At 41.4% G+C, this 72,089-nt stretch overlaps 1 protein-coding gene across 2 annotated transcripts; it reads left to right on the plus strand.

Moving 5' to 3' along the window:
- Positions 1-25,555: 25,555 nt before the first annotated feature.
- Papolg (poly(A) polymerase gamma) lies at positions 25,556-56,958 on the plus strand. Of its 2 annotated transcripts, none has more exons than XM_028876381.2 (21): positions 25,556-25,803; positions 29,137-29,298; positions 30,860-30,926; positions 34,203-34,284; positions 34,509-34,618; positions 36,005-36,058; positions 37,718-37,829; positions 39,492-39,581; positions 43,212-43,350; positions 44,998-45,070; positions 45,761-45,881; positions 46,204-46,288; positions 47,433-47,486; positions 49,539-49,658; positions 50,081-50,190; positions 52,167-52,288; positions 52,504-52,673; positions 53,055-53,364; positions 53,900-53,965; positions 54,137-54,193; positions 55,608-56,958. In XM_028876381.2, the coding sequence occupies exons 1-21, from the start codon at positions 25,787-25,789 to the stop codon at positions 55,704-55,706; spliced, it is 2,220 nt and encodes a 739-aa protein (XP_028732214.1). In that variant the 5' UTR covers positions 25,556-25,786; the 3' UTR covers positions 55,707-56,958. The 2 variants fall into 2 exon arrangements, with proteins under 2 accessions (XP_028732214.1, XP_028732215.1); XM_028876382.2 differs by lacking the exon at positions 25,556-25,803 and adding an exon at positions 26,012-26,092.
- The last annotated feature ends 15,131 nt before the right edge of the window (positions 56,959-72,089 follow it).

Below are 72,089 nucleotides of genomic sequence, written 5' to 3' on the forward strand. Positions count from 1 at the left end.
GTAGTGGAAAAAAGAAATCTCAAGTCAGTATTCCTATCTCAAAAGCTAGAAAAAGCAAAATACTATGTGGGTCACCTGGGTAGAAAAGACAGCAATGGATTCCTACAGCTGATCCTGCATGCTGTTGTACTGGCCTGCCAGGAAAAGTGGCAGGAAGGTTATGAAGGTGACTTCCTCCTTTTGAATTGGATTTGAAGCCTCCTCCACAGGAAGTAATTCAGGCCTGATACTGTTGTGATCCTCATGTAAAGCCCACAGCTCTCGAGGTTACAGGCCCTTGGAAGGACCTACTGCTGCTCTGATAAAGAACATGTGAAAGTGAGCTGGAGAGGTGGCTCAGAGGTTAAGAGCACCGACTGCTCTTCCAAAGGACCTGAGTTAATTCCCAGCAACCACATGGTGGCTCACAACCACCTGTAATGAGATCTGGATGCCCTCTTCTAGCCTGCAGGCAGGCATGCAGACAGAATACTATATGCATAATAAATAAATCTTAAAAAAAAAAGAACACATCAAAGTGCCTTCTAAACAGTTACGATTATTCCTATAGGTTAGTGTCACTCTCAACCTTGACCAGAGAAGCTCTCTACAGTGATCAGCAGCTAATACAGAACTCTGAGTGTAACTGATGGCTCAGCCTTAAGTGGGGCATCTCTATTCGCCCTCCCCAGCAGTCCACCCCAGTGCTCAGGGAACATTGCAGAAAGAGCGTAAAAGTCACGGGATGGGGACAAGTGCTGGGAAATGCTCTTTGGGACGAGATAGCCATTGCACCAGGAACTCACGGCACCTGTGATTACCTGCACAAAATCAAGCTGGCAGATCAGCCAACATCCCCAAAGGCAGCACTAACTGGACTCAGTAGGTTACTAACAAAGAAGAAAGAACAGAAAGGGGGAAGGGGACTATCGGGGACACCTGAGGGAAATGGGCAGAAGGCGTTTGTGGTTCTTGAGAGGAGTGGGGGGGGGGGGGGGGGGGGGAGTTGGGAGTGGGGCATAGGATCAGCATGAAGTGTTTGCCTGTATCATCAAAGCATAAATAAAAGATATTCTATTTTAAAAATTAACAGAAAAATAAATACAAAGCATGAAGAAGCAAGAAAAAATCAAGAAAAGAAATCAATAAAATTTAGTAGGAGAAAATCAATTAAATAAAAAGCTCAAGTTTTGAAAAAATTCAGTCAAATTTTGATTTTGCTAAAAAGAATAACAAAGATAAAAGAGGGAAGGCATGATTTATCAAGTATCAGACATGAAAACAGGACCAGCAGTATGGATTTTGCAGCTGCTAAAGGTATAATACAGGATTACAATAAACTTATTTGAATAAAGTTGACAACTTAGAAAAAAAGGGATAACTAGGCAGTGGTGGTGCACACCTTTAATCCCAGCACTTGGGAGGCAGAGGCCGGGATCTCAGTGAGTTTGAGGGCAGTCTGTTCTACAAAATGAGTTCCAGGACAGCCAGGACTGTTATACAGAAAAACCCTGTCTAAAAACAAACAAACAAACAAACAAACAAAAAACAAAAAAAAAAAAAGAAAGAAAAGATCTTTTTTTTTTTTTTGAAAACTTTGCAGGGTCTAGTGACTTATGCCTTTAATCGCAGCAGTGGGGACACAAAGGCAGGTGGATCTCTGTGAGTTTGAAGCCAGCCTGGTCTACACAGTTCCAGGACAGCCAGGACTACATAGAGAGAACCTGTCTCAAAAAAAGAAAAGGAAGGAAGGAAGGAAGGAAGGAAGGAAGGAAGGAAGGAAGGAAGGAAGGAAGGAAGGAAGGAAGGAAGGAAGGAAGGAAGAAATGAAAAGTACAGACTACCAAAACATAACAAGATGACGTAGACAGCTGTAGACATCCTGGAGCCCTTAAAGGATTTGTGATTATAAAACTCCTGAAAAAGGACATCACCAGTTCCAGAGGGTTCCACTGGAAAACTCAATCATATGTTTTAGGAATTAACACCAAATATTCTCAAACTCTTCTACAACATAAAGCAAGATGGACTACAAAACTAAGACAACATAAAAAAGGAAACAGTAGATGGGTATATTATTTCAACACAAAACTTCCCAACACAGCTGGAGCTGTGTCTCAGTGGTTCAGACCACTGGCTGTCCTTTCAGAGGACCTGGGCTCAGTCCCCTGCACCTACACAGTGGCTCACAACCATCTGTCACTCCAGTTTCAGGAGATTCAACACCCTCTTCTAAACTCAAGGGATACTGCATACATGCTGTGCATAGACATACATGCATGCCAAACACTCATTTACACACAATAATAAGATAAAAATTTAATTTCCAACAAAATTAAACCAGCCTAATCCAACAATATATAGAAAAGAATTATATACCATGACAACAAAATATACAATGATACCAGTGAATGGAGAAAAAGTAACCACATCTATCACACATGTGAGATAAAAACTAGTAGTAGTGGGTGGGACTTTCTCAACTTGATGAAGAACTTCTACTAAAAAGCTACATCTAACATCATGCCTAGAGCTGGAGAGATGGCTCAGTGGTAAAGAGCACTGACTGCTCTCCCAGAGGACCCAGGTCCAGTCCCCAGCACCCACATGGCAGCTCACAACTGTCTGCAACTCCAAGACCTGACACCCTCACACAGGCAAAATATTAATATACCTAAAATAAGAATAAATAGTATTTAAAAAAAAAGAAGAAGAAAAGAAAAGCCAAAGAGGGACACTGTAAAAAAAAAAAAAAAAAAAAAATCATGCCTAAAGGTTAAAGACTGAATGCTTTTCCTCTGACAGAGGAAATCCTCTCACCACTTTCATTTGACACACTACCAAAAGGTTAAATTAATGCCATTGGTGGGTGAAAAGGCAGAAGAAACAAGAAAGGGCAAGAAAATAAAGCCGCCCCAATTTGCAGGTGATAAGGGTTTCTAAGCACAAAAATCTGAAGGAATCTAACAAAAACCTCTTAGGACAAGTGAGTCAGGTGAGGTATGCAGAATGCAAGCCTGGGGTCTATGTGCTGATGATAAACATGCAGAATGCAAGCCTGGGGTCTATGTGCTGATGGTAAACATGTGGAATGCAAGCCCAGGGTCTATATGCTAATTCCAGTGGCCATGTCAGAGAAGCAGCAGGTGGCAACTGAAGTTCAAGGTGTCAGCTTACCAGGAGGCGAATCCCTGATGGGTGAATCTCAGATAGGCAAGGCACCAAGACCACAGACTCCAGAATGTCTTTTGCTTCTGCGGTGCCTTTAGATATTTGCTGCTGCCATCTTTCTCTGGTATTTGGCATGGTGTGGGAAGATCCCTACTGCCTGGCCTGTAATGTAGTGTGTTTATCTCATGGAAACATCCTGTTCTACCAGGCATTTTTCCTGTAGATTATTATGAAGATGATTCCTTCCTAAGCGGTACTGTCTAATTGATAATAATAATGTTAGTTTAAATAGAGTTTTGATGATTAAAAACCAATGAAAGCAACTGTTACACAGCCAGGGCCTATGAGTTTCCCCTAAGGAGCTGCATAGATTGCAGTTCAGGTTAATGGTTAAGGAAAACAATTGAGTCCCAGGAGCCAGGCTGACTCAAATTCTTTTAATCTTAATGTTGAGAGATGCAGTCACAGGTTTCAGTGGGCATCATAGCTGAAACAAAGCCTTAAAACAACTTAAAATTAGAAAGATTTCTTTTTCAAATAGCTTTGAGGTGAAAAACCAAAGAAGACAATCTCAAGTTTTAGAAAGACACATAGTTGAGTAAAGAACTCTTTAAGGTCAGGGAACAAGATCAAAGGAGCCCAATTATGATTAGCTGACATGCCTTTCTTGCTAGGATTGGTTGATGGCTAATTCCTTATACCCATTTCAACCCTCAATCTCCTGATATAAAACTATTGAGGGGCTGGAGAGATGGCTCAGAGATTAAGAGCACTGACTGCTCTTCCAGAGGTCCTGAGTTCAATTCCCAGCAACCACATGGTGGCTCACAACCATCTGTAATGAGATCTGGTGCCCTCTTCTGATGTGCAGGCATACGTGCTGGCAGAATGCTGTATACATAATAAATAAATACACCTTTTAAAAAAACTATTGATAATGGACATGCACCTTAAAGATTTAAAGTAGAGCTGACTAATTGTTTTTCATGTATAAAAGTTTAGATTCTTATAAGATTACCTTTCAGGAAAAATAATAGTGATTGGTCCTTTCTTTGTAACTGTAAAGCACAGCCTGCCAGCAAAAGACCTGACTGAGAAGAATGCCCTGCTTGCTCATACTCTGTTAATCTGTAATAAGTTGCTTATACATAGATGTATGTGGGTTCTTGGGATGACTTTGTTTTAATCATGTAATGGAGTGAAAAAAATGTTTTACCTGTATTCATTATAATCATTCACTTGAAAACTAGAATGTAACCACATTGTAATTTATATATTGCCTGAAAGATTTTATTTGGATATATAAGCTATAGAGGAAAAAAATAGAGAATCAGAAAATGCAAGAAGAATAAAGAGGTCTGAAGGGAACCACCAAGAAAGTGTGTGAGTGTCTTTCCCCTTACCTCCTCAGATAAAAAAGTCATAGTACGCTGACTCTCTGCATTCCTTTCAAGCCCTACACTGCTGGAGGCTGGACCCCAGGCAACAAAACCTGGTGAATGACCATGCAGAGTACAAGACTGGGGTCTATGTGCTAATGATGACCATGCAGAATGCAAGACTGGGGTCTATGTGTTAATGATGACCATGCAGAATGAAGATTAGGGTCTATGTGCTAATGATGAACATGCAGAATGAAGACTGGGGTCTATGTGCTAATGATGACCAAGCAGAATGAAGACTGGGGCCTATGTGCTAATGATGAACATGCAGAATGAAGACTAGGGGCTATGTGCTAATGATGAACATGCAGAGAAGACTGGGGTCTATGTGCTAATGATGAACATGGAGACTTAAAATTAACAACACAGTGCTAAGGTTTATGGTAGTGTGTGCTGGTATTGCCAGCACTTTGGAGGCAAGGCAGCCAGCCTGTGCTACATGAGAATTGTCTCAAAACATTCTCCCCTACAACAACAATAACAAAACCCACAATAATATACACAGCCACTCTAAAGAAAAGTAAATAGGTTGTCTGTAAACAAAGAGTAACTTACTCTAAAATTTACATGGAAAAGCATCAGTCCCGAAACTTTGAATAGCTCAAATAAATTTTTTGTTAATTTTTTTGAGACAGAGTGCAACCCAGCCTGGGCTTAGACCTTCCATGTAGCCAAGGATGACCTTGAGTCTCTGATCTGCCTCCAACTCCCAAGCACCCACATTACAGATGCATTACCACACCTGACTCCAAACAAACTTTAGTAGTACTACCAGCTAGCTATAACAACCAAGAAAGCATGATATTGGTGTAGGGACAGACAAATAGAATTAATGAATAGAATAGAGAATGTAGAAACAGACCTGCACATATTTATGACTTGAGTCTAAAATCTGTCCCCTAAGACTCATGGGTTAAAGCTTGGCTAGAAGCTGGTAAGTTATTGAGAGGTGGTTGGGTCATGAAGGGCTCTAACCATTAGTGAATTAAAATCCATTTCTGGGGGTCAGAGAGATGACTCAGTGGCTAAGAGCACAGACTGTTCTTCTTCCAGAGGACCCGGGTTCAATTCCCAGGATGCATATGACAGCTCACAACTGCCTGTAACTCCACCTCCATGGTATTCGAGTCCCTCACATAGGCATGCATGCATGCAAAACACCAATGCACATAAAATAAAAATAAATAAGTTATTTAAAATGTTTTAAAAATCCATTTCTGAGTCCATATTAGAATGGGTCAATAGCAGAGGGCCTTTTCCCTTCCTCAAATAGTTCTGCTTTCAGACCACATATATCCCATTGCCCTGTCTCGTTCCCACCGTCACTTTAAATCTCTCTGTCTCCGTCTGGTCATCTTTTTACCTCCATACCCTCATATGTGCATGTATAGGTACATGTGTACATATGAATTTGGATCCACACAAAAGAGAAAGCATGGGATGCTGTTTCTCTGAATCCAACTTATTTCACATTATGGTGACTCCCCTTTCCATTAATTTCCTTTAAAAAGTCATAATTCCATTTTCCTTTACAGTTGAATAAATTTCCATTAGACAAAGGTATATCTACAACATGTTCTTTATCCATTCATTTGTTGTTGATGGATGTCTAAGCTGCATCCAGATCTCGCTGTTGTGAATACTGCAGCAATAAATACAAACACACAAGTGTCTCTGCAGTGTGCTGATTTAGAGTCCTCCAAGAACATTCTCAGGAGAGGGACAGTTGAATCATATGTCATCTAATTTTTAGTTTTTGGTTTTAGTTTAAGCTTTGCCGATTTGCACAGTAGCTGCCCTGGTTTACATTCCCACCAGCAGTATATAAATTCCTCCTTCTCTTTGTTGTTATTTGTTTTCTTGATGATAAGCATTCTGCCCAGATGAGATGGACTCTCGACATCATTTTAATTTGAATTTCCTTGATGACCAAGGATGTTTAGCACTTTCTCAAGTATTTATTGGTCATTTGTGCTTTGTTTTTTGTTTGTTTGTTTGTTTGCAACTGAGTCTTGTGCGTCCCAGGCTGGTCTTGAGCTTGCCACGTCACTGAAGACAATGTTAGACTTCAATCTTCCTTCCTTGGCATCTGAGTGTTGGGGCAGTCCTGTGTCCACACACCGGTTTCATGTGGTGGTTGGGATCAAACTCGAGGTCTCTCTTCTGTGTTTAAAAGTTCCTGTTGCTGAAGTCTTTCGCCTCATTAGTTACATTTATTCCTAGGTGTTTTTGAAGCAGGTGTAAATGGGATTTCCTTTCTGCCTGAGGAAGTTCATTATTGGTATATAGAAAAGCTACTGATTTTTGGTTTTGTGTCCTACCAGTTTACTGAAAGTGTTAATTGGGTCTGAGAACTTGCTGGAGTCTTTAAACATAAAATCATGTGTTTACAAATAGATATTTGGCTCGTTCCTTTCCTATTTCTATTACCTTTATTTAATTTCTGAGCTTAGGTAACTGGAGACTGAAAACATGTTTTTATATCTTAGTATATATTGTATAAAGTATATGTTGAATGATTTCATTAGCTGTGAAAGAGAATTGAATATTAACATTGTGTATTAACTAATTTAGGTTACCTTGAAATTTTTTTAAATTCCTGGCTGAATTATAAAAGTTGCCTGTGGTCTATGGTTTGGTGCAAGAAGAAGAACCAAAAATTCTAAGACTTATTCCTGGCTCTAATCACAGAGTTCTTCATTTTCTTCAACAATTGCTTTTCCATTTATAAAGTGTTACTGATAATTTTAGTCTGCAAAATACTTTCCTCAAGAGAGTGTTGTGATTTGAGTGCAATTAATTAATTCTACATTTTCAAACATAAACTTCTATTTTATGTTCACTAGTGTTGGGATCCATGGGGCCTAGTTTTGGACAAGCATATGAGTCCTTGTCCAGTGGGTCCCCAGATGAGGCAAAACCCATGGGGACATTCTCACACAGCAAGGACCAGTGGACTTTGGGACAGCGCAGAATACTGCGTGGCCTGCACACTCTCTTCTCTCTCGTAATACTGATGATTCTCTTGGCAGTTTTTAGTGTCACTTTGTCAGTCACACATGGGACAGTGCTCATTCCTGGAACCCCAGTTTTTCTTGAATCTCTCCCCTAAAATTCTTTGGGAGCTGATGCTTCTCAGGTTTCTTGTTTGGGGATGCCAGCTGCCACTCCAGACCCCGGGAGCTGTCCCGGTTCAGTGCTGACAGGAACAGAGGCAAATCACCTCTATTTCTGTAAGTAAGTTTTGAATGATATTGTTGTCCTTGAAAATGTGTGCCTATGACAATCACCTTTTAGTTCTGTAAAGACAGGATGTACCTGACTCCATATTAGGCCAAATTAGCAAAATGATAAGCGTTGTTTTTGGTTTAAATGATGTTTTGATGTAAAAGTTGGGAAAAAACATATTTGACATAAATGCTGGAATTTGACATAAATTCCTCATTTGTCAATGTGGAAAACCATGCTTGTTTTTGATGGGTAAACAGACGGCTGGAGCTATTCGGGCAGCCACTTGGGTGAACCTCACCCGGTGCTGGGACACTTGGTTTCTTTGCAGTGACGCCCCTCCCCCACCTCAGGACCTGAACCAGGCTGTGATGAGGCGGTGGTGCACTAGAGTAAAACACGGTGTTGAAGCTCATAGTTCCTAAAAGTGATCACTTTTTAGAATTATCAATTCATTTAGTAAATTTATGAAATAGAGATTAAGCTGAAACTAACTCAGATAAAAAAAACGATAGCCCTTAGGGGCTGTCAGAATGGCTCAGCTGGTAAAGGAGCTTGCTGCCAAGCCTGGCGACCTGAGTTCAATTCCTGCAGTCCATGGAAGAAAGGAGAGAATCAGCTCTCAAAGTTGTATTTTGACCTCCACATGCATGCCATGGCACATGTGTGTGCAAACACACACAAATAAACAAATAAATAAATAAATAAAGATAATCTCGCTTACATTGGTTATCACAATACATAGACATTATTTTTAAAATTTGTATTACATATATTTAGAGTGAGTGTGTGTGTTTGTGTGTGTATGTGTGTGTGCGCGGAGAGAGAGAGCACGCGCGCACACACACACACACACATGCCATGGCACATGTGTGGAGGCTAGTGGACAACTTGTAGGAGTCAGTTTTCCTTCCACAGTGTGGGTCACATGGCCCAACTCAGGTCATCAGGCTTGACGAGCCATTTCACTAGCCCTCTAACATGATCATAATTAACATTATACATCATGAGGACGTGTGTGGGGGGTACATAAAACACTAGAAGGTCAATACCTGCATAAAACTGCAAATTAAACAATTCTTGGTGTCCGTTCCTCCTGTGAGTTTCCTCAGAGAGCAGCTGACATATAGTCCAGCACAGAACCAATCAATTCACAACAAACACCCTTAGATCTAACGGGAGATTCTGCACCAGGGCATTACACTGTCTGATTTTAACATGTTAGACAAGACTCGGCCATACTGTAATCTAAGTGGAACTGATAGGAGAGCGTGTTCAGGTAGACACTGGGTTCAACAAGGTGTCTTTGTCTACCTCTGGCAAGTTTCTTTTTCACCTCTTCAGAATGTCTTTCAGATTGTTTTAGTCAGGGTTCTCTAAAGCAACAGAATGGAATATATATGTATGTGTATACGAATATATGAATATGAGCATGGCTCACAGGCTGTGGGTCAAGAAGTCCAACCATGAATGTCTCCTGATGGAAAGGCCATGGATCTTGTAGCTGTTTGGTTTTCTGGGCTGACTGTCTGGTCCTGGTTAACCTTGGTGTGTCCTCCCTGGGGAAGACAATGTCTCCCACTCTCTGCAGCCTCCTCCGGTCCCTAGAGTACTTTTGTGTCCTCTGAGGCGTCTCGGGCTTTCACCCAACACTTGGGCGTGTCTGTTGTCCTTGTTCAGTGCACGTTGATGAGATTTTGTCGATGTAGTCTCTGACATTACAGGAGACACACTCTCACAGCCAACTCTCTCATCCTCTGACTCTCACAGTCTTTCTGCACTCTCTTCCACAGCGTTCCCTGAGTCTTAGGCGTGGGAGGGTTTTGTAGATGTATCCATTAGGACTGGAATCCACAACTCTGCATTTTGATTGTTTTTTATTGCGATTTTTTAATTGCATTTTGATTGTGGTTTTCTGTGATGCCCACTGTCTGTTGCATATCTTTTTAAAGTGGACTGCCACCAGAAATTATGGCCCAGATTTAGGGTGGGTCTTCTGACCTCAAACAATCTAGATTTCAGGAGAGTATTCTCACTACAAATGATTCAGTTAAGAAGACCTCTCACAGATGTTTCCCACTCCTTTGGGTTGATTGTACATGTAGTCAAGTTGACGAGCAAAATTAGCTGTCACAACTGGAAAGTGTGGGAGAAAATAGGTCTAGTGCCTGCTGTCTCTCTCCAAAGAAGGAGCAATGATTTCTGCCTTGAAGTAATTTTAAGCAGTTATCACCCTCCTATCATAACATATCTTTTCTTTGAATGAAGATGTAATAATAATCATGAAACATAACTGCACATCACAGTTCATGATTATAATCCCAGTACTCCATAAGTGGAGGCAGAATAATCACAAATTCAAGCCAGAAAGGGTTGCAGCATGAGTTCAAGGCCAACTGGAAGTCTACATGGTGCATTTGAGGCCATCTTGGGCTATACAGGGAGGTGCTCTATTAAAAAGAAATTGGGAGCCAGCAAGATGGGTCAGCAGATCAAGCTCCCCATGTCAGTCTGATGACCTTGATGTCCTTCCCAGGCCCCACGTGATGGAAGGAGAGAACCAGCTCATTGAAGTTGTTCTCTGGTCTCTGCATGTGCACTGTGGCACACACCTGAATACATGTGTACATCTCTGATAAGTGAATACATGTAACTTTAAAAAGAAATCAGAAACATGCCTATAGTAACCAGTTGGGAAAAAGGAATGCTTAGAACATAACGCCCCCAAAACATAGTAACAGATAAGGGAAAAAGTGCTTAGAACACAATAAATTCTACAGTTGCTACAAGGAATCAAAGCATATAACTCAGGTAGTCTATAATTTTATAAAATTCTTTTTCTGGGTTTTAAATAATTTTTTAAATGTTTTATGTGTATGAATGTTTTTGCCTGCACATAGATATGTGTACCATGTACATGCCTGGTGCTCATGAAGTCAGAAGAGAGCATCAGATCCCCTGGAGCTGGAACTGGACTGGATGCTTGCAAGGAACCATGTAGCACTGGGAACCAAACCTGGGTCCTCTGCTAGGGCAGCTGGTGCTCCCGCTGCTGGGCTGTCTCTCTAGCTGGGATTTTTGATTTTTTTGGTTTTTGTTTTTTTTTTTTTTGAGACAGGGTCTTATTATGTAGCCATGACTGGCCTCAAAATCATAGCAATCCTCCTGCCTTTACCGCCCAAGCGCTGGAATTACAGGTGTGAGTCATCATGCTTGGAAAGAACTTTTTGTTAGATTATACTATAAATGCATAGAAGTGCAGAAATTATAAACATACAAATGAATTTAAAAACAGAAAGGCACATTTATGTTACCAGCAATCAAGTCAAGAAATAATAATTGTAATCTATGAAAAACTAGTTCACAATTTAAAATAGGCCAGAGTAATGATTAGTATTTGTCCTGGTCAGTGTTCTGTTGCTGTGAAGAGACACCATGACCACATCAATTCTTATGAAAGAACATATTTAATTGGTTCTTGTTTACAGTATTAAAGTTTTAGTCCACTACCATTATTGTGGGGAGCAGGGGGCCTGCAGGCAGACATGGTGCTGGAGAAGTAGCTGAGAGTTCTAAGTCAGTTCCATAGGCAACAGCAAGAGAGAGACACTGAGCCTGACTTGGGCTTTTGAAACCTCAAAGCCCACCCCCACACTTCCTCCAATAAGTGGCACATTTCCTCCAACAAGGCCACACCCCCTTTTCCTCCAACAAGACCACACCTCCTAATCCTTCTCAAGTAATGTCACTCCCTAGTGACTAAGCATTCGAACACATGAGCCTATAGGAGCCATTTTTATTTAGACCACCACAGGATAAAGTTATAATCTAGGACAGGGAGAAACCTGGTGGGGTGGTCAAGTAGTCCATATTTTATCTGGGAAGGGGATGTCCATAAGTAAAATTCTGAACATTTAAGATTTGTGCCTTTTGTCCAACTTGTCATGATTCATTTAAAAAACATTTTTAAGGGCTGGCCAATGGCTCAATGGTTAAACACACTGGAAACTCTTGCAGAAGACCCAGGTTTGATTCTCAGTACCCACATGATGGCTCACAATCACTCATAATTCCAGTTCCAGGAGATCTGAGACCCCCTCTGTCTACAGAGGGCCCTAGGGCACGAAAGTGGCACATGGACATACACACAAGCAAAACAGACATGTAAAAATAAATAAATAAACCATTTTAATTGTTTATTTATTTATTTATTTTTGGTTTTTCAAGACAGGGCTTCTCTGTGTGTGGCTCTGGCTGTCCTGGAACTAACTCTATAGACCAGGCTGGCCTCGAACTCACAGAGACCTACCTGCCTCTGACTCCTGAGTGCTGGAATTAAATGTGTGTTCCACCAACACCTGGCTTAATTTTTTTTTTAAAAAAGAGTTGATGTTTTCTGGCTTTGAACTGTATGTAAATATATGCAACACATTTTCTTCCTTTTGTATCTTGCTCAACACCATTTGGGAAATTCATCTGTGTTTTTGACTATAGTTAAAAATCATTAATTTTTCATTGCTAATAATGTTCAATTGTTTGACTATGCTACAGTTTTTAATAAATGAATGTATCCATTCTATTTTGGAGTTGTATCTCATCTGGGGTGACTATGAAGAACACCTCTGTATGCCTTTTGGTATATATGAGCAAACATTCTTCAGGCCATAAACGTGGTGGTGAAATGGCTGATGTAGCTGTATGTTTAACTGGGTGTTAACCTTTTTTCCTAGGCAGATCTCATCTCCTAATAGCCTATTTATGAAGTTAACACCCTAATGATCCAATCATCTTTTAATATTGTCACTAGTTGAGAACCCCGTTAACAAGACATGAGCCCTATTGAGGGGAATACTTCATATCCAAACCCTGACAATCAGTTTTCCAAAACGTCTGAGAAAATCAACTTATAACAGACAAAGATGTGTTTTCGTCCACAGTTTTCAGTATCTGGTCACTTGGTTCTCTTGTTTCTGGACACGTGGCAGGAGGACATGAGAGAGGAAAAGTGTTCACTTCATGACTGCCAGGGTGCAGAGAGAGCAAGGGGCAACAATGTGAGGTCAGGTGAAAGATAAGATCTTTCAGGGTTTGCCCTCTGTGACTTACTTCCTCTAGTGAGGTCCCAGCTACCACAGTTCCCACCACCTCTCACAATCAATTCAGTTAGGAGCCCATCGATGAGTTAACTCACTGATGGAATGAGAGCCTTAATGATTTGTTTTCCAGAATCCCACTTCTGAACCGTAAGACATCAGGTATCATGTCTTCATGTAAGAGTTTTTTGGGAGCATTCCTATTCAAACTGTAACAACCTTATTAAAAATTTCACCAATACCTGCTGCAGGAAAAAGTTAACTCACTTGCTTTTCTGGTTCAGAATGCAATATAAAATCTAGAATCGCCTGTTTCACTTATTTGTTTCACTTATTTGTAAAAGTCTAACCCAAACCACTTTCTCCTCTAGCCCACAGTCAACACAAATACTCTGGGGATCTCCATTCACCAAAACATGAGGGGATTTCTCCTACAGCCCCACCCTGACTCCCTGGCTCAATGTTTTGTAGCTCAGTTCCATTCAGATGCTGTCTAGATGTGATCAGATCTCACAGGCTGAGATCAGTCCCAAGTCCAGGACACCAGCAGTTCCGTGTGTCTGGCAGCAACCAAGTTCCTGCAGCCTCCTCCATGGGTTTTATTTGAATTGCTAGGATACCACCACAGAACTCAAAGACTTATACTTGCCAGTTTATTATAAATAATGCTAAATACATATAGTGGCTATTCTTGGTTGTCAGCTTGACTACATCTGAAGTTAACTAAAATCCAAAAATGGAGGGTACATCTGTGAGGAATTTCTGCTTAATTTGAAGTGGGATGATCCACTTCTAATTTGGATCTTTGAGGAAGACACACCTTTGATCCAGATCTAATCTGGGCCATGCCTTCTCTTAGAAGCCTATGTAAAGACATGAAAGAAAGCTTTTGCTCATTGTTTGCTTGTTCTGGCCTTGCCAGCAAGTCCATTCCTTCATTGGCATTGGAACCTACCTCTTCAGGATTCCAGCATAACTGAAGGCCAGCTGAGACATCCAGCTTTGTGGACTGAGCAACTTCTGAATTCTTGGACTTTCCATTCATAGCCAGTCATTATTGGATTAGCTGGACTAACGAAAGTTATTGGGGTCCAGCCCCTCAATAGCCTTCACCCAGAGTTCCAGAAGAGATGCTACCGGCAGCAGGTTAATCTGAGGGGTTCGCTAATAAATCTATGCACATGAAACTCTTTAGTCCATAACTCTATTCTTCGGAGTCAATTCTCTCTCTACACCACTTCTATTCTGCTCTCATAATTAGCTCCTTTCTTGCCTGATTCTCTGTACATCTTTCTGCTGCTCCCTCTAAGTGCTATCTTAATTCTTAGTTCTGCCCCTTCTTGGTCTTTTCATCTCGTTCTTACCTGCCTAGTTCTTCCCCATCAGGCTCTTCTTCATTTTCCATCTTGTCCTTCTAGTTCTCCATCCAGTTCTCCAATCCAGTCTCTCCAAATCTCTGAGGTTTATAGTTATATATCCATGCAATAGCAATGCTCTGGCTAAGGCAAGATCACCAGGCTTGAATTCTTACGGGGTCATAAAGGCAGACAAGAGTTTTCCTCAGGCAGTGACTGTCGGGCTTTCTTTTATAACCCAAAAGGGAGGTGGTTAACAGAGGTCAACTAAGAGCTAAAATTAGCTAATGTATCGGAAAAAGGGAATTTATGTGCTCAAACAACATTCCTAGAAGGGATTAGGTAAAATGTTAGGAGTCTATGATGTTAGTATAAATACCACTAAGGTGCTGGGCAGTGGTGGTGCACACCTTTAATCCCAGCACTCGGGAGGCAGAGCCAGAAGGATCTCTGAATTCAAGGCCAGCCTGGTCTACAGAGTGAGTTCCAGGATAGGCTCCAAAGCTACACAGAGAAGCACTGTCTCAGAAACAAACAAACACCACTAAGGCTGTATAAAAAAAGGAGGGTCTGAGCTTAATGTGCACAAGAAACAAAGCTATGCACCTAACATTTATCCTGTCTGCCTTTTGGCTTTGGATGCTAGAGAAGCATGTCAGATATAATACACTGCTAGAAGTTCTTGGTGGAAGGTATGAGAACACACAGGAAATTCATAGCAGGAAACAGCTGATATTTTAAAAGCAGAATAACATAAAATATTCCTTGAGATTTGGGTTCCTTTGGAAGAATTCCCTGATTCTTTCAGGTATAGCTTTACCATATTCAGCTAAATTCCTACTACATTCCTGAGGGTCATAGCACTGGACCTCAGCCTGTAAGTCATTGTTTGTTTGTTTTTTGTTTTTCGAGACAGGGTTTCTCTGTGTAGTTTTTTTTGGTGTCTGTCCTAGATCTCGCTCTGTAGACCAGGCTGGCCTCAAACTCGAACTCACAGAGATCTGTCTGGCTCTGCCTCCCAAGTGGTGGGATTAAAAGTGTGTGCCACCGCTGCCCAGCAAGTCATTCTAATAAATCCCTGTGTGTATAATGCATAATGTATATATATATATATTTAATATTATATATATATGTACACATATATAGAGAGAAAGAGACAGAGACAGGGGAGAGAGGGAGGAAGAAAGAGATTCATTCTATAAGTTCTGATAAATTCTGTTACTCTAGAGCAGCAGTTCTCAACCTGTGGGTCCCAAACATGAGAAAACCACATATTTCTGAGATACCATTCAGTAGCAAAATTACAGTTATGAAGCAGCAATGAAAATAATTTTATGGTTAGGGTCACCACAACATGAGGGACTGTATTAAAGGGTTGCAGCATTAAGAAGGTTGAGAACCACTGCTCTAAAGAACCCTGACTAATATAATACACACAGATGAACAGCCAGACGAAGAGGCTCCCGACGGGTATGATGAGGGTGTGGGAGACAGAGGGGTTAAGCCCTCTCTGGCCCTTCCACTCTCCCAGCATCCCCACATGTTTACCAAGCCAGAAGCTCATCAAATCTGAAGCATTTTTATAATGCTTGGTCTTCTGTCCCAGCCCCTGTCTGCAGGTTATTAGATGTGTCTGAAATGTCCAACCCTAAGCCTCTAATCATCTGGTCTACCCAGTCACTGGCCCCATCCTAAGGATGCCTAGTCAGTACCCCAAGTCACTTTTTAAGCATATAATCTGGAATGTTAACTGAAAGGTACCATTGTTACTAACAAAAGATATGCCTAACTCTTGGGAAAATCTGGGCTATTTTAGGAGTCCTATGGTAGAAACAATAGAAAAGTCAAATATATTTCATATTATACCAGGTCTTGTCCATTTGGTCTTCTTCAATCTAGAATAGTTCTTCAGTCTTTGCCTCAACGTTTCTTTCCTTTCCTTTTTTCTTTGTATTTTTTGTTTGTTTGTTTGTTTGTTTGTTTTCAAGACAGGGTTTCTCTGTGTAGCCCTGGCTGTCCTGGAACTTGCTCTATAGACCAGGCTGGTCTCAAACTCACAGAAATCCACCTGCTTCTGCCTCCCGAGTGCTGGGATTAAAGGCGTGCACCACCACCATCCAGCAACATTCTTTAAAATAGAGGCAATTATGACAAAAGAATTCCTTGACAGACTAATCTGATATTTTCTCATACTTAAATCTAGATTGTGCATTTTCAGAACGAAGAAAACCCACAAAGGTGGTGTTATGTATTTCTTGGTGCCTGGTATATCAATTTTGATAATGTCAAATTTTCCCTTTGCAGTTAATGCCATTTTTTTTTTTTTCCCGAGACAAGGTTTCTCTGTGTAACTCTGGCAGTCCTGGAATTTGCTCTGTAGACCAGGCTGGCCTTGAACTCACAGAGATCTGCCTGCCTCTGCCTCCCGAGTGCTGGGATTAAAGGCGTGCGCCACCACCGCTGCCGCCGCCGCTGCCTCCGCCGCCGCCGCCGCTGCCTCCGCCGCCGCCGCCGCCGCTGCCTCCGCGCCACCACCACCCAGCTCAATGAGCTATGAAGCTATGCAGCCCAGCCCAACTCTCAAAGCCCCTCTCTCGGCCTCTCGAGTGGTGGGATTGCAAGGTGTATGCCGCTATATTAGGCTAGTAATGTTAATTTTAATAATTTGGTTAAGGTGGTAAGATCTTCCAGGCTTCTCAGCTACAAAGCTGTTTGTCTAATCTGAAATGTTCTGAGGTTGTTTGGTTTTGCCTTTTGAGACAGGTCTAATTCTATATATAAGCCAGGCTAGGTCTGAAACTTGTGTTGAGCCTCCTGCTGGGATTACGGGTGAGTGTTCTGATAGCTGATCTTGGTTGTCCAGTTGATTACACCCACTGAAAACTAACCCACAAGCTAGTAGGACTCCAATGAGAGATCTTTGAGGATTGAAGTCCCACCCTGGGTGTGGGCGGGACTTCTCACAGCAGTGCTGATAAAAGGACTTGTGAGAAGGCCACTTTTGCCTCCGTGTTCTCTTCCTGCGGAGTTCCTTCACCGATGTCAGAAGCAACTTCTCTGGGATTCCAGCAGGGTTTGAAGACCAGCTTCCCAGGAATCCTCCAGGTCCTGAGGACCGGATTTGGACTGCTGAGACATCCAGCTTTGTGGACTGCACCAGGTTCTCGGCCTCTCCACAGCGAGCCAGGCATTGGACTACCCAGACTGCATCCAGTAAGCCAATTTAATAAATCCCCCTTACTCCATGTATATTAATATGATATCCAGCAATCTGGCTAAGTGTTTTAATTATTATTATTTTAGTGTTTTAATTATTTAAAAAATATTTTTGCCAGCCTGGTCTACAGAGTGAGTTCTAGGACAGCCAGGGCTGCATAGAGAAACCTTGTCTTGAAAAACAAATAAGCAAAAAACAAATTTAATCCCAGCACTCGGCAGGCAGAGCCAGGCGGATCTCTGAGAGTTCGAGGCCAGCCTGGGCTACAGAGTGAGTTCCAGGACAGGTTCCAAAGCTACACAGAGAAACCCTGTCTTGAAAAACAAAAACAAAAAAGATTTCATTCCTTTTTTATGTTTTATATTTCAAGCCTTATACATTTTGTTTTCTTGTCTTTTGTTCTTGCTAGGACAATATTAAACACTCATGACAATAGTGGATATTCTCATCTCATTCCCAGATTTAAGAAGAAAGGTTTTGATAATTTACTATTTAGTATATTTTCTACAGATTTTTTTTGTTGAATCAATTTTTATGAAAACTATTCTCTGTCCCTGGATACTGGCTGTCTTCAGTATCATGGCTATACATCCAAGCTTATTAATCACCTCTGCATCTACTAAACTGATATGTTCCTTTTATTCTACACACATACTTAATTACATTTATAAACCTGTCACTATTGATCCAATCTTGAATTTCTTAGATAAACATAGCTTAGTCATGTCTAACTGCTAGATGAATACTCTTACTTTAAAAATATTGTAGCAACTCTCAATGACAAGTTTTTCACTTCAACTGTAGTCCAGCATAATTTATGGCCCAGGTTGCAGTCAGATTTGCTTTTCAGCTCTCTTTTTCTTTTCCAGACACTATGGTTATATAACACATTGTCCCAACAGAGAATAGTCTAGAAAAAATAACCCCTTTATCATTCTTTTCTCTGTGAGTCAATAACCCCAGAGCTGCCCAACTAGGCACTTCTACCCAGAGTCCCTGATGAGGCTGCACTCTGTTCAGACGAGACTGTCTTCTCTAAAAGGCTTCCTACTTTATGTCATCTAGTGCTGTGGAGTCTTTTAGTGTGTGTAAATACACTCTGGTGCCATGTGATGAAATCACACGAAAATGAACATCGCAGAACATATCCCGTAATTAAACGTGGCCACCTTTATCTCCCTACAGCGGCAACTCACAAGTACCACAGCTAGCTTGCTGCTCTCCACCATTACACTTGCACCAAGAAATTCAACGCCAGAGCTCCCTTTCTGTCTCCGTCCCCACGATGTAGTGCTCACTCCTCATTTCCATGTATAGTCCTACTCTTGGGACCCTCAGACCTGCTCCTCAGACCACCTCTCAGATACCCTTCCTAGACCTGGGGAACGTGAGGGGAAAGTTTGGGTAGACTTAGGAAATGGGTGTCATCTCTCACCAAGGCTAGAGATAGTCAGAAAAGCCATGACACACTTGAGATCACTGGACAGCTCAAAAATGCACCTGCCTACCAGTAAACCAAGATGAAGTTTCCTCCTCGTGCCTGGAATGTCCTGCGGTGAGGGTTTCTTGAACCTGGGACTGTGTGAGGAGCTGGCAGAGTGTTGAGGGAGAAGCGGTTCCTCAAGCAGCAACAGGAAAGGGTAGCATCTATAAACACGGGTTCTGATATTGATTGCATGCCTCAGCTTTCTGTCACCATGACATACACCTGAGGAGGACATTTTTGAGGAGGGAAGATTCGTTCTGGCTTACCGTATCAGAGTTTTCCATCAGCAGCTGCTTGGCCTTATTGCTTTTAACCTGTGACAAAACACTGTGTGATAGTGTGATAGTGGGAGCCTGGTTAGGTGAGACTTTTTGCCAGTGAGCAAAGGAAGAAGCCAGGATCCCCAAATCTTCAGTGGTATAACTTCTTTTGTCCTTAAAGGTTTACTTTATTTCTTTAAAAAACTTTTAAAAAAGAATTTCAGCCTGGGGGGGGGGTGGCGGCGGCGGCAGCGATGGTGGCACACACCTTTAATCCCAGCACTTGGGAGGCAGAGGCAGGTGGATCTCTGTGAGTTCAAGGCCAGCCTGGTCTACAGAGTGAGTTCCAGGAAAGGCTCAAAGCTACACACAGAAACCCTGTCTCGGAAAAAAAGAAAGTTTCATGCATGAGCATTCTAGTTAGGGTTTCATATTGCTGTGAAGAGACACCATGACCATGGCAACTCTGTAAAGGAAAACATTTCACTGGAGCTGGTTTACAGGTTCAAAGATTTAGTCCGTTATTGCATTGGTGGTAGGCATGATGTCATGCAGGCAGACATGGTGCTGGAGAAATAGAGGAGAGTTCTACATCTGGACCCATAGGCAGCAGGAAGAGAGACACTGGGCCTGATTTGAGCTTCTGAATCCTCAAAGCCCACCCCGTGACACACTTCCTCCAACAAGAGCACACCTCCTAATCCCTGTCAAGGACTGCCACTCCCTAATGACCAAGCATTGAAATCTATGAGCCTGTGGTGGCCTTTCCTATTCAAACCACCACACATGAGTATTGTGTTCACATCATTTCCACCCTCCTTCTTCCCTCCAATTTCTTCCATATCTGCCCTACTCCCTCCCAAATTCAGTCTCCTCTTTGTCATTATTTTTGGGTTTTGTTTTGTTTTTTTATTTTTGAGACAGTCTCTTTATGTAGCTCTGTCTGTCCTGGAACTCACTATGTAGAGCAGGATGGCCTGGAGCTCAGAACTCTGCCTGCTTTTGCCTCCTGGATTCTGGGATTAAATGCATGTGCCACATACCCAGCTCAACCTCTCCTTCTTTAAGTATTATTATTATTATTATTATTATTATTATTATTATTATTATTATGGTTTTTCGAGACATGGTTTCTCTGTGTAGCTTTGTGCCTGTCCTGGAACTCACTTGGTAGCCCAGGCTGACCTCGAATTCACAGAGATCTGCCTGCCTCTGCCTCCTGAGTGCTGGGATTAAAGGCATGCGCCACCACTGCCCGGCTAAGTATTATTAATATAGGCTGCTGAGTCCATTTAGTGTTGGTCATATGTATGTGTGTCTAGAGATGACCACTTGGGATTGATAACATATTAAGTGCTCATCCCTGGAGAAGACATTTCCCTCTCTGAGCATCCATTAATTTCCTGTAGTTTACCTGGTATGGTAGTGCACACCTTCAATCTAAAAAAAAAAAAAAAAAAAAAAAAAAAAAAGATTAACATACTTTTGACTAAACTGGTTAAAAGAAAGAGAAGACCCAAATTAATAAAATGAAATGTTCCTGTAGTTCTTCATCTAGGCAGGGCCTTGTGTGATTTCCCTCACCAGTTGGCACATCAACTGTATCGTCAATATGCAGGTCTTGTTTAGGTGGCCGTGGTTTTTAGATTTCATAGGTTCCGCTTCCCTGTCATGTATAGAGGACATATCCCGCAGCAGATATCCTGGTTGGTCCTCTGGATCTTACATCTATCCACTATGTTCCCTGAGCCTTGGGTATCGGGGTTGTGTTACAAATGTTGGTCCCCATCCCCCGTGTCCCCCGCCCACCCCGTCAGTTGTTCTGCATTTTGACCAGTTGTGGATTCCTGTAATGGTCCCCATGTGTTGGACCATCCCTGAATCTCAGAGATAAAGCCAATTTGATCACAATAAATGATCTCTTCGAAAAACACCTGTACTCAGCTTGCAAGTATTTTATTAAGGATTTTTGCATCTATGATCATCAGGGAATTGTTCTCTAGCTCTCTCTCTCTCTCTCTCTCTCTCTCTCTCTCTCTCTCTCTCTCTCTCTCTCTGTGTGTGTGTGTGTGTGTGTGTGTGTGGTTTTGTTACTAAAGTAGAATGGATGTTGTTCCTTTCAGTTCAGAAAACTGTCCAGAGTAGGAAGAGCAACAAGCTATGCTTCAGGACTCTGAATTCTGAATAAAGTTTTACCCTACCAACACATATAAGCTGACTTGATTCTCAGGTTGTGTAAAATAGAGGTAGCAATAGTCTTTGTAAAACACTTTAGAAATGTCTGATGTATTTCAAATGTTAGCTAAAATAGTATGGAAAGTCCAACAAAGGCGTATTTTCACCACAGCTTTTGTGGGACTCAGAGCGGCAGCTGAAGTTCTGAAGCTTGTCTTTTTTCTGCAGTGTAACCTGTGTTAGACGAAGCAACTGTGTACCTGATTGAGTCGGGGAAATGGAAGTGATGAAACCGCCAGCAACAATGTGTCAAGTGAGTAGTACAAAGCTGGCTGGGAATTTAAACCCCTTTTACTGGTTAATCTCCAACTGCTAAAGACAAACAAAAAGCAAAACTAACATGATTGTAAACAGAGCACTGTGTCCTGTGGCTCCATTTCAGGCCTGCTGAGAAAGAACGGATTGATCAAAGCCAGCCAGCTGACTCAGAACTGCGGGGCTGTCCGGCAGCGCACAGGCAGCGGCCATTATCCAGCCTGTTTCCAGGAACAGGTGAGCACCATAATTAACCTCAGCTTCCGTTTGGAGAGAAGCAAGACACTCCCCCCCCCCCCCATCCTCTGAAGTTATATGCCAATGCCCTGAGTTCTGGGAGAACATTTTTTAAATTGTGTGAAGACTTTCCCCCTCCTTCCAAGTGCGTGGAGGGGATGCTGCATTCCCTAACTTGAGGACATCTCCCTGGAAAGCTGTTGATTGCTACCTGGGTTTGTTTGCTGCATCTCACACCTCAACCTACAGAGCAAAGCCTCTGCTAACGAAGCTAGGTTTGGTTCTGTAGGCCTTGAACACTGTGTAAATCAGGAGGACATGGAACTCCTGATCCTCCTGCCTCTGCCGCCTAAGTGCTACAATTATGCCCAATGCCAGCAAGATTTTTTAATTAAAAAAAAAAATTATTCAGAGACCCCTGGAACCTCGCCTCACATGCGTAGACCAGGCAAACCCAGAGATTTGTTATTGGAGATCCTTTCAAGAGGAAAAGTCTTAAACAACAGACTTTTAAGGGCTGGCAAGATGCCACAGCAGGTAAAAATGTTTGCCTGGCAACCTGAGTTCTAGTCCTGGAACCAACATCAAGTCGGAAGGAGAGACACCACACATGGACACACACAGATAATAAGCCAATTTTCTTTTCATTTGTTCATATTTGCATTATTTTCTATAGATATTTTTTAATCAATGGATGCCAGAGAGACGGTTCAGTGGTTTAAAGCACAGACTGTCAGAGAAGGATTCCTAGCATCTGTATCAGACAGTTCACAACCACCTAGAACTCCAATTCCAGGGCTCCAGGCTTTCCCCAAGGGCTCCCGCACACATGTGTGTGTATCCTCACACAGACACACATGCATACACATAGAAAAGGTACATCTAGCTGGCTGGTGGTGGCGCACACCTTTAATCCCAGCACTCGGGAGGCAGAGCCAGGCAGATCTTTGTGAGTTCAAGGCCAGCCTGGGCCACAGTGTGAGTTCCAGGAAAGTCAAGGCTACAGAGAGAAACCCTATCTCGAAAAAAACAAAACAAAACAAAAAAAGAAAGAAAGAAAAGGTACATCTAAAAAAACAAAACTAAAAGGCTCTTGAACTGTTCAAATTGTGTTCCTAGTTGTGTGTATTCTAGGTACAGGAAAGTAAATGGATACCTGTCCTGCTCCCTCCTCTGCACCAACTTGACTTTAAAAAAAAAAAAAAGTTGCAAATTGTGTAAACAAAGCCCAGTTGCCCCCTTAGTATTCCAAGGTAAAAGGAGCCCGTTTCAGGGCTCTCACTGGTTTCAACACTAGCAGGTTCAAGCCCCTTCTATAAAGTGACACTACAATTGCATATAACCTATGAACATCATCCCATAGATTTTAAACTATCTATAGATTAATTATGATGCCTAAAGCAATGCAAAATGCCATATAAATAGGAAATGATGACCAAAAAAAGAGTCTAACATTGCATACAACCTATAGACATCCTCCTACATTTTAAATAATCTCTAGATTATTTATAGTACCTTGAACAATAGTGGCACATAACTTTAATGCCAGCACTCAGTCTCTGAGTTCAAGGTCAGCCTGATCTATAGAGTGAGATCCAGGACAGCCAGGATTATACAGAGAAACCCAGTATCAGAAACAACAACAACAAAAACCCTAGTTTAGGGAATAACAAAGAAAAAAGTGTGTTCATCTTTTGTATAGATAGAATTTTATCTAGAACATTTTAACCATGAGGTCGGTTGATTCTGAAGATACACTCTGTGGCTATGAGGCTTGACTACAGCGGCACCAGCCCCAGAGACGTTACACTAGAAACCCAGGGATTTATGCTAAAACGCAGTGCTGGATTAACTGGGCAGTAGAATAAAACTAAACCACAGACGGCAACCTTCCTTCTTTGAGGAGACAATAAATTATAGGTGTAGGCAGGTGATGCTGGAAGGTGTCCTCCACCGTTCACAGTGAAGAACAGGCAAAGCCACTTGGTCACAGTGATGAAGGAAAGAGGGCTGACGGGCTTTTCGGAATCGCCAGGCTTGGATGTCACTCCTGCGTCTCTCAATGGTGGCTGAATGTGGTGATATTATGGTTGTGTAGCAAAGTGTTCTTATTAGATATGCATATCAAAATACTTTGAAAAGTTTAAGGTTGGGACTATTATTAGGGCTCAGTAGATAAAGATGTTTACTGCCAAACCCAAGGAACTGATTTTGATTCTTGAGACCCATATGGCGGAAAGGGAGAACAGAGTCCCAGTGGTTATCCTCTGACTCCCACATGCAGGCTAAAATAAATGTAATTAATTTTTTAAGACGAAAAAGTCCAAGGTTAAGCTAAACATTTATTTTAAAGTTCTAGAGGTTACAGAGCTAGCAAATAGCAAATGTGGGTCTACTTTGAGCCAAATCCCACTCCAGCTACTGCTCAATACCTCCCGGAATAGATTTTTGTCTTCTCTTCATCACCTACTGAAATCTCTGCTCTTCAAATCCTGCTAATTTATACAGCATCCCCTCTTTTAGGAAGCTACTGGTGACTTTTCCACCATGTATAGGTGGCCCTCTTTTGATCCCCTCATGACAACTGAACCCCATCTGTATTTTAATAGTCTGTGTATATTTGTTCTCATCCACTAGACAGTAAACTCTTCAAGGTAGGGAATCTAGTTTCTACAGTGTGTGACACATACTTCTGCAGCAGGAAAATATCATTCACATCTGAAGTTTTTCTCCACCTTCAGATGGAGAAATTCTGGACTTGATGAGGTCAAATAACACGCCTTTTATGAATCAGAAATAAACTGGAGCATGACAAACCGACAGACCAGATTTTCAATACATATTTTAAATCAGTAAATGAATAATTCCTCCTTCCCTGTGACCGACTCACTTTCCCAAACAAGCAGTCTTAACTCCAGAGGAAAAAGACGTATGGTTTGAAATTACTTTTATCCTTTATCATTTTAAAATTGGTAACTTTCTCCCTCATTTTCATCCTCATAATCACAAAGAACATGATTTTCCTATTTGAAAATGTGAGATTTTGTGTATGTGTTGGGGGTGTTGTCTTGGATTTACCCTTTGGCTAACTAGAAGCAATTATGTTCAGCCTCTCAGCCAAATGCTAAAAAGCCGTAAATCGGGACTTGGATTTATGTGGCACTGCGAGGAAGGGAACAAGCTAGACTAATTTATTTATACGCTTTCTTCCCTGAAATGATTGTGTTAAAGTCTCACATTCTTGGGTGTGACGCTCTGGCGACAAAACCTTCACAACGTGTACTGATTACGTCTATGACTTAAAGATGTGGGTTAAAACGGTGCTAGGGAACGCGGTGGTCTTTTCTAGATGCTTTCGTTGCAGAAACAAGGAAAAACTGACAAATACTCTTCCTAGAGGTTTGGCCGGATTGGCAGTCCCACAGCAAGGGACGACCTGACGCTCTGACAGATGCGTTTGCAGCTCCAGCGAGCGAGCGAGCGAGCGAGCGAGCGAGCGCACACTCGAGGTGGACCGGAGCCCGGCGCCCGAGGCTGGGGGCGTGGCCGAGGGCGGGCCCGCGACTCCAGGGGCGGGGCCGCAGAGGGCGAGAGGCAGCCTGGGAAGCAGCGCCATATTGGCGGCGGCCGCGCTGTATTGTCATAAGCCGAGCCGGTGCGGTGGTGTGTTCACTGCGCGGTTGACTGCCTCGGCCGTAGTGAGTGGTGGGGAAGTGAGCGCGCAAGCGAGCTGCAAGCGAGCGGAGGGAAGTGGACAGAGGAAGCGGGAGAGGGCAAGCACAGGACCCCCGAGCGAAAGGCACTCGCTGGAGGGCGACGCAGGAAGCGATGAAAGAGATGTCTGCGTAAGTGGGGGCGGCGGTTGAGGGCGAGGTGGAGAGCGGAGCCTGAGGCGGGCAGCCCCGCGGCCGGCAGCCCGCGCCCCCGCGCCCCCCGGCCGCCCGGCAGCCTGCCTGCCTGCCTGCCGCTGCCTTTCGCCGCCCGCCGCCCGCCAGGGCGCCTCCCCTCCCCGCCGCGGCTCACCCGGCCACCCCGCGGGGACCCGGGAGCCGCCGCCAGCCCCCCGCCGCCCGCCCGAGGACGCCCCCGGACCAGGATGCGGGGGAAAGGCGCGTGTGGCTGAGGAGAAAAACGGTCGGTCCCTCTCCTGCCCCAGCCCTGCCCCAGCCCGTCCGTCCGCTCCGGTCTGCATTGGCGCACACGCCGCCCCTCTGCCTCCCCCTCCTCCCCCGCCGGACCCGCTGTCTTCAGGTCCTGCGGAGGGGCTGACCCAGCCCAGCCCGCGGGTGTGGGCTTGCTCGCCCTCGGAGAAGGGGTAACCCTAGCCTGCCCCGTCCCTTCCCGCACACCCACAGCGGCTACCGGGCTGGATCCCCTGCTCACACTTTGATAAGTCAGAAGCAGTTTCCGTACTTGCCAAGAATGTATTAGAGCTTCTTACGTTGCACTTTACCTGGAAATGATTTAAACATACAGAAAAATGCACAGAAAAACAAAACAACAACAACAAAACACCGTTTGTGTAGCCACCACCCATCTCTCCCAAAGAATAGCATGGGGTGTGTTCTTACCTCTTTAATCTTCTTTCTTTAAAAGAAGTCAAGCATTCCAATACATCTGAAGGACTCGCCTATCCCTGCTCTGATTCCATTGATTCCATTCATGTCGCTCTTCCAAGGCCCCAAAGTACTGAATTTGGTGGTTATTTTTGCTGCATTTTTAATGTTAATAATACATATTCTTGTGTCCATAACCCATTGTACTTGTTTTTAACTGTCTATAAGTATCATCACAGCTACTACTCTGCAGCCTGATTCTTTAGAACATGTTCTCTCTGACCTTTATCTTATTATTTTCATTTCTAATTAATTCTTAATTAATGTATTCCATTTATAAACACACCCCAGTGCAGTCCTTTTAGGCTATTTAAAAGTTTTTTTACAGACTGTCAATGAACATTCTATTTACTTATCTTGTGTACCTGCAGTAAAATTTTGTAAGTGAAGTTGATAGGTTGAAGGGTATGTGGGGGTATGTCGTTTACTTCCCCATTGTCCCACAAGAGAGGTTCAGAACCCTAGATTTTGAATTTGGAGCCCAGTAGATTCCTAGATAGCCAGCTTTTTGAGGATTCAAGTAAAGTGCAACAAGGAATTATATTGTCAGAGCTGAAGAAATTATGAACGGGAGAATGGAGAGGTGGGGAAGAGGTTGAGACCTACTTCTCAAGAGTTGTTGGCATTGATTGTGTGAGAATCTGTCTGTGTCATGTATTTATCATACACAAACATACCCAAACACCTTTATCTTTCTTAGATATAAAAAACCCAGATCTTTAGGGAGAGATGCAACTTGGAATAATTAATTGAAGTTTTGTTTGTTCTACAGCAAGATGGAAATGGGGGAGAAATTAAAGTTGGTTTTGACACTCCCTTATTTTTCATTAAGTCATTTCAAAGGTATATAGGCTGTTTGTTGAGATGAGGTTTCGAGCAGCCCAGACTGGCCATGAACTTGTTTCTGCTTCAACCTCTGGACTGCTGGGATTGAGCCCTGTGCCACCAAACCTGGCTAAGCTATCACACCTTCTGTATTATCCTTTCTTTCTCCCCATCTAATAAAATCTCCAGCTGAAGAACATGTCTTAGTTTGTAGACTCACTAGTAATACGGCACTGTTGTTTCATTTGTTTTGGGTGCAGAGATGGAACACGGGGCCCTACACATGCTAGATAAACACTGAGCTGTGTCTCCAACCCCACGCCAATGTTTTAAGCAGTTAGTGCAAAAAGAAGTAAACACTGTTGTATTTTTGTGGTGTTTAAATTTTTAAATGGACACATTTGTACATAATTTATATAATGATCAATTTAAAGTAATTGGCATGTCTGTTACATTTGCTGATCATTATGTAAACATGTACAATGCAATTAATTATTAATCACAGTTGCTTTGCTGGGTTATAGAATATTAGAAATTAATCCTAGAGCCATGCATAGTGGCACACACCTTTAATCCCAGCCCCATGGGGCAGAGGCAGGCAGATCTCTAAATTGGAGGCCAGCCTGGTCTACAGAGTGAGTTTCAGGACAGTCAGAGATACATAATGAGACTCTATCTCAAAAAAGAAAGAAATCCTAGTGTCCAATTACACCTTTTTTTGGTGAAAAGGTGTTGTTATGTAGCCTAGGCTTTGAACTCAGATTCTTCTGCTTCAGCTTTCTGAATGAAGGGATGGAGGGACTGTGACTGTCCCATTTATTAACTCCCTCTTTTCTTCTTCTGTTATTTTTTAAAAGGCTAATTTACTAAAATTAAAAGACTGCTTTTTATTTTGAGATTATATTATTGTTGTGAATAGTTCTTTATGAAAGTATGAAGAAAAGTGGTTATCAGGTTAGAGTATATGCTCATTTTTACTTTTGCAACAAAAGTTTACCCCACATCTTTTAGTCATAGATGTAGTCAGAAATCTGTGGTGCTTTATTCAAGATTGTAATTTCCTACTGGCTAAGGTCTATTAAGAGCCATTTGTATTCTTTAAAATGTTGCTATTTAGTGTAAAGAATTCAACAGTTATTCAGTGTGAAAATGTATGAACTCCAATCTAAAATGAAGTTAATTAACTAGTCACAAAATATTAGAACTGTAAATTCTGATGCAAGGAAAAGATGTTTGTTAGTGTAGATTTCCCAGGGACTAGCCTAGTTGTGATTTCTTTTTAAGGTTAGAATATGTCCTAAGTACCTTATGATGGATTGTTTTGTTCCTTTACTTGTTTGAAAACCGTTGTTTTTACAAGAGTGTCTTTGAAGTGTTTGACTGCTTTTCACAGACTTTATAATCTTAACTCAGTCTGCAGGGTGTAGTGGAGGTAGCCCTGGCACTGGCCCATTTAGGCTCTTTGCATTTGAACTGAGTGGTGTTGATACAATTGTCCTGATGCCAGCACATACTACTTTGGGCTTGAAAAGACAACCTTGAAAGCTGAAGGCTGTGTGGAAAGCCCTACATGAAGACCAAATACCTACCTTTCCCTTTTTTTAAAGTGGCTTCTTTGGTAATGTTCAATAAACTTTTAAGGTAGTTCAAATAACCTAAGTGAATTAAGAGGTTTAGTGTATTGGTATGAAACAATACTTTAAAAATTGTTTCCTCTGTTTCTTTTTTCTTGAACAGAAACACTATGCTGGACAGCCAGTGTCAACAAAAGCATTATGGAATTACCTCTCCAATTAGTTTGGCATGTCCTAAAGAAATTGATCATATTTATACACAGAAATTAATTGATGCTATGAAACCATTTGGAGTATTTGAAGATGAAGAAGAATTGAACCACAGGTATGTCATTGAAACTATAAAATATTTTTACAGTATGCTGTTTAATCATTTAACTCATACATATTGAATGCTTTATGATCCCTGCCTATGTGTATAAAAATGCCAAAAAAGAAAACTCTAGGCTCTCTTGGAACTTAAATTTTTAATAGGCATTAGGAAAGGAGACTAACAAACAACTAGTCAAGTAAGTAATTACAGTGTTATATATGGTAAGTACTGGTGGGAAAAATTAAGTTTAAGGGTAGAAGTCTTTAGAGAAGACCTTGTTGAAAGACACTGAAGGAAAACTACAGTTGAGGAAGGGAGCCATGTGGATGTTTGAAGGAAGTGTATTCTGGCAGAAAGCCTAAGGTGAATTTGTAGTTGGTGTATTTGAGGAGTATATAAGCAAAAGATCTTGGGTGTCTAAAGCAGAGCAAGTAAATGGGAGAAATTAAGACAGAGAAAATGCTTTAGGAAGGAACTTAGGACGAGGGCACTTTGTAAGCCACTGTAAAATGTTTGGAAATTGAAACCTATCTTGGTTTTGAGTAGAAAATCGGCATGATCTGACTCATTTTTAACAGTTACTCCAGCGATGGTGTTGGGAATAGTCTCTAAAGGTGGCAGGAATAGGGGACAAGAGCAGAAGCAGAGAGACTCGTTCAAAGGATATTATAATAACCCAGGTTAGAAATAATCACTGAAACCTGAGGGTAGCAATAGAAATAAGTAGTCTCTTCTAGATGTATTAAAGGTAGGGTTATTTAATGACAAATAGAGACAGTTTCCAAAGATGATTCCAAGATTTTCAGTCCTGCATCTTACTGGATGAAGTTCCATTTTGAGGGGAGACTGAGAAGGAAGCAAGTTTATAGGGATCAGAAGATAGTTTGCCATGTACTTACAGAATGCCTACAATCATTTTTTTTAATGTGGATGTTTATGCCATTGGTTTTAAATTTAATAATACCAAACTGCTTTAGTTAAGTTCTATTTCATAAAAAGTAACCAATAATTAATTTACCTATTTTAATTACACAAAAAGCCATGAGTACTAGTGAGAGAGAATGCTAGTCTCTAGTACCATACTGCATTGATGTAGTTCTATAATAAGGCAGAGTTGACAGTTCAGTTTACCTCTGTAGCCTCATTGAAGGTAACTTTGTGATTTATATTAGGTTTTTTAATTTTTGAAGACAACTCAAAGACCAAAATATCACATTTATCATGTCTAGCATTCTTTTTTTTTTTTTTTTTTTCGAGACAGGGTTTCTCTGTGTAGCTTTGCCTTTCCTGAACTCACTTGTAGACAGGCTGGCTCGAACTCACGAGATCGCTGCTCTGCTCCGAGTGCTGGGATTAAAGGCGTGCACCACCACCGCCCGGCTCATGTCTAGCATTTCTAGATCTCTCAGGTTTGCTATGTATCAACAGATGTGCTATCATTAGCACATATATAATATGGATTTAATGTGGTATCATTACAAAATTTCTACCTGTGTGTTTATTTCTTTTATATTGTTTAGTTTTTGGTTTTGTCTTAAAGTGTAAATCTAAAAATTCTCATCTTTGATTATAGGCTGGTTGTTCTTGGTAAATTGAACAATTTAGTAAAAGAATGGATTTCTGACATCAGTGAAAGTAAGGTAAGATTAAAACTGTATAGAATTCAATGTTTCATATTTTAGCCATTCATCCTCGCAAATTACTGTGTAAGAATCAGATTACCTGAAATACTTTGGTGTCTGTATTTGTGTTGAGTAGTAATTTTATACAATATATGGATGTGTACTTTTGTATCTTTTGGAAAGATGCTTTTTGCTTTGTTTGCAAAGGACAGTTGTCTTTTTCTTTGTTGGGATTGTCCTTTGGCAGAACAGTAGCAGTAATGTGCCAGGTTGTGAGCAAATGAAATAAAGGTTCAATCCAATGGTTTTGACTTCCATATCTTACAACTACATCAAAATCTTTATGTAAGTGTTTACTTTAAATGGATATTGTAATTTTGTAGCTCTCCATTTTGATTTACAGTAAGTTAGCCACTAGCTTCCATATTGAACAACAGTAGCAACAAAAACCAGGCTCACTGACATATTTGGGAATAAAGTGGTCTAGACAACTGAATTTCTAAATAAATAAGGTTTTACCCCAGAGATAGCCAAGTGTAGCCGCAAGTCTATAAAAATGTCTAGTTTGACTCACATGCACTGGTCTAGAATTTTCAGTTTGAGGAGATTTTACTTACAGAGACAGACTTTAGACTTCTTACAGTGTCCCGGCTGGCAGCAACAGGCTTGCTTTTGAGCACAGGGCAGAGGCTTGGATGCATTAGGTTCCTGCTCTCGGTGCCTCGTAGCCCCACTCTCTCTGACTGGGTGACTGCCATTTACTAGTTTCTGTGTTTCCCATGGCAATTCTCTTACTGCGCTTGCTTAGCCCATCAGACATCAGTTTGCAATCTTTCTGCCTTTTTAGAGGGTTTTGGATTGTGAACCCCCACCTGACAAGGTTTCTCAGTGTATCCATGGCTGTCCTGGAACTCCCTCTGTAAGACCAGGCTGGCCTCAAACTCACAGAGATCCGCCTGCCTCTGTCTCTTGCATGCTGAAATCAAAGGTGTGCACCACTACTGCCTGGCTATGAATTTCCTTTATTGTTGCGTGTATATTATAAATATTTTACTGGCTGTACTAAGATGAGATAGGGCATGTTCAACTAGGTGGTAAAAGTTTTTATTAGCTGGCTTCTTATCACTCTACCTAATTAATGAGATAGACTATTTAGGAAGAAAAGATTAAGCTAGCATACAGTTTTGGAGGTTCAGATCCAAGTTCAGACAGCCCTAAAATTTTGAGCTAGTGGTGGTGGTGGGAGGCAGGGGCAGCAGATGGCAGTCACAGAAGTGGAATGGATGTCAGAGCAAGTGTTTCACTCCAACTAGGAAGCAATCAGTGGCATCCTACATAATCCCTTTTGAGAGCACGCTCCGTGACCTAAGAACCTCCTACAGCCCAGTCAGCCCATCCTCCTTAAGGGCCTTCCCGCCTCCCAATACTGCCAGGAACACCACTCAGAGTAAACCATTTGTCCATTCACCAAATGGCCCCGCCTCTTGACATTTAAGTGTTTTTGTTTGTTCATATAGTATTCTCAACTCTTCCCTTAACGGTACTCAGTTTAATGTGAATATTTCAGTGTATTTACTTATCAAGTCCTTTCTGCCCTGTAATCTACATGGATTTAGAAATTTTCTGTTAGTATTCTCATTTATTTTATACTTTGGATAAATTTGTAGGGTTGATTCTTTTAGAATAAGGTAATGAGCTTCTAAAGACTTAAGACTTTAGTCATTAAATTTAATCTAATCTTTGTTATTTACTTTTGTGGCCAAAAGGGTATCTGGCTCATTTCTGATGTCTCAAGGAGGGTTATATCAGTAGCTAAGGTTGTTGGATAAGGTGATATTCTGGTCATGAATAATCAAAAAGTCAATTTTAACATCTATCCAGTAGATAAAGTAACTAGTCATTATGTCAGTATTATACTTTCATTTATGTATATTTTTATTTGGGAAATAAGTAACTGAAGGATTTGAACTAAGTCAAAGATGATTTGAATGTTGTTGCCATACTCTAGTCTAAAACACAGATAAAATAATTTTAGTTAAGTTCTGTGACTGTATAAAAATATTTTATCCTGTATTCAGCGTATCACTTTCTCATAGAAATGCAAGGATCATACTTTCCCTTTGTTTTTTTTGAGGCGGTGTCTCACTGTGTCACCTGACTGTTATGGAACTTTCTATTGCAGACAAGGCGGGCCATAAACTCAAAGAGATTTTCCTGCCGCCTTCCAGTGTTGGGTATTCACCACCATACCCAGCAAGGATTATCTTTTTTTTTTTTAACATAGAAAAGTAAAACGAAATTTTTTTAAATGTCCTGGCTTACTTAGCCTTTGTATTATTGTAAGTCAAACTCCTTTCTAGCTAGTTGTGAGACTCTTGAAGCTGGGAGTTACTTACTAAAAATATGTCTCTGGAAAGAGAACTCAGCTGATAATCGAGTACTCGCCACACTAGCATGAGAACCTGAGTTCGCATCCCCAGAGCCTGACTTTACAAAGGAGTGTGCACCATACTCCTGTAACCTCAGTGCTTACGAAAAATGAGCAAGGCAAGCTGGGTGTGGTGGTGCAGGCTGTATGTAGTCCCAGCACTTGGGAGGTGAGACTGAAGACTGGCCGTTCATTTGGAGCCATTTGGGCTATGAGGAACCCTGTCTCAAACAAACAAAACTCACCCATAGATAATGAAACAGAAGGCTGTCTGTTTGTAGCACAGGAAGAACATTTAAGATGGATACTAAGTAGATCAGAGTACAAGTGTAAATACCAGAGAGAAGCAGCAGTTGGAGTTAGCTCAGAGAGAGGTTAAAAAGTAGCGGGTGTGTTGTTTGTTTGTTTGTTTGTTTGTTTGTTTTTTGAGACTGGTTTTCTTTGTGTAGCCCTGGCTGTCCTGGAACTCGCTCAGTAGACCAGGCTAGTCTCAAACTCACAGGTCTGCCTGCCTCTGCCTCCTGAGTGCTGGGATTAAAGGCGTGAACCACCACCAGGCTGAAAAAAAAAGTAGCTTTTTATGATACAATTAAAGAAATTAAATTGAAGTCTTTCCATTATCTTTTGTAAGGTGTTCCCATCAAGAATGACCTCATTCTTGAAGAAAGCTGAATAGCTAATATCAAACAATTAAACATACTTGTAATAAAAACTAAAGGGAAGATGAATTTGACTTAGATTTTGACAGTTGAGTTAGTTTCTTAAAGGAGTATAGTATATCAATTGTTCAGTAAAAGATTATAAACATTTAGGTGCTCTTTATGCAGAACAACTTAAATGATTGAATGCCTTTTGCTCTATTTTAGAATCTCCCACCTTCTGTTGTGGCTACTGTTGGCGGTAAAATTTTCACCTTTGGATCTTACAGGCTTGGAGTACACACCAAAGGTAACTGCTGTTTAGTTATGTTCTAGTGATAAGAATGTTTAGTGAACTGTTTTAGTTGTTCACAGTGAGTGAGTACGGAACATAGTTCCCATCATCTTACTGCTAAGTGTTCATAAACATTGTTAACGTTATCTTATGCTCATTTTCCATACTTAGTTCTGTATTTATGTGACTTTAATGAAAATATAAGATATCCTTCTTAAGCAATCACTTTATTTCTGTAGGAGCTGATATTGATGCACTTTGTGTAGCCCCAAGACACGTGGAGAGATCAGATTTTTTTCAATCCTTTTTTGAAAAATTGAAACATCAAGATGGCATTAGAAACTTAAGAGTAAGTATCCTTTGGCATCTAATATTTGGAGGTTAGAAACAGCTGTAAAATCATGGACTTAGGATTGTTGACAGACCTCTTAAGTTACTGTATCTTGTTACCATCACATATAGAAATTAGGAATATGAGTTCATAGTTCTGTAGACTGCTTTTATATCTAGACTATACCTGTAGTTCTTCGATCTGAGTCAAGTAGCTATCTGCCTGAGTCTCAGTTTTCTCAGCTCGGGAGGGGTGGTGGGGGTTGAGACAGGGTTTCTTTGTCCTGGAACTCACTCTGTAGACCAGGCTGGCCTCGAACTCACAGAGATCAGCCTGCCTCTGCCTTCTAAGTGCTGGGATTAAAGACGTGGGCCACCACCACCCAGCTAATGATAACTTTTATGAGATATTTTTGAGAATTAATGTGATAGTAGACTCAAACCACTTGTTATAATAGCTGATAAATGATTGATGTCTATCAAATTGTGGGTGATATTATATGTAAGAATTTAGTTAATGACACAGTGTATATCTAGCCTTTCATTTAGCAAATAGTATTTCCATACTAGCAATCTATAAAACACTGGCCTCAGTTCTACCAGTATAATACTGTATGTATGTATTTGCAAGTGTGTGGGGGTGATACACTTGTGTGTTGCTTATAGAGGCCACAGGACAACTGTGAGTGTCCTTCTGAAGAACATTGTCTACTTCCTGACAGTCTTCATTGGCCTAGAGTCCCCAGTTAGGGTAAACGGACTGGTCTGTGAGCCCTAAGGAGCCTCCTGGCTCCTCCCTACTGCACTGCTGTGCTCCGTATTGGGTTCTGTGGACTGAACTCAGGTCCATGTTTGCAGCTCAGGTACTGGACTGAGCCAGCCCCTAGCATTCTTTTTTGATGGATTATATAAGACCTCTGATTTTTTTTTTTTTTTTAATTTAGCACTAATGCTTTTTGTAATTTTTTTTAGGCATCTTATGCACCCCATGCCTAAACTCATTGTGTAGCCAGCAGTGACCTTGAACTTTTGAGCCCCCTGCTTCTCCCTCCTGAGTACCAGGGTAACAGGAGAGGGTAACCATACAGTTTACACTTAATGCTTTTTGTAATAATTAATTTTCAATTTGGACCCCATAACTAGTATCCAGATAACAACAGTTCTGCTTTCCAGTTTCTGACAGATATTCTGAACAGGATAAATTACATAATAAGTACAGAGACATTTTGTGTGATCCCGTAACATAAACTATAGAAAAGAAGGCCTTAACCTGCATATTAGACCAAAAACTTTTTTTAACTTTTTTTTAACTGAATAAAATACCAATTAGAAGAAAAGGTAAGGTATTGGCAGTTCAGAAGGCTGAAGGGCTAACCCCTATGTTATCTTTGTCTTCCTTTTATAGGCTGTAGAAGATGCCTTTGTGCCTGTTATCAAGTTTGAATTTGATGGTATTGAAGTAAGTATTTAAGATGCTTTATATTTGACAATTGAAATATTTAACCTATAAGTTTTGTTTCAAAATCAAACTTGGCATTGGCATGTTTTTGTTTGATTTGTTTTTGGGCTTGGGTTTTGCAATAATCTCACTATGTAACTCTCACTGTCTTCCTGGGAGTTAAGCTTACAGGTATGTACCAGCTTGCCTGGCACTAACCACATAGTTTAAAGAATTAAATAGTGGTCTTTTTACCTTCTTTCCCATTTCTCTTGACCGCTCACCGTGGACAGTGAGCCAACCTCCATCTCTCCCTCATGCTTTTTGTACACACCCTTCCTCATCCCATAATCATCTAAAATAATCGCTCTGTTATAATTTTCGTTTTGAGCTGTGGTCTGTTTACATTATTATTTTAAAAACAATTTTCAAAGCTCAGTACTGAGTACTGAATTACCATTTCTTTGCCCTATAACATTTTTTCCTCGGGTGTTAGTGATTATTGGTTCTGTTAGTTTCGTTGTTTTGCTTTTGTCTAGTTTAAACCACCAGTCTCTTCTGGTTGTCAGAATCTCCATTAAGCTGAGAGTCATCAGCATCTTGAGAAATTGTCCCCTGAATCTTGTCACCTCTTCTCGTCTCAGCCAGCCATTGCCCATCTTGGGGCAAAGCGGGCATCTTGGTCTTCTCTCTAGCATCCTCCTGAAAGTTTCTGTCCTACTCTAGACTTTTCTTCTTTCTAGATGTGGTACCATTTTACTGTAGTTCATCCACTGGATTCCTGAAAAAGAATTTGTTTTATTTTTATCTTGCATGCTTAAAAATCACTGAATTCATAATTTTGCTGAGTACATCATACTAGGTAGGAAATGATTTTTTACATACTTTAAGGCCTTCATTGTTTTATAGCTTCTGTGCTGTTGAAAAATATACCATTTTTATTAAGTTCTTTTGGATTTCCTGCCTTTGTTTACACACACACGTGTCTTTTTTCATGGAATCTTAACATTTGTTTGTTGAGTCTCCAGAACAGCTTTCTATAAATATAAATAAATAAAATCGCACATGCGTGCACACACACAAATTCTTCTTTCTCATATATTAACCACATCTTCATATTTTTATTCTGCCTTTTTGATGTTTTCTTGTCTTTGAAGCTTTGTAATGATTTCCGCTGCCCTATTTTTAATTTCTAAAAGTACTTTTTATATTTTCTAAATGTTCTTTTAGATTTATTTGTGTATTTATTTGTAGCTACCTGTCCTGTTTCCTGAATAAAATGTTTCAGTCTGTTTTCCTAGGTCTACTGGGTCTGTTGCCTTCTGCCCACCTGTTTTCCAGCTTCCATGCCTTTTGCTGCTCTTTGTTTTGTCTCATTTTCCTAGTAGGTTATGCCATAAAATCAAAACAAACTAAACCAAAAACAAAGCACATTTTTCCTAATACTTTAGTTGACTTTCAAGAGGGAGTGAATGTAAACGTGTGTTGGATCTTCCATCTTTATTTCAAGACTTAGAGTAATTGTCCCGCATTAGATCACCTGCATAGGCCTTTTGATGTTTTGTTAGAATGTCTCAAACTAGAAATTGGAACTTTCTATGTTTGGAGTTGGGGCTAAGGAGAATAGGAAGTAATATTTGTCTCTTTTTTTCTTTTTTTTTTTTTAACCTCTTTCCAAAGATTGATCTAGTCTTTGCAAGACTGGCAATACAAACCATATCAGATAATTTAGATCTAAGAGACGACTCTCGCCTAAGAAGCCTTGATATACGGTGTATTCGCAGCTTAAATGGTAAGTTTCTAAAGAAATCTTAGATCCCTGCTTGAAAACAAGTAAATAGAGCTTTTTTGCAGAATTATTAATAGACTATTTTAAGGCTTGAACAAATTAAGAATAGTTGGAGTACAGCTCAGTTTTAGAGCACAAGCTTAGTGTATGAGAGGCCTTGCATACCATCTCAGATCCAGAAGATTTGAAGTCATAGTTTTCTTTATAAAAATAGTATGATCCCATTTAAATATCCTCAAAAGTATCATTTATTTGAAATATTAAGTTTAGAATTGAGGTTCATAAACTTAGTAGTCTCAGGAGCCCTGTAAACCTTTAACATTTATTGAGAACCCCAAAATACATTTGTTCATCTGTATTATATATCAATATTTACCATATCATAAATAAAAATAAATGTTTTGAATATTTATAATTCACTAGAAATAAAAAACCTTTTAAATTAATAATTTTTTATGTCTAAAGTAGATTTTGTTTTCAGATTGCCTTACCTACTTTTGCAGTCAGCCTGTTATCTAATAACTTATTTGTGTTAAAATATGAAAAGAAATGGGATTACCTTGTCACATTAATGTCCAGTGATCTGACTGTTTGGAAAATGTTAGTTCACAAAGTTATTTTTATCTTCCAAATGTTTTCACAGACTTTGTTATAAAGTGGTTTTTAAATGTATTGATTAATTAATATTAGCACCAATTCTGTCATGAGAGTCTTTAAAGTATTAGAAGCTGTGAGGTTCACAATAGCAGATACAATGATTTATAGCTAATATAACTTGAAAGCATACATTTTCTTATCCACAATAAATAGTATCATTGTTTTCCTTGAGGCAAGGAACTTACCTAGTTTATTTTTCAGAGATTATCTACTGAATACTCACTGTATGATCTTGTTTATCTGCTGTTTTAATTTCAAATAACCACTGAAATGATGACACACTTCTTTCCTTTTGTTGGTTTTTTTTTTTTCTTAACTAGGATAATAGTATCTACATTGTGTACTTCTGCACTTTGTTGCCACTGCCATGATTGACCTCTAAGGTGACAGTACTTTTAGCCATCATTGCCATTTCCCCATCAATGCAAAGTTAACAGACTGTGAAAATGGCAAAGAAAGATTAGTATTCTTACAAAAATAGATTTGACTTCACAGATTATTCAGGTTCGAGAGCCACTGATTTATTATAGTCTCTTGTTTTACATCTTTGTTTTTTGTTCATTTGTTTATTTTTGATTTTTGAGGCAGGGTTCTCTGGGTATCCCTGGCTGTCCTGGAAATCACTCTGTAGACCAGACTGGCCTGGAACTCAGATCTGCCTGCCTCTGCCTTTTGAGTGCTCACTTTATTTTGTCTAGTAAATTACACTTCTCTATGGGAAGGTTTGTATTGAAACAATAGCAGTTTAATAACTTGGAGGCATTGTGATTAAGTCAGATGTAGAAGAAACTGAAAAGGAACTCAGACTCATCTATTTCAATACTGGATTTCATTACCCATGTACTTTCAATTCCTCAAAAGTAAAGACCTTTTCACATGTGTTTCAAAATTTTAAATGCATCCTGACTTATTGTTCATATTTTTATCATTTGAGAGTTTGAAGGTTAGACCACTTGAATTAACTGAGTTTTGTTCCTTAGTGAAAAATCAATGTTTTGTCTTTTTCAGGGTGCAGAGTTACTGATGAAATTTTGCATTTAGTGCCAAATAAAGAAACTTTTAGACTCACTTTAAGAGCAGTCAAATTATGGGCAAAACGTAAGTATCCCAAGTCTTTGATGGGTCTGTTCTGAAATTCTAATTTTCTATTGCCAGCAATTGAAGTACATATGAAGACTCTGACCTTACTGATGCTGTTGAGGGTTGATGGCCAATAAACTTGGAAAAGCTGTTTCTCAGGTGTAATGGTCTATAAGTGATTTTCTGTCCTCCATGTGGAGATGGGTGGAGATGGATGTGTGTGTGTGTGTGTGTGTGTGTGTGTGTGTGTGTGTGTGTGTGAGAGAGAGAGAGAGAGAGAGAGAGAGAGAGAGAGAAAGAGAGAGAGAGAGAGAGAGAGGCCCTATGCCTAGTTCTGATAGGTCGTTCTGTATTATTTGTAACTGTATTCAGACACTGCTTAAGAATGGTGATATATGATGGCAGAGGAGATGGCTCCGTAAATTGGAGCACTGGCTTCATGGCTTGAATCCGAATCCAACCCACATGCAAAGGCAAGGCATGGCTGTGTGTGCCCGTGACCACAGCCTCAGCACCATAGGGCTAGAAACAGGAGGATCTCAGGCTTGCTGGCTGTTACCCTAGCTTCAGGTTCAAGGGAGTCAGGCAGGGAGAGAGGACAGGCAGGACACCAGAGGCCTCATGTGGCCTACATGTGCATGTTTGTCACTGATACTAACACACACTGTTTTTGAGTGTATATGTCTGAAGTGAATTGTTAGTGTTTTGTGCATGAACAAATAGAATGTCAATAAACTACAATACTTACAGAAAGCTATCTAAACAATAGCAACGATGAATATTAGTTTTAAAATGTAAACATGTAAGATATAAAAAAAGAAAAAAAAAAAAAAAATGATTGTGAAACAGATATAGATGGTTTACTGAAAAAGTGGTTGAGTGAGTTAGTGAGTATGTATGTATGTGTTAATGTCCACTATTGTAATTTATGACATGTATACTTTAGTCTACTGATTTTTTTTTTTTTTTTTTTCGTTACTGTATTTTTTTTTTTTTTTTTTTTTTTTTTCATTTGTTAACACATTGGCATGGTAGCACATGCAATAATTTCAATGTTCAGATGACTGAGGTGGAGGTCACATATTAAGACTAGCAAAACTTGTCAAAAAAAAAACTCGTCTGGGAGATGGTTCAGTGGTAGAGCACTGCTGCCTTCAGGACCGTTCAATTCCAGGACCACATAGAGGCTCACAACCATCTATCTATAACTCTGTCCAGAGACTCCAGCACCTCTTCTGACTCCTGGGTACCAGGCATGCATGTGTGCAAAAAACAAAAAAAAGAAAAAAAAAAAAAAAAAAATAAAAAAAGAAAACAAAACAAAACTCATGCTGAGCAATAGTGGCGCACTCCTTTAACCCCAGCACTCAGGAGGCAGAGGCAGGCGGATCTCTGAGTTCGAGGCCAGCCTGGGCTACAGAGTGAGTTCCAGGACAGGCTCCAAAGCTACACAGAGAAACCCTGTTGGGGGAAAACAAACCCAGCAACAACAACAAACAAAACCCTGACAAATGCAGGCAGGAGTGGTGGCTCCTGCCAGTGCCCCCGGACACTGAGGATGCTCACTGGAGCACGGCAGTTAGAACCAGCCGGACTGCCAGCCCCACGTCACGGTGAATTTTCTTGATGGTTCTTCTTTTTTCCTGGTGTTTGCTCTTCTCTTACCCCCCTTCGGCTATGCGTTTTCATACATATAATCTGCACCATGTGTGTGGTGTGTTCTTGACCGACATGGGTCCATGGCCACACTGAAGCAGCGCTGTACTCGAGGCACGAGGTTTCACAGCTACAGACCTCTCCATGAAGCTTTGACTGTGGAAATGTTTTGTGTCATTGTCAGAGCCAGTTAACTCTGTGCCTGATAAACACTTGAAATGTCCAACTAAAGACTTGAATTTTTCAATTTGTTTTATTTCATTGACTGTAACATTAAATAATTCCCAACAGAAGGTAAAATAATGTTCATATAAAAATCTTGTACATAGATAGTATTGTCATTCCTAATAACCAGAGTAAACAGTCACATATTCATACACTGATAATGAATAAACCAACATGGTATAGCCACATTGTCAAATACTATTTTGCAATAAAAGGAATGCAGTAATGACAAAAGGTACAGCATATGATTGTTGACACCACTTTGTTGAATGTGACAGAAGTTACTCAAAAGACAACATATGTATGCTTTGATTTATATGAAAATGTCCATAATTAGGACAAATCTATAAAGCACAGAAGGTAGATGAGTGGTCACATAGGTTTTCAGATTCAGAGAAAGGGGTGGTATGGCTGTTAAAGGTTTCCTTAGGAGAGGAACATGTTCTAGACAGGATTATGATAGTTGCACAGCTGTGAATACACCAAAAGGCATTGAATTGTATAGTTTAAATGAATCCGTCTATAGTATATGAATTGAGGAGGCCTAAAGCAAGTGATGTTTGCCTGTGGCCTGGAATAGTCGGAATAATGTAATTTGTATTAAAAGCATGACATGGACATTTTGTCTCTTCTATAAACTAAACACTATGTTTTGTCAATTTTATACAGTTTTTATATTTAACATGTCTAAACTGGTATTTCATAGGATTTTTTTACCTCTCTATATGGGACATAAAATAATGTCATAATGTGTAATAAGGGCATATGAGGTTTAATGGTATGGGAACATTTCACAAATGAGTCTAATGTCATTGGTATATTGTTCACAATGGAGAGGTATCCAACTTTGTGAAATACTGAAGTTTGTTGCCAATTTTATGCTTGGTTATAAAATACTACCCATGTATGTAATTTCTACTAGTGAAATGTCCTTTCTTACCTACTTACTGCCAGGTGTCTTTCCTTCCGTTTGTTTCTCTCTTTAACTCCAGATATTTCAAAATGGGGGGGGGGTAGTAATAATTTCAGTAGCATTATCAATTGATGCACAGTCCTAATTAGTCTTAACAACAAAAAATCTGGAGACAGATATTAGGGTGAAAGCTGAAAAATCAGAAGCAGAGCAGCCAGCCACTAGAGACTTCTTACCTCTACAAAATCTGAGACTGAATGGGTGGGGCTTCTGTCTCTACAAACCCTCAGACTGAATGGGTGGCTGAGATTCTGTCTCCACCTCCCAAGTGCTGGCATCAAAGGCTTGAGCCTCCCAAGTGCTGGCATCAAAGGCTTGAGCTTCCCAAGTGCTGGGATTAAAGGCATGTACCACTACCTGGCTCTGTTTCTCTTTTAGACTTTTTCAATCTCATGTAGCCCAGGGTGGCCTTAAACTCCTGATCTTCCTGCTTCCTCCTTCCAGGTTCTGGGATTAAAGGTGTGTGTCACTACTGTCTGGCTCCTATGGTTAACTAGTGGCTAGCTCCACCTTCTGATCTCCAGGCAAGCTTTATTTGTCAGAACACAAACAAAATATCACACAGCGATCAGTCAGGACAAATGACAGTGAAACAGAATTGAACCGTTGTGCACTAGAGGACAAAGCAGAAGAGCTAGGAGGAGAAACTAGCAGTTAACTGACTGACTCAGCCTAGCGTGGTGTTCTGCTTATCATCTCCATTTTGTGTTCAGTCTTGGGAATGAATGAAGTTATCCTGTTGGATTTCAAGCATAATAGATCTGAAAAATAATTAACAGATTTTGTTTTCATAGGTCGTGGTATTTATTCCAATATGCTGGGATTTCTTGGTGGAGTCTCCTGGGCAATGCTAGTTGCCAGAACTTGCCAACTGTATCCAAATGCAGCAGCTTCAACTCTAGTTCACAAGTTTTTTTTAGTTTTTTCCAAATGGTAAGTATATACTTTAACTAATTGTTAACGTCTATGAATATGTAAAAATAAAATAAAAGTCTAAGAACTGTAGCCAGGCGTAGTGCCTCATACCTGTAACCCTAGCACTTGAGAGCTTTCGGCAGGAACAGTGCCATAAGTTTGAGGACAGTGGGCTCCATAATCCGTTCTGGTCGAGAGAGACCCTGTTCAAGAAAAATAAACCTATGCATGTATATTTTGTTTTGCATTCATTAAAAGCTTTAAAAATATATTTAATCTGAGACAATGGAACACCCAGATGACACTCTTTCTTCTCTTTTTCTAATTTAAATATAAAAGTTGTATATATTTATGAGGTGCCCATGATATTTTGTGGCGTGTTTGTTTGTTTGGTTCGGTTTTTTAAGACAGGGTTTCTCTGTGTAGCTTTGGAGCCTTTCCTGGAACTTGCTCTGTAGACCAGGCTGGCCTTGAACTCACAGAAATCCCTCTGCCTCTTTCACCACCACCCAGCTCTTTTGATAGGTAATCAGATCAAGGTTAGCATGTGTACCTCCTGAAACTATCATTTCTCTATGGTAAACACAGTCTTTTAGCTTGTTGAAGTTCAAAGTACAACTAACATTATCTGTAATCACCCTACGGTACCATAGAACACCAAAACTTCTCTTCTCTGATTTAATATCCACTTCTCTACCCTGCTCTCCTAGTCTCTGATAATTATTATTCTACTTTCACCTTCTATGAGATCGACATTTTTAGATTCCTCAGATGAGTGAGATCCTGAAGGATTTTCTGTGCCTTGTCTATTTCAGTTAATGTAATCCTCCAATACCATCCATGTTATCACAAGTGACATAATTTTGTCTCCCCACCTCTACCAGTGTTTTGGGAAAAGGGTTTCACTTTGTAGCCCAGGCTTGTATACGATTTGCATTCTTCTTGCCTCAACTTTCCAAGTATTGAATTCACAGTTGTATTCCAGCACACCTAGTTTTGCGTCCTTTTTTTTCCTTTTTTGATTTTATTTTATGTATATGGATGGGTGTATGTTTTACCTGCATGTGTCTGTTTACCACTTGTGTGCCTGTTGCCTGCAGAGGTCAGAAGAGGGCATCAGATCCCCTGGAACAGGAGTTATAGACAATTGTGAGCCTTCCATGTGGATCCTGGGAATTGAGCCTGGGTCCTCTGGATGAGCAGTCAGTGCTTGTAATCCCATCCCCCTTTTAAATAACTCAGTAAGACGGCACTTGAGTTTGTGAATGTGAGCCTTAAGACTGTAATGGCCCCACAGATTTTTTTGGCTTTGTACATTAAGCTGGTCTGGTAAAATGGAGATGATAATGGTAGCTGCTTTGTTCATGTACTAGTATTTTCAGCAAATGTTACTTATTGCTGTTATTATACCATCAGAATCAAATCTGTGAAAACAGATAAGAAGGAAGGGACAAATTCAGGTATAAATTGCTTCCAACTAACAGAGCTGTTGCCATTTCTGAGAAAGGGCAAATAAACAGATTCTTCCTCTTGTATTTTGTACTTTGCCATGTGAAGATTAGGACAGCTTGATACTTTTAATATTTTATATAGCATTGACTTTTAATATTTTAATAGCATTGGAAATGAGAGTCTATGTGAGTTAATGTACTTTATTCATGCTAGGGAATGGCCAAATCCTGTGCTGTTGAAGCAACCAGAAGAAAGCAACTTGAATTTGCCTGTCTGGGATCCTCGGGTATGAGAATTTATTATAGAGAAGGGCTTTTCTCTAATCATAGTCTCACTAAGGATTATTCCTCTGTTTCCTGCATACCTTTCTTATGCAGAAATAGTTCTTTTCTTTCCTTTGCTGTATATTTTGATGCAGGTGGTTTGAATTTCTAATACTCATCCAAATATTATATCATTAAAAATTGACCATATATGACCAGATAAGTGGGTATATCAAAAACAGTATCATAACCCATTGTAAAAAAAAAAAAAAAACTGTGTCACAGTAGCTACTTATAATGAAGTACTGAAATATATAAAAATAATACTTTGCAGTACAGTTTAAAGCAGATTCATAATTCTCACATAGCTTCCATTTTAATTTTTAAATTCCAATTTAATAAGAGTAAGCATTCATTTCTCTATATAATTGACGATAATGTCTCTGTAGTTATGATATTGTATTTCCATAATTCTGAAAGACTTGCTTATAAGATACATTATTTGATAGCTTTGCTGAGGAAAAAATTTCTGCAGAGTTTTGACAAATATATCTGTCTTCAGAAAGAAGTGCAGTTCAGGAGAGAAATGCACTCCTAGAATTGAAGGAATTTAGTATTAAATTTGTATTTCATATTCTTCAGACTTCGGGGGAAATGAAGTGAGGACTACTCAATTAGAGGAATAGATAATTATTCTACTTCTGATTCCACAGGTAAATCCATCAGATAGATATCATCTTATGCCCATAATTACCCCTGCCTACCCACAACAGAATTCTACGTATAATGTGTCTACATCTACTCGAACAGTAATGGTAGAAGAATTTAAACAAGGTAAACCCGTTTGGCCCTATTTTTCCTTATATATTCCCAAGTTTTTGGTTGACAGTTTTATTCTACACAAGCTATAATTGGCAGTTAGAATTCTGTAACCCTTAATTCTTTGTAAAACTTCAAATGCTTTCCAAAATATATAATATTAAGGCCAAAATTTGAGCCAGTCCAGTACAGGGGAATTTTACTTTTGTGTTCTAAGAGACAACATAATGTGTTTACATTTCTAAGTCAAGCATTTATTGGGTTGGAAAGTTTGGGTAGAGCTGGTCATTTTTCAAAAATTAGACCTAGTTTCTAAAAACCCTTTGTTTTTGCTTAGGTCTTGCAGTTACAGATGAAATTCTTCAAGGGAAATCAGATTGGTCCAAACTATTAGAGCCACCAAATTTCTTTCAAAAATACAGGTATTTAAACGTTTGCAATTTTTGTGTATGTGTATCTAGGGAAAATGTCACCTTTAGTCTTGTTTTTGTGGGGTTTTGTTTTACATGTTTATTTTGAAGCGAGATAGGTTGTATATGGCTGGGTGTGCCTGCTGTAGTGCTCACGTGGAGGACAGAGGACACCTTACAGCATGGTCTTGGGGATCAGACACAAGGAAGGCATCAGGCCTGCTGGCAAGCACCTTTACCAAATAAACCATTGTGCTGGACCCTTACTTTGTATTCCAAGCTGGCCTGGAACTCACTCACTGTGTAACCCAGACCGGCCTGGAACTCACTCTCTGTGTAACCCAGGCTGGCCTGGAACTCACTCTCTGTGTAACCCAGGCTGGCCTGGAACTCACTCTCTGTGTGACTCCGGCTGGCCTGGAACTCACTCTCTGTGTAACCCAGGCTGGCCTGGAACTCACTCACTGTGTAAACCAGACCGGCCTGGAACTCACTCTCTGTGTAACCCAGGCTGGCCTGGAACTCATTCTTTGTGTAACCCAGGCCGGCCTGGAACTCACTCTCTGTGTAACCCAGGCTGGCCTGGAACTCACTCACTGTGTAACCCAGGCCGGCCTGGAACTCACTCACTGGTGTAACCCAGACCGGCCTGGAACTCACTCACTGGTGTAACCCAGACCGGCCTGGAACTCACTCTCTGTGTAACCCAGGCTGGCCTGGAACTCACTCTCTGTGTAACCCAGGCTGGCCTGGAACTCACTCTCTGTGTAACCCAGGCCGGCCTGGAACTTAGGGTGATTCTCCTCCCTCATCCTCACAAGTGGTAAAATTCTGTGTGTGAACCAACACAGTCTAGTAAATGTAGAATTATGACAGATGACGGGTGTTACTCAGGTTGCAAAGCAAGCTAGAAAATAGACTAATAGAAATCCTAGTAGTAGCCAGTCCAGCATCAGTGATATTTTTAAAGTGAGTTAATTTTTAATTGTGGGGCCTATAGTTTTATGAAAATAGAGTATATTTTAACTTTCAGAAACTCTGTACATGTTTTGTTTTGTTCATTGGGAAGAAGAAAGAAAAATAGATGAAAAATCAGATTAACAATGTTTCTGGTTTTTTTTTTTTCTCCGTGATTATTGCTGCGAATCCTTTATAGACATTATATAGTATTGACTGCCAGTGCATCAACAGAAGAAAATCATCTAGAATGGTAAGACTTATGTTTCAAGTTCCTTTACCCATTGTCTGATGATAACAATAGTCACATGACACTTTACCACTTATGAAATAGTGTCTTGCTTGGCATTCATAATTGGTATGTTGTATTGGTGACTGATCTCCATGAGTGTCAGGGATTAAGAAGTCAAGTGCAGCATCAGCAGTGATAGAAGGCTTTGATGCAGATTGTACTTACTATCTTTAGAATCAGAATGCTGTGAAATTTGAAGAATCCTGGTATCCCTGACGCCCAGCTGCAGCTTACTATTATTGTTTCCCTCCAAAACTTAAGGATGCACCCTTTATGCATGGTTTTAACTTAGGAGGAGGAGGCACACATGTCAGAAGTTAAGCTTCTGTCAATAGATAGACAATAGTTTTGGTCCAGCTACTGCGGTCTATCTTTGTCATGCATCGAAATCCATCCCCTCTGTCCTCAGATAGTCTTTTCCTGGGTCCCCTGGGCAGAAGCTGTGCCCCCAGCTCTTCCTGCAGTCTGACTTGCTGCTTTAGGGGTTTGATTTCTCTGGTAATTTAATGTTTTTATTGATGCAGAATTTAATTTATCTAGATAAGGAATCAGTCTGCCGCTTGTTAGGAGACCTTTTGGGTACACATCCTTCATTAATATGTTGTTGAGTGCTACTTCTGCTACATGGCAAAGTAAATAGTTGCCCAGAGACTATACAGCTAAAAAACCTAGAAGATGTACTGTGTGGTGCTAATAGAGAAGGTTACTTCTCATTTAGGTAACAGCACTCCAGTAACTCAATTATACCAGCTTTTATAAGTGTTTGAAAATACTTAAAAGTATTCGTGAAATTATTCTGACTTACAGTCACTAATAAATGCATAGCTGACAGTCATATATCTTAAGTGAGAGAAAATTAAGTTGTAAAAATCTGGTGAAACCTGTATGTTTTTTCTAATATCTGATTTAAATTTAGTGACTTGAAATGCAAAATCCAGTGTTTTATGAAAATCAGTATGCTTATTTCAAGAGTTATGTGCCTATGTTAGCTTTTCTTGTTGATATTAAAGGTAGTTTAGCTAAGGTTTACACATAAAGATATGAAAGTAGAAATGATTGAAGTTCACTACACTAAATCAGAGTTTTTGTTTATGCTGAAATCCTTACTATTACAGCCTTAACCAAGACTGGAGACTTTTTTTTTTAAGGGGCGAAAGCCTTAGAGATCAGGGAAATAGGGAAAGCCACCAGCCAACCTTACCTCACCAACTCTGCAGCTTCCAAATGCGAGCTACTTCCTGTTTACCCGTGCCTTTATGTGCCTTGCTGTTCTGCCCTCTCATTGGCTCTTAGTCCAGCTACCTCACTTCCTTGTCATTGTCTGTCTGTACAGACCTCCAGGTCTCTATGGTTGGTACTGGGATTAAAGGCGTGTGTCACCATGCTCTGTTCCCAAGTATGGCCTTGAATAGTGAGTGGCCTGGTAAGTGATTGGATTAAGGGCGTGTGCTGCCTGACTTTGTTTACTTAAAATGGCTGGCCTTTCCCCCTGATCTCCAGGCAAGCTTTATTTATCAAAGCACAAATAAAATAATCACGTTTCAGCACAAATAAAATATCACCACATTTCCCCTTTTTTTGTCTAATAAAATCAAATTATATTTAGAAATGCATTCAATTTAGATCAGTTCTTCTCTAAGCAGAAAGTCACATAAATTTTGACATTTGCCTGACTGATGTTTTATTTTATTATTATTATCATTATTATTGTGTGTGAGAGAATCTGCTTATACCCCAGCATGAATATGGATATCATGGGACAACCTTCAGAAGTGGTTCTCTCCTTCCACTATTGACATCCATGGCTCAAATTTGGGTGGTCAGGCTTGCATGGAAAACACTTTGACCTGTCGGGACATGTCACTCCCCCAGTTGGTATTTAAAATCCTACTGTAATTGGACTGCATTTTCAAGTGAACATACAAAGCTTGGTAGTTGATGTGTTACTTGGTTTCCTTGAGTATAGTTGTCAGATTTGATATAACTTCATAGAACTCTTGTTATTTTTCTCAGGGTTGGATTAGTAGAATCTAAAATCCGTGTACTTGTTGGAAACTTGGAGCGGAATGAATTTATTACTCTTGCCCATGTGAATCCTCAGTCATTCCCAGGAAATAAAGAACATCATAAAGCGTAAGTTGTCCTTAAATAAATTTCTTAAATAATATTATTTGACATATGCATTGTTTCAGATGAGCTTTAAGATTGTCCTTAACAGACATTGATGGAGGAATGATATGTGTTTTGAATATGTGTGACCATGTATTTATTATATATTATAGAAGTACACACTGCGATAGTCAGCAAACCTCAGCAAAAACTCCATAAGTGTTTGGAACATCTTCATATGTTCAATGAGTCATTCTTCAGTACTATTTAATTTTCTTTTAAAACAATACTAAGCAACTACACCAGTGTTCTGGATATAGTTTTAAGAATTTGGCTATACCACTGAAATCTATTAATAAGGTAGAGAAATAGAAACTAAGTTTTAATTTTCAAGTAGCATTTGTTAGGTTGAAAAAATAATGGAAATGATTTCACTTTCTTTATAGCAACAATTATGTATCAATGTGGTTCCTGGGGATAATTTTTCGGAGAGTGGAAAATGCAGAAAGTGTTAACATAGACTTGACATATGATATACAGTCATTTACTGATACAGGTAAGACTTCTTACTCATGGGGCTGGGATTCTCAGCTATGGCTGTAACTCAGCATCATCTGTTTAGGGTGTAGCTGGAGATATTTTTTATTCCCGATTTGGCTAAATTAACCCATATTGTAGACACTGATGCAGCTTTGGAAAAAGGGAAGAGAGTGATGAGACACATAATAAGGGCATTGCACAATAATGGACAGAGTGCTACAACCATTTGTTTGCAAAAAGAGACATACTTACAGATGCAGAGGACATCTCTGGCAGGCTTTTATTTTGTTTTGTTTTGTTTTAAAGGCACTGCTGGTTGCTTCTTAGTCTGGGAACCAGCCACTGTGCCCAGGGGACAGGATGAGGAGACTCCTAGGTACTCCTAAATCACTTAAATTTTGTACCATCTTAATGTATTTTCTGTTTTAAAATAAAACTCCACAGGTGACTTTCCTGTGTGTTCATAAGAATGAATTGATTTTTATGTTTTTCATGTTAAATAATCATCAGTAGATACAGATTTGCTGAATATGTTCCAAGATCAATAGAAAAAAATGTTTCATATCTAGCCGCAGCCACATCTCTGGAGTATCTGTTATAGACTGGGCTAGTGTTGATCTGGAGCAGTGTGCATGTTCATGCTGTTACTGTTCTTGGCACATAGGTGTTTTCTACATTCTTTTAGCTAGTCCTCATGTGTATCATGGTAATATAGAGTCTTACGCTTCAACTTCAGACTACTAAATCACATTCTGAGGAAGGAACCAGAGAGTCTGCAATTTGTACAAGTACTCCTGATGATCATAAGAATCTAGAATGAAATTATGAATACAAATTAGGGATCAGATGTCTCAAAAAGGAGAAAACTGAGACACTCATTTATTAGATTTTTAGAGTATTCTTTTCCATGCATAGACACTCTAGGTCCCACGGTATTAAATAATGTGCCACATTTCACAGCATTTGCAGTGCAGAACAACGCTCCTGCCTCTGTCTTCAGTGGACTTAAAATCTAGTTGACTAGACACAGAATACCTTAATTAGTCTTCACAAGCTATGAGAAGCACTTAGAACAGAAATCTAGAGCCATATGTCCCCTGATGCAGTCAAGGTGTTCCAGGCTTTCTGAGACAAATTTTTCCACCTATACACTACAGGTAGACTTGCAGATGGCCGCTGAACTGCGACGTTCTATATCTCAGGCTAGAAGGAGTACTTGAATTACCTTTTGAATATTTGATTCAAGAACTATCTTAGGTGGCTGCAGAGACGACTCAGAGTGCTAGCTGTTCTTAGAGGGCCTAAGGCTTGGTTCCCCAGCACCCAATGGAGGCTTACAGCTACCACCTGTAACTCTAGTCCCAGAGAATCCAGTACTCTCTTCTGACCTCTGCAGGCACCAGGCATGCACATGGCACACAGACATACATGCAGCAAAACACCTATACATACATAATAAGAAAAAGAATTATCTTAGACTTAGACAAGTAATTATGAGGAGAGAATAGCAAAGAACAAGATTTGAAAAAAAAATATTTTGCTTTATATTTATTTTGTTCATGAGGGCTTAATAAAAATAAGAAAGCACCGGGCAGTGGTGGCACATGCCTTTAATCCCAGCACTTGAGAGGCAGAGCCAAGCAGATCTCTGTGAGGCCGAAGCCAGCCTGGTCTGTCCTGTTCCAGGACAACCAGAACTGTTACACAGAGAAACCTTGCATCAAAATAAATAAATAAATAAATAAATAAATAAATAAATAAATAAACAAACAGACAATAAACAAATAAATAAATAAGAAAGCTTTTAGAAGATAGACACAGAACCAATCAATCCTTAAACAGTACTGTGACACAGTGGCAGTATTTTAGAGATATTTGTTCATAAGAGGGTCTGTGCTTAATGGGTGATAAGTGGTCTATACATTTCCGAAAAGGAAAACAGCTTGTGGTTCAGAAAGAAATGTTCCGTTTAACATATTAACATTGTTACAGTGTACAGACAAGCAAACAATATAAACATGCTAAAGGATGGAATGAAAATTGAAGCCACTCATGTAAAGAAAAAACAACTTCATCATTACCTACCTGCAGAGATTCTTCAAAAGAAGAAAAAGGTGGGTCTGTAGTCCTAATTCTCTAGTACTGTTCCATTGAAAAAGTTGGTCTTGACACCAAATTTGAACTTTACACCTCCTCCAAACCTATTCGGAAAGAGGGTCTAGACAGTTGGTCTGAAATCTCACCTTAAAATGGCGACAAGTTGCTTTTGTGTGCATCATAATATTCTCATTTGCTTTTGAAATCCTAATAGTGTCTCTCTCTCTGGCAGAGCCTTTCTGATGTAAGCCGGAATTCAGGTGGCCTTCAGTCCAAAAGATCATCCCTGGATAGCAGTTGTCTGGATAGCTCCCGGGACACCGATAGTGGAACACCTTTTAATTCGCCCGTGTCTACAAACAAGACTTCCAACCCAAACAGCCCCTCGGGAGAGGCAGAAAGGTGTGAGTCCAAGCTGTCCTTGCAGGCTGTTATTGGAGGGTGACGAGAACTTTCTGTACCTTTCCTCAAAGATCTACTTTCTTTGTTAAAAGAGTTTTCTCTTACTAGCTACTAGTGTCTTGTTTAGGAATACTCAACAGTGTGTGTAGTGCTGAGGGTTGTTCCAGGAACAAGGGCCCGTGGAATTGTGCAGTATAGACAAATGTACAAGTTTTCTACTCAGATTTTTTTCCTCTTGATTTTCTTCATGTTATCTGACTTTCTCTGTTCTTCTGGTAAAGTTGAAATACTAGAAAGAAGTAATCCTGAATGTTGAAGTGAGAGCTTTTAAATCAGTAATAGTGAAATAAATTAATAATGATAATTTTATACTTTTACTAGGAATAGTGCTGAGCCTGCCACTGTAATTATGGAGAAGATGCCAAGTGCCCCTCCAGCTCAAGGGCTGTCTATCCCAGTCATTGGTGCAAAGGCTGACCCGACAGTCAAAGCCGCGTCCTCCCCGTCTGGATGCACCATTCCTACTCTAGTGGGACGCAATGTCATTCCTAGAGTCGCAACACCCCACAGCGTTGTCCAGGGACAGCCACAGCTAAACGGACTGTCTAATATAAGTAAGAACGTCACACCCAAAAGATCCCATTCACCACCTACAGATGGGACTTCCAAGAGGTTGAAAGACATAGAAAAGGTAAAGTTAGGACTTTAACAGTGATCACTCATTGGTTTTTGGTTTGTTTTTTTAAGTTCAAATAATAGTAAAGAAGCTGACAATTTTCCTTAACTATGTAAGTTTTCCACTGGAAGTTGTTCTGTTTGAAAAGAATATTTCAAACTCTTCAGGAACAGTATTTGTTGTTCATCTTAACTTCAAATTATTGATGTCTGAAAGCTTACTTGATTGGTTTAAGTTTCTTGACTTACTCAAAAGTTAAGGAGACTAGATGTAAATGTGGTATTTTTTTGTTATGTGGATCTTCTTAGCTTCCAGCAGATGGTAATAAATTATTTTGTTAGAATCTGAATTGATTTAACCAAAAAGATCACTTAAGGTGCAGAAATTAAGGGTAGCAGTTGAATTCAATCTAATTTTAGTTGTAGTTAATTGAAGTCATTAATTAAATTGTCATTTTCAATGATAGACTGATTAATCTCCTGATTTATATTGATTTGTATGGTCTTTGCAGATATATAATAGCAACTCATTTTTATTGTTTATGTCTTAGTTTATTCGACTTGAGTCAGCATTTAAGGACTCCCATGCTGCCGAGGATAGGAAGAGAAAACCAATGGTAAATATGTTAATACCGCACTCTGAATGTGGACTTAGAGAGCAATAGGCTGTAAAAAGTACCATAGGAAGTATGAGTCATCACTTTTTGGTCATGATTTACTTTAAGTAGGAATAGTGGTGTAAATGGTAAGAAGATTTAAACCTGTATTTTTAATTCTTTTATTTTTAGGATGCCATTGGTGGAGAATCTATGCCCATTCCCACTATTGATACATCACGCAAAAAGGTAATAGATTACGGTAATAGTTCTATAGGTAAAAACAAGTACAAAAGAACTTAACTAAAACTAAATCCAAGTATTTAGTAGTCGAAGGCAGGATTGCTTCAAGTTCAAAACTAGCTTAAGCTACAGAGTAAAACCCTGTCTCAAAGAAACAAAACCTAAGGCCAGGTAAAGGGCCTATGTGAGTATGTCCCCATTGTCAGCGACCAGCAGCGTGGTTGGGGTTAGGACTGGAGATGACAGTGTCCAGTTCTGAGTGGACACTCCTAAAGCGTCTAGAAGAGGAAATAGTTAAAGACCGTGTGACCTACTTAGACTTCAATCTGTTGTAGTCTCTTTCAGAATTGAAGTTATTAGAAATCAAATACATTAAGCATGGAGAGCTAGTGAGCAAGTGTTAGAAAGGAGCCTTGTACAGATGATGGGAAGCCCTTCCCCGAGGGTGTACAGAACAGATGGCTTCTTTTCTCAAACCCTCCACAGAGGAACTGCTTCCCGTCGTCAGTTCTTACTGTGTCAGGACTTTGGGGAGTAAAGGAATATCTTCACAGGCAATTTTACTTACACAACTCACACTGCAAAAATGCATTACAAAAATACATACTAAATACGGTAATGGATGGGAAATATTGGGATGAATATTAAAATATAAAAGTGAATGGCATGATTATGTTTTAAGATATTTCAGGTACAGCTAGGGCTTTAATCCCAGCACTCAGGAGGCAGAGGCAGGTAGATGTCTGAATTCCAGGAAAGCCAGAGCTACATAGACAAACCTGTGTCAAAACAAAAGCAAAACAAAAACCAAGAATAAAGGATAAGTGAATAGAATTGTATAGTGTCTGAAGTTTGGCTATGCTATATAAATCTTCATTGTCCTATTCTCTATATAAGTCTGAACTTTTTACCAATTCATTTGCTTATTTATGGTGCTGGGGGTTAAACTCAGAACCTCATGCATGCCACACAAGTGATCTACCACTGACCACATCCTTTGCATTTAACTATTGACAAGTTGTATATTGTTTCTATCACACAATACAAAGACTAATGAGGGACCTAACTCTCAGGCACCAGATTTTGCTGTATAATACTCCTTTTTACTTCACAGTCTTAAGACTTTGCTCTTCAGTCACTATGCACTTTCTATTGCTCAGTGTCCTTGCTCAGCGTTAGGGAGGGTGGAGCTCTTTATACATTTCTAGTGGTGATTGAGTTAACCAAGTCCTCTTTTCCAGAGCAAGTAGGGAAGGAGCTTTTGAGTGCACCTGTGAATGTCAGGGTGTAGGGCTTTGGAGAAATAGTCCAAGAAGAGCATGATGGTTGATTATTAGATGAGCCATTATAGGGCAGCACTGTACATGTATATGTGTACATACACACTTGTGTGTGTGTGTGTGTGTCTTTCTTTCAACAGAGACTACCCAGTAAAGAACTGCCAGATTCGTCATCTCCAGTTCCAGCCAGCAACATCCGAGTCATCAAAAACTCCATCCGACTGACCCTCAACCGGTAATGGCGGTGCCTCTTCCTGAGGTGAACTGCAGTCACACAGTGGCCTCGATGGCGTGGCAGTCAGTCAACAGCCTAATGACCTTGGAGTGGTTCCTGACCTCTCATTCGACCTTGACATGCTGTGGCATCCTCTCACTGACTGCTGCATACGCTCTGAGGACCACCTGCTAGTAATTGTCACCTACACTATTATGGCTTTGCATTTTGAGGTTTTTACTGCCTTAACTTTGATGTTTGTTTCTCTGTCATGGAAACCAGTTCTTGGCCACTTGGACTCTGATAAAACAAGTCCTGAACTGTTTTTTTTTTTTTTCTTTTTTCTTTTTTTCTTTTTTTAAGTCTTATGTTGTAATCATTGTATAGAGCTGGAAAAGTTTAAAAAAAAAAACAAAAAAAAAAAACCCCTGTCCTGTAATTTTCTAAATGTTTATGTGTTGACTTGAAGCCACTTTGTAAAACCCAAGATTAATGAATGTGAGGTATCTTTTCTGCTTCCTTCATTTGTGTAGATGTCTATTTTGTTAATTTAAATTATTTTTTCCAGATTGGCACATAAATATTTCAACTATTTTTGTGCTTTTGTCCAGATATTGCATAGTTACAGGGAGGATTAGTCCAGTGACTACACCAGAGTTGGGCACCATAAATTTCTCTATATTTGCCTCCCATGGAGGTCTTCAAAATGCATCTTTATTAAAAATCAAACTATAACCAGGATACTGAAAGTCAGTATGTGAATGGTGAAATTGTTACATATCTTACTATCTCATGACATTCTTGTTAGCCGATTGGTATTTTTTACAAAGAAAGAATTCATCCCACCATCAATGATAAGATTCATTTAAGTATGGCAGACTTGTATTTTTGAAGTATAAAATTAACTCAGCATGGTAATCCCTCACCATAACTTCCAACAGTCTCTTCATGGATTAGGCATGCGGAATAAGCAGTGGATTTTATTGAAATCTCAAGGCATTTTTGAATGACATTGTTACCGACCATTAATTGGCTCAGGACCTTTGTAGTTTTTATTTAACTATATGAGTTGTCTTTTTTTACACTGCTTTTTTCAGTGCATTTCTTAATATTTTTTAAGTTTCATGAATGCATGCTCAGTTTATTAAAAATCCACAACCATGTAATTCTTGTAATCTGTTGACTCCGTGTTTTGTAAATGAAGTCGTATGTATTTTCAGAGTATTTTTGTATGTACTGTAAGATATCATCTTTTCAAAGAGAAACTTTAAAACCTTTACTGTCTGTCTTTAATTTTTTAAATACACTTAAGTAATATATTTAAAGTGAGACTCAGAAGCACAGGCAGGTGCATACCACCTTCTTGAACTCTCACTCAGCTGTGGAGGAGGTCTAGAAGGGGGCAGTACATTTGAGTAGTGAGGGGGAATAACCTGGCCGTGGTCTTCATAAGACACACGGGAAAGAGTAATCCATTTTCACTTGCAAACTCTTTACCACTAATTTTAAATCCTTAAGTTGAGATTGTCAGAGTGCTGTGTCCTCCCTCTCCCATCAGATGCACAGGTGTCTGAAAGGCAAGTTCTAGTGTTGACGTATACAGTAAAGAGCAAGAGATGAAAAGGAAGGATGGTTCCGCTCTCACGGTCTGTATCAGGACAGGAGGAGCTGGAGCTTCCTTGGCAAAGCCATTTTCATAGTTAACCTTTTCCTGAATTTAAATGTTTGGCATTTGTTCTATAAATATGCAAAATTGAATGATTGTAAAAGGACTGACACCTGACCTTGAACCTAGGAAAATTATTTGATGAGGGATTTAATTAAATCTTATTCCGATAAAGAACAAGCCTGGCCCTGGTAGTATAGTAGTTTTTTCTCTTAGGCTAAGGGTCCATTCAGCATGGTCAATGGTTCAGCATCAAGGTTTACAAAGAGGGACTTCATCAACTTGTCTGACAACTGAGGAATTAATTAGATGGGTCTTGATAACAGTGGGTTCCCTCAAAGGTTAAAGAGCTTCCTGTCCTGACTGGTAGCGGGGACTTTTGGTACATTCCATTAGCACAGTAGGGGGTATTCTGTCAGACTGGTTCCCATTAATTAAAACATGTGGGATTCAGTGTTATGCTTGCTGTCTGTTTTCAAGTGTGTAACCATAGCTACAAATGTATTTTATAACCTCCAGCCTCTGGACGCATGTTCATTTTCCTAAGGTTCATTTTCCTATACTTTCTTCGGCTCACTCTTCAGTGACTAGCTCTGGAGACTAACAAAGGAAAACAGGTACCTAGGAGTTTCAACTCTGAGAATTTAACCAATTTGAGGTAGAAAGTACTTGGTTTAACACCTTGTGAAACTGGGGAGAATAATACATTTTTAAAGTTTATTTTATTTTTCGTGTTTTGAGATGGTTTCTCTGTGTAGTTTTGGAGCCTTTCCTGGATCTTGCTTTATAGACCAGGCTGGCCTTGAACTCACAGAGATCTGGCTGACTCTGCCTCCTGAGTGCTGGGATTAAAGGCGTGCGCCACCACCGCCCGGCTTTTAAAATTTATTGATGCTTAAAATAAGACTAATTTTGTCTGAAGACAGCCACTCAGTGGTGTTAGTAAAATGCTTACTAGTTAGCAGTTAGCTGAAAATGGACAGTATCAAGTGGGCCAAGCCTTTTTTTCTGCAGCACCCCCAAGATCTGTCTCACTTTGTAACCCTGGCTGGCCTGACACCTGCTGTGTAGACCATGCTGCCTTACAGTGTGGGGGGGACCCTCCCTCCTCAGCACCACACCTGCTTGTCCCTTGGTTTTGAAATAGTTTCTAGCTTGAGAGTCAAGAGTATCTGAGAACCCTTTGGAATTGTGTTAAAGATGCTTTTTAATTGTTTTTCTAGTCAAGGGAAAGTAGTGTTCATTGGTTTCTCAGAGTAGTTCATGCCCCACAAAGGAGGCTGAGGGTGGGACCACCAGGATTGAACAGTCCGAGAATATTTATAATTTACTCCATTTGATTTTGCTGCAGTGGATTTCTGAATGCAGTGTGGCTCTTAACTAATAAAAGGGGCTGGTGAGGACCTCACAAACACCGTATTTCTTAGGTACTTTCTATATTTTGGGTGAAAATGTGGTTGGTATTTAGAAAAATGTTTACCATCAACTTTTCCATGTTATTAAGGTCACTCAAAATAGAATGATCCTTAAAGATGAAAGAAGAGTGAAAATCTGAATCCTTTGAGTTCTATAGCATGAAAGTTCTCACTTGCTCCTCTGAACTCACTGAACATACCAATAAATGCAAATGCTTTAGTTTTTTTAACATATATATTTTTATAAACAAATTTGTTTAAATCAATTACTACCTAATAAATCATACAAAGGTTAGAATTTGTGCAAATGATCAAAGGAAATCAGACTCGAATAACTATTTCCTTAGGATTTTCTAAGAGGATTATATGAGGTCATATCCTTTCCAATTTCTCTATTTTAGAAATAATTAATTTTATATTTGAAATTAATTGAACACAAGATTATCAAATATGTTAAAAATTTTTAAAGACTTATTTTTGTTTATGTGAGTGTGGGTGTGTTACTGTACATGTGAGTGCAGTGCCTACAGAGCCAAGAAGAGGGTGTCCTGAAGGTGCAGGCTGCTGTGAGCTGCCCAACATGGGTGCTGGGAACCAAACTTGGGCCTCTGGAACTGCAGCAGGCGGTCCTTACTGCTGAGCCGTCTCACGCCTCTGAATTTGTTACAATTTTAAACTATCGCCGGATTTTCAAAAAGACCCATAGAGAGTGTCTTTGATGGCAATGGTGCTACATCATCCCACGGTGTTCTGTGAAATGACTGCGGCTGCTGCCCCTTCTAGATAGCTGTGGTATATGTTAATTTTGTCCTGTTTTATGATTGTACACGTGAGCTTCATTTGTCTGGAGTAAGTAATCAAATAAATTTACTTTGATAAATGGGTGATGTTTGGGTAATATTATTTGGGAGTATTTCGGAAGCACAAGAAGACTACATAGTTATTTCTCAAATTGACAATCAATATAGTCATTTAAGACTCAGGTTGCCTGTGATAGAAAATGGCATAGCTACTTATTAAGAAAGCAAAGCTCAGGCTCCATTTGTCTCCTACACAATCACTTATTTATTAGCAAGCTGTAGCACAATTTGCAAATCTCTACATTTAAAGAAGTTCCAGTTCCTGTCCTTTTGGGTGGTCTTGTCTACACTTCCATCAAAGGTTGCTTGAGGCATCCATGTCAGGGGTTTTAAGGAAGATGCTGTGTCATTCTTGTAGTCAGCCCTGGGAACCAGAAGCCTCTGGTTCCTATCCCTAGAAGTACAAGTTACAGGACTTCATTTGTTCTTATACCTCCTTTAGTAACAATTGACATTATGCAGGCCTCTGGTGTATCTTTTAACACTTAAATGATTCAAACTTGTGAAATGTTTACCTATTTGTTTACCCTGACAGGGTAGTTGTGTTTTATCACAGTCATAGAAGACAAACTAAGGCATGACCTTTATTCAGGATTCTTCCTATAGAGGTAGCCCAGCTGATAGAGTGCACCCCTAGCCTGCGGGAAGCTCTGGACTTGATCTCAGACCGTCATAAAGCAGGCCTGGTGATACACACCTGCAGTCCTCACTAGGGGTGGGGGCCAGAAGATCAGAAGTTCAGGGTCATCCTTGGCTACACAGTTCCAGTCTAGCCTGAGCTAAATCCTGTCTCACAGGGTGAAAAACAACAGCCCTTCCTGTAGAGAAAGCTCAGAGGATGTTGAAGAGGAAAATACATGCCTTTGGTTTGGGAAGGCAGCAGAGATCTGATTTTAATACACTACTGTGAAGACTTAATGGGCTAAGATACAAGAAAGCAAACAAAACAAAGGCCATTAAAATAGGTTTTCAAACACATGAACTATGAACCAAAGGCTGAGGGGCCTCCAGCTGGATCAGGCCCTCTGAATAGGTGAGACAGTTGATTGGCTTGATCTGTTTGGGAGGCATCTAGGCAGTGGGACCAAGTCCTGTGCTCATTGCATGAGTTGGCTGTTTGAAACCTGGAGTTTATGCAGGGACGCTTGGCTCAATCTGGGAGGAAGGGACTGGACCTGCCTGGACTGAGTCTACCAGGTTGATCACAGTCCTCGGGGGAGGATTTGCCCTGGAGGAGGTGGGAATGGGGGGTAGGCTGGGGATAAGGGGAGAGGGTGGGAGGGGGGAGGACAGGGGAACCCGTGGCTGATATGTAGAACTGAATGGTATTATAAAATAAAATAAAAGGAAAAAAATAGGTTTTCAAACCTTAAGAATAACCCTTATAAGTATGTTTCCTATTGTAAGTAATAACTGTACATATACATATGTGAATATATTGCATATAAAATGTATGTGTAAGAATTTAAGTTGAGGAAATAGCTTTCCTTACTATTGTAACAGGTTATTTTACTTCATTTTTTAAAAAGTCCTAGTTATGATTTCACTGAGGTGTTTTCATACCAGTATTGAATTGTAACCTACAGTTTGAATCCACAGCACAAGAGGGCCTCCCAAAAGGTCAGATCAAGCTTGGGTCATTATCCTTTGTTCTATAATGTTAAAGTGCTCCAACAAACAGTTCCAGAAAAGACAGAAGTCTGTATGAAAAAGGAGACAGATCAAGTGCAAAGACACGCCTTTGTCACTAGGGAAAAAAAATCTGCCACAAAAAATAATAATAATCTTTGCATCAATCATCAATAAGCAAATAAAAAGCCAATAAGCAACAAAAATCATTAATTGGGACATTTTAAAATTGGTCAGGTGGCATCAATTCTCAGACGGGCCAAGGTTGAACTGAAGTACAGTGTATTAAGATTTGCTCCAGCCAGGCGGCAGTGCGCAAGCCTTTAATCCCAGCACTCGGAAGGCAGAGCCAGGAGGATCTCTGTGAGTTCGAGGCCAGCCTGGCCTACAGAGCGAGATGCAGGACAGGCACCAAAACTACACAAGAGAAACCCTGTCTTGAAAAACAAAGCAAAACAAAAGATTTGCTCAAATGAGAGGCAAATCCTATTGTACCCACATCTCATACACCCCAACATGGTACAGAAACTAGATTATAGGGTTCCAGCAGGAAAAAGTATTACATCTTGGGAAGTATTAGTTCTAGACCTAAATTATAAGTGTCCTTGACTAGACATGATCAGTGGGCCCTTTACAACGCTGACAATCATGAAGATCGTCTGAGGCAGCACTGTTTTTTACAAATGAGGAAAAGTTGGCCATCTCCAAATGCCACACTATTCGGTAGCAGACCCCAGAAGTATGGGTCAAAGTCTGAGAACTCAACCGTCTCTCCGAGTTAGGAAAGAAGCTAGAGGTGAGCAGCAGAGTCCAGCATGTGGCACTGCCCCACCAGATCTGGAAGTTCTTACCTGGTCGGCAGCAATGATGGTGTGCTGTGCCAGGCTGCTCTGCCACTAAAAGCTGTGTAACTTGATGCTTAACCCCAGATCCAGGGTTGCGTGCGTGCGTGCATGCGTTTTCAGGTGGAAACACTTGTCTTTCAAGCCTTAGAGTAGCTATGACATGAAAATATTCCAGTAACGGGCTTTTAAGGTGCCAGCCTCCAAAGCCTTGTGTTAGGGTCCAAAAGTGACGCACGATACTCAGGGAAAAGCTAGTATCTGAGGTTGAAGGAATGAATCTGCTCACACCGTGCTCTATCCGTCCATGTCTCTTTATTCTTCTACCTCTTTCTTCTCTGCTGCAAGGGTTTCAGTTATATATACATCCAAAAACAAAGGCAATTCTTTGGTAATCATAACGTTGCAGAGCTAGAATTCCTCTCAGGGTCATAAGCAGATGATGTCCCGAGATGGTTCTGGGGAGGCATGATTAGAAGGGTGCCCAGGCAGCACTAAGAGGTGGAAAGGCTGATTTAATAGACTTCTCAATTATTATTAGTTTTTGTTTTTGTTTTTTTGAGACAGGGTTTCTCTGTGTAGTTTTGGTGTCTGTCCTGGAACTCACTCTGTAGCCCAGGCTGGCCTCGAACTCACAGAGATCCGCCTGGCTCTGCTCCCGAGTGCTGGGATTAAAGGCGTGTGCCACCACCGCCCGGCTCCTGACTTCTCAATTCTAAGGAGTTCATGCATGATGCTTCATTCCTAGGTGTGCTTAATTAAACTAGGGGTTAGTGATAAAGAACTGTGTACAATTTACATCTATCACCTAAGTGGTTAGAACGAGGGGGATTAATAGCTTTTTAGGGTAGAGCTGGGGGGTCAGCTGAGGTTAGCACTTTCCCAAGTCAGCTGCAGGAGAATTTAGGTCATTCAATCTCCATAATCAGGAGGGACCAGGAGTCAAATGAGCTGGATGTTCCCTTATCTCTGAAGGTCCCTAGTGTGATCTATTTGAAAGACTCCTTTCCTGACCACATGTCCTGCCAAATGGCAGATAATTTCAGGGAGCTGGCTTCTAGTGTATGCCTCAGGGAACGGAGTAGAGATTAGGCTGTGGGAACCAAGGTTATTGACTTTGTGACTAAATTCTCTCACCCACTGGAGGTCCCACAGAGTAGGGGGGAGTCACTTAATATACAGTACATGGGAGAAACTGTGCCAAGTAAATGATGAAAACATTGCTATATGGGGATAAATCTCAAAACTGTGATCAATGGGAAAAGGCGTAGGTCTTCACACAAGAAATCCACAGCAGGAAACAGCTAAATCATTCAAAAGGCAATAGTACCAATACGCTTTGTGTTCTTGGTTTAAATCCTCCATCAGAACCCTTGGCTCTGGTGGGTTGGCCTTTTTATGACAGCTAAATTTCTCACTGGATAATCCTGCGGCCCACAGTAGCTCGTGATAATGGCTCCTGACATTCCAAAAGGTCATCAGGCCTCTCCGTCTCTTGAGAAACAGTTATCTCTCAGATGACAGATGTTCATCTCCCAGATGACAGATGTGTATCATTTGTTAGCTGTCTGGGAGCTGAAAGACAGGGGTCTGGGAGCACTGTCAGCAAGAAAAAGAGAGGGAGCACCTGATAGACTGAGAGGATATCATGTCTGCGATGATCTTGCAAACAAGCAAGTTGTTCATGGCAGCTGCTACGGAACCCTGGCTCTCCTGAAACTTGCTATGTGACCAGGCTGGTCTCAAGTTTGTGGTGACCCCTCTGCCTCTACCTTGGTGCTGGGACCATTTTACACAAGTAAAATTTTTAAATGACACATTTTAGTTTCAGAAAAATCGAAAAGCTAAATTAAAAAGTGTAACTACAGTAAATAGTCACAGTCTTTTTTTTTTTTTTTTTTTTAATCATCCTTACATTTAGTGCATGCGTACAGGCATGCATGTATGCATGCAGGTCAGAGGACAACTTTAAGGAGTTGGTTCTCTTCTGTCAGCATGAGGGTCCCAGGGATAGAACTCAGGTCTTCAGGCTTTGCCACAGGCTAAGCCATCTTGATGGTCTGAATGTGAATAAAATACTGAAATGACCAAAAGAAAAAATTATATTGATAATGAGGGAGGTCAGTACATGAGTAAAAGCCTCATCTGTGGTAATAAGTAGAAAATTAGAAAATACCTAAAACTGGAAAATGTAGACCAGTATAAACATGTCAGTTAGAAATAGATGAAGCCAAAGGGTACATCTGTAATTCTCACTCAGGAGGCAGAGGCAGGAAGATCATGAGTTCAAAACCAGCCCAGTCTTCATAGCAAGATCCTGTGTCAGAGAGGTATGTAGGCTTACAAAATAAGTGTATGAACAGAATATTTACTCCTAGTAAATCATAAATTTGTTTTAAACAATTCTTGGTACACGTAATTTTACCATTTATTAAAGATGAAAGTAATCTTGGTGCTAATGAGCTTGTTTATGATCTCCCTAAGGAGTTCAGTTTTGAAGCTGGTAAGACGACGCAGTGTGTGAGAGCATTTGCTGAATGAGTGTGAGGACCTGGGGTCAAATCCCAGGGACCCACATAACCCAGAGCACGCATCTGAGATGGCTCTAGGTTCCTCAGCTGTGCAGTGGAAACAGCAACCCCCATTTCGGTGAGAAAGCCATGTGAGGGGTTTAGGAGGTTCTTGTAACCACTCTGTCTTGGCCCGGTCCAGCGCTGCCCTTGCTTGTGGGCTATGAAGTATTGTACAAGCTACTTGATCTCTCACGTCTCCATTGTTCTCTTCTAAAAATGGTGGTTATAATAAAAGATCCTACTTCAAAAAGTAGCTCAGGGAATTAAAAGAAGCATTCCACAAGTTCCTGACACATAGTGGGATTCAGCAAATCATTTGGGGACCACATGAAATGACATGTCATGTATCATGCATGGCACTTGATCAAGCCGTTGCTCCTTGTCCTAGAAGTCCATCTCAAGCATCAAGAAACAAGGCAGACGTCTGTCTCCCCAGCCAGGAAGAATAGATTGCACCTCCCATGAAATGCCCTTGCCTTGTGTTATGAGAATTTCTCTGGGAAGCTGGGGACATGGGGGTGGGGGGTAGGGGATGGGGGGAACTAGCCAACATCTGCTTCCTCCCCTACTCATGAGGTTCAAATGACAGCCAAGTAGAATTCCACCACGGTTCGCTCCGGGGGAACCAATGAGTTCAACAGGCTTACAGAGGGGTCATAGGCAAACAAGCAGGTGGCTTGAAGACAGCCATACTGGGATGCGATGAGATTCTGTTGTACTCTAATAAAGCTGGCCTAAAGATCAGAGAACAGAGCTAGCCACAGAGCTAGCCACAGAGGTCAGGCTGTGGTGGCACACACCTTTAATCCTAGCACTCGGGAGGCAGAGATCCGTCTGATCTCTGTGAGTTCAAGGCCATCCTAGACTACATGAGATTAATCTAGTCTAAAAGAAACAGAGCCAGGCAGTGGTGGCTCACACCTCTAATCCCAACACGAGGAAGGCTGAGACAGGAAGTGATGTGGCTGTGCGGGGAAAGGCATAGAAAGTAGAAGAGACAGGAACTGGAGACCTTTTCAGCTGAGGACTCGGGGACACTCAGTCTGGGGACTCGTGGAGTTGGCGAGGTGAGAGGTGGCTGTGGCTCGTTCCTTTGTCTCTCTGATCTTTCAGTATTTACCCCAGTATCTGGCTTCAGGTTTTTTATTAAGACCATTCCATTCAGGCAGCACTGGAAGGCTTACAGGAAGCATGGACAACAGCTCTGCTATGGTTGCAGACATGAAACCCCTCTCCCTGGCCCTTCCCAGCCCCTCCCCAAAGCCAAATGCAAGTGGGGCTGAATTGCAGACAGCTGGTTGGTGAGGACCCCATGACCCGCCCCAATCTTCTAGAAGGAACGTCAATGGTCAACAGGATGTGGCAAGCTTTTGCCAAGAGGGCAGAGCTGAACTCATGAAGATGTGGCATTCGGCCTGGAGGATAGTCCTCAGCCCTGGTCACAAAGAAAGACCTTCTCAGAACAGCTGATTTGCTTGTAGGGGAAAAAGTGTAGAACTCTGAATTCTTCTGAAGTTCCCTGAGCTGTTCTTCAGTCCATACATATATTGCAGCAGGTTAAGAGTTTATCAAATCCACCTCTGGCAGTCAGTCCAGCACTCCTAATGCCCAGCCGAGCCAATGCTCAGCCAGGATTTAACTTTCTGCATCATAAACACCTGTATGTTGACACTGATTTCTGATCCAGCTAGATCTGTAAGCAGTTACACTTGAGACGCACCCGCGGTGTGAAGCTACACCCATACCAGATGCATCTGTATTTCCTTCCTGCCACCTCTCCCGGGCATGGGGCAAGACGGTCTAACCCTGTTTCCAAGTCACTTCCTCCTCAGCTTCATAGAACTTCAAAGAACAAAGTGCAGGTTCTTTCCAAATAGATCGGTTTCTTGAAACTCACCAATAAGTCAAACACCAGGAAAGTGGGGATTTCTGAATGCCACCCACTTGGATGGCAACTGGTATTTAGTAGTTTCAAATATTAAGAAAAGAAAAAAAAAATCGACCTTGCTTAGGCAGTATCTAATCTCCCGGAGCTCAGGAAGTGAAGGCGGTCAAGTCTGATTGGCGGGAGGCCCTGGGGTTGCACCAGGCAGCCTCTCCGCAGCAGGGCCCACTAGCCTGCCTCCAGCCTGCCTCCAGCTGAGCACCCTGGGGGGGAAAGCACCGCCAAACTCCCTACGAATGCAGCAGCCAATCAGCTGCGCCAGGTGAGGGGGTGGGGAGAAGGGGCGGAGGGAAGGGAGGGTGTGGTCGGTTTGAGAAGGCTGGGCTGCTGGGGCCAGCGGGATTCAGTAATCACCAAGCTATTCATTCCATAAATGTTTAGCATGGGTGCTCTGGAAACTAGAGAGTATTGGAAGGTCCAGTTGGAAGGACTGGAGATGTAATCAGAGCTCCACTTTCCAGCGATGGCCGAGGGAAACAGAGCTGCTGTCGGCCACCTGAGGTGGAGGGGAAGGGAACATAGCAAATGAGTTTTGAAAGCTGGCGGGGGGGGGGGCGGTTGGCAAAAAAAAAAAAAGCATGAGGAGAAGAGAAGATGATGCGCGCCTTCCTTGGGCATATATTACTGTCTTTAAGGAGCTCTGAGAACCCAGAGGAGCCTGGTGGTGTTTAATTAGAGCTGCCTGGCGCCCCCATGTGGCGATATGCAACAGATCAGGAGCCACGCTGGGCCCAGCCTCGTCCAGATAGATCCCCGTTGGAGGTTCCCAGGCCCGTGAAAAGGGTTCTGCTGAGGGAACTCTTGGTTGGGTGAAGACTGCAACCTGCAGCCAAGGGACCCGTTCACTTGCTTGGCCATTTGGGGAATGAGAGCTGAGCACACACAGACCTGCCACTGGGGCTTTCTCTTTAGATCCTTCTGGCCATGCCCTCAGAGGCTTCTCTGGACTTGCTAAGTGGGCTGGACTTCGGAACAAGCTCACTTGAAGACGACCCAAAGTCACAGTCTCCAACCGAGTCTCTCCGTAACTGGGTTTGGATCTTTGCCGCCTACAAACTGAGAGGCAGACGAGAAAACGATGGAGTGCGGACACACACCGCACACACAAACGTGCGCGCTCATTCGCTGTACTTGCGCCTCCTCGGCACTCTCTGCGCAGGTGACCAGGCCTGCGCTGTCCTTTGCGGAGATGTTTACACAAGGTGAAAGCGGAGGCTAGGTGTTCCTGGGGTGGGGACTGTGAGACCGGGACAAAAAGACTTGCCCCTGGAGCTGAGAGAGAGAAAATATCAGCAACTCCGCAAGGGCTGGGATCTGGGTGCTGCTGTGTCCCCACAGCCTTCAAGGGGACAATGGTAGATGCACTTAGGAAGGCTGAGCCAGGGCCATGAGCACATTTTGCAGAAAGTTCCTTTGCTCTAATCGACAAGGTTATTGACCCGTGACCCTGGACTCAGCTGGGGCAGGGAACGTCTCATGAGCCATCAGTGGAACCAAAGCTCAGTGGATTTGCCTAGCACGTGCTCCCAGGAGGGGCTGGCCTTGGCACACCTCTGGGCAAAGGAGGTGTGATGGTCAGTCTTCCTGGTCAGCTTGACTGGATTTAGAGTCACCATCAAAACAAACTCTGGAGATCTGGGTGTGCCTGTGAGCTTGTTACCAGAAAGGAAGACCCACCCTGAATGTGGGTGGCACTACCCCAGGGACTGAGTTAGGGAAAGCTGTGCACCAGTGGTCATCTGGTCATCTCTGCTTCCTGACTGTGGGCAATGCGGCCAGGCGTCTGGAGCTCCGGCTAGCACGTTTGTCCAGAAGTCAAATCGGCCGTCCTTAAGCGGTTTCTTGTCAGGTATTTGGTCTCAGCAACAAGGAAAGACATGAATACAGGAGGATATTCAACAGTTCCCGGGATTGACTTCCTGCCGCCTCAGTAGAAAGGGGCTCAGTGTCAGGCTGAAGTTAACTTACACTCAAGAAGAGCGTTCAGTATTTCCTTCACTTCTGAGCTGGAAATCTAAAATCCACAGCTGCAGTAATATTTACAAAATAGACTTACTGGTGGGGGTGGAGTGGGAGTGGGGGGTGGGGGGCGAGGGGGCGGGGACAGGTGGGGAGACAGAAGTGAAGCCAAAGGAGGTAGGCAGAGCCTGGGCAAGCTCAGCCTTAGGAGTAAGTGAATGCAGAACACAGCCATCCTGGCGGGAATGAAGACATTCTAAAGAGACATTTGTGCTCTGCAGAATCCCTGTGGCCATCAGCTACTGAAGTGGTGGTCCCCACAGGACTGGAATCCCCCACTCCCCCAGGAACCCCATGCCTGGCAAAGAAGAAGGCTGAAGGCTGGCGCCTGCCAGAGGAGGCATTTGGTTCCGAGGAAGATATTTCACTGAGTGGTGACAACTTCTCAGACCACCTTGCAGGAGAGGCGGAAGCCCAGACAAGGACAGGCAGAACCACACCTCCACTAGAGGCAGGCTGCTTAGTCATACTAAGTAACCCCACACTACAGCTAAGCGTAAAGCCTCAGGTCAGGACCCAGAAAATGCACTCACTGGAGATCTCACTGGACCTCATTATTTGTCCTCTTCCCAGTGTGGCCACACGGAATGAGGTTCTTTTCTCTGCCTTTCACTGTCTCTTAATTGGCCGAGGGAGTGCAGATGGCCAAGCCTAGCCTGCTAGAGCTGCAAGAAGAGCCCCAGCTCTGACCCTGCAACTCCAGTCACGGGAGGTGGAAACGATGAGGTCAACAGATCAGCTAGAACTAAGAGAGTCAACAGCTTTTAAATGCTGCCGAGGGCTGGGGCGTGGCGTGGTGACCCTGCAGCACCCACCTCGTATGTGGGAGGCTCTGGGTTTGATCCTCAGTGCTGCAAAAAGAAAAAGGAAATGCTGCAGAGGTCAACGTAAATAAAAGTGCAGCCACATGACCTGGCATTTAGGTGGTCACTGGTGACTAGTGGAGCAGTCTGTGGGGGTGGAAGCTGGGCAGGGAGTAAAGGCCACATTCTCAAGAAGACTGGGGAGGAAGGAGGGAGAGGAGACCTAAGGTCACAGCTCAAGGGGGGAGATTTATTTTTAAATTAGGAGATTTCTGGACATGTCTTAAAGCTGAAGAGGGGCCTCAAAGACTGAGTGACGGTAGATGCCTTAGGAGCACATGCACATGTTGAGGGACCAGCTCAGAAGAGGAGCAGCAATATGAGGAGGAGGGCAGAGAATGTGGTGGACAGTTCCCAAGACTCGCATAAGGATCTCCTGGTGTTCCTGTCCCTGGACAGTTCCCCGAGACAGGATTGCTGACTGACTTCTAACAGAGTATCCCACGAGCCATGGCATGTCACTTCTGATATTGTAGAGACCGGCGTCCAGCCTTGGCATCCTGCTGCCCTCTCCTGGGTCACTTCCCCTGAGAGGCAGTTACCATGCCGAAGGACACTTAGACTTGCAAGAGTGACCTTCGAAAGGGGCTGACCACGGCTCTAACCTGTAGCTTGACTGCCATCTTAGATCCTGAAGGCAAGGAAGGCACTCCTCTGGAGAGCAGGCTGTGCGGGCCAGGTCCTTTAGGTCAGAATCTGATGTCCTGGCACGATAGCTGATCTGTAATCAACGTTCAGGACATAATAAAGCTGAAGATGCTAAGATCAAAGTAAGCTGAGCAACATGCCTAAAGAAGTCTGGGATCGCTGGGTGGTGGTGGTGCACCCCTCTAATCCCAGCACTCAGGAGGCAGAGGCAGTTGTATCTCTATGAGTTCGAGGCCAGCCTGGTCTACAGAGTGAGTTCCAGGATAGCCAGGGCTATAGAGAAAAACCCTGTCTCAAAGGGGAAAAAAATCATTTTTTTTAAAAAAGAAGTCTGGGATCAAAATTCAGGGAGAGTGAGGATTCCACTAAGAGCTTCATGAACTCTGCGTCTGACGTAACCTTTCCACAGTTTGGGAAACCTAAGATTTACGGGGCCAGGCACTTGGCCTTGACTTGTATCTGTACTCCTAAGGTCTCATCCAGTCTCAAGTCTAAATTGCATGAATGTGCTCATGATACCAGACTTCATCTCTAACCAGACTGAGTTAGCAATTATCTAACTGGCGTCAGAGATGTCTCGATAGACCATACAAGCTCCTCATAGCAGAGCAGCCTCCCGGTTTCCCCCACATGAGTTATTCTCACAGTTGTCTCCATCCTGGTAAATGGAGATTGTACATTTAGGACCCCAAATCCCCCCACTCCATTCCCTTAAGCACACACACACACACACACACACACACACACACACACACACACACACGGCACTCCCTGCTGAACCCCCATTATTCACATAGACAACCACGTACCCCTCTCTTCCAGCACGGTTACCTTGCCTCTGTGTCACACTCTCCTCTCATGCCTGTCCCTTCAGCACTGAGAACAGAGAGATGCTTCTCAAATATAAATCCAGTCATCTCATTAAAGTCATCAGGCAGGCTCCCATCCTTCAGAGTAGACCCGTTCCTCCTCACTGTGGCCTACCGGCCCCACAGCCCCACTGCCCATCAGCCATTGCTCTGATTTAAGCAGCTCTGACTTTATTAACGGGTCCTTCACGTGGTCAAAAGCTTTCCCACTCAGAGTACACGGCGGTGTAGCGCTTGTGTGTTCACAGGGCTACAGGGAACTGAAGGACATCTGCATCGTTTCAGAAGGAAACCTCACTCCCCACTCCCACCTGCTTGCCCAGCCCTGAGCAACCTGTTCTCTGCCTGCAGATCTGCCTGCCTTGGGTTTTCTACACAAAGTTCTCTGGCTTTGTCTCCCTCCTCAATTCTCTCTCCTTGTGGCCTTGCACGCTCCCAGCATACCCTCCACTCGCTCTGTGGCCCTTTCTCTCTCCTCCACCTAAAATCCACCGGGCCCAGATCTCTGTGTGGCCACGCCCTCCTCCCTCAGGCTTATGCTGACAGATGGCCTGACTCCCACACAAGACGCCTACCTGCCCTGCTGGTCCCCCATGCACTAGTGCATGTTTCAAAGTCCGCCAGAGATGATGGACTAGCGTGCGAGCAAGAGCAAGCTAGCACAGGCCACCTTGTGGTAGAGCCTCCTTTGCTTGCCTGCTGCTGAGATTTGAACCCGGACCTCCTACAAGCCAATCAAGCACTCTACCACTAACCGCACTTCTGAGCAGTGTTTTGTTTTTATTTGCCTATGTCCCTTCTTAGCAGTTGTTGTTGTTGTTTTCTTTTGTCTTGCTTATGTCCCTTCCGCTCAAGTGTTGATTCCAGAGGCAGAGGTTTGAGGATTTTTTTTTCTCTACAGTCATACCTTTGTACAGCACCTGAAATATATATTGCCAGCATTATCAAATGAATGGCAGAAATGGGATTTGAGCACATGCCTGATAGACTTCAAAAACCCTATCATTAATTACTAGACTATGGGACCTTCAAGAATAAAATCATATAAAAGGAGGTAGAGGAAGAAAAGGCCCCAAACT

This window comes from Peromyscus leucopus, chromosome 10 (genome assembly GCF_004664715.2).
Source record: "Peromyscus leucopus breed LL Stock chromosome 10, UCI_PerLeu_2.1, whole genome shotgun sequence".
NCBI lineage: Eukaryota > Metazoa > Chordata > Mammalia > Rodentia > Cricetidae > Peromyscus > Peromyscus leucopus.

Coding starts and splice junctions, on each gene's coding strand:
- Papolg (XM_028876381.2), top strand. Junction 39,582..43,211: donor AGTCAAATTATGGGCAAAAC/GTAAGTATCCCA, acceptor TTGTTTTCATAG/GTCGTGGTATTTATTCCAAT. Junction 50,191..52,166: donor ACAGTCATTTACTGATACAG/GTAAGACTTCTT, acceptor ACATTGTTACAG/TGTACAGACAAGCAAACAAT.